This window comes from Ipomoea nil, unplaced genomic scaffold (genome assembly GCF_001879475.1).
Source record: "Ipomoea nil cultivar Tokyo-kokei standard unplaced genomic scaffold, Asagao_1.1 scaffold3030, whole genome shotgun sequence".
In the NCBI taxonomy this organism is placed as follows: Eukaryota; Viridiplantae; Streptophyta; class Magnoliopsida; order Solanales; family Convolvulaceae; genus Ipomoea; species Ipomoea nil.
Genome location: NW_017619458.1, coordinates 3348863 through 3420951, shown reverse-complemented (window position 1 = coordinate 3420951; position 72089 = coordinate 3348863). Strand labels below are relative to the sequence as shown.

General features: G+C 37.8%; 4 protein-coding genes across 5 annotated transcripts in view; 2 read left to right on the top strand and 2 right to left on the bottom strand.

Moving 5' to 3' along the window:
• Window positions 1-38265: 38265 nt before the first annotated feature.
• LOC109163551 (uncharacterized mitochondrial protein AtMg00810-like) lies at window positions 38266-38652 on the top strand. The gene has a single exon (XM_019312299.1). It carries the CDS (start codon window positions 38266-38268, stop codon window positions 38650-38652), a length of 387 nt encoding a protein of 128 aa, XP_019167844.1.
• Window positions 38653-41770: 3118 nt separating this feature from the next.
• Window positions 41771-46343, top strand: LOC109163664 (BTB/POZ domain-containing protein NPY1). The gene is made up of 4 exons (XM_019312421.1): window positions 41771-42557; window positions 44038-44107; window positions 44265-45443; window positions 45541-46343. Exons 1-4 carry the CDS (start codon window positions 42496-42498, stop codon window positions 46090-46092), a joined length of 1863 nt encoding a protein of 620 aa, XP_019167966.1. The 5' UTR covers window positions 41771-42495; the 3' UTR covers window positions 46093-46343.
• A 6636-nt stretch (window positions 46344-52979) lies between these two features.
• On the bottom strand, window positions 52980-54781 carry LOC109163672 (3-hydroxy-3-methylglutaryl-coenzyme A reductase-like). The gene has a single exon (XM_019312431.1). The coding sequence runs from the start codon at window positions 54713-54715 to the stop codon at window positions 53084-53086; it is 1632 nt and encodes a 543-aa protein (XP_019167976.1). The 5' UTR covers window positions 54716-54781; the 3' UTR covers window positions 52980-53083.
• A 14810-nt stretch (window positions 54782-69591) lies between these two features.
• LOC109163474 (thermospermine synthase ACAULIS5-like) overlaps window positions 69592-72089 on the bottom strand; it is a 4233-nt gene continuing 1735 nt past the window's right edge. For both annotated transcript variants that reach the window (XR_002051277.1, XM_019312223.1), the window contains exons 3-9: window positions 71899-72089; window positions 71347-71508; window positions 70702-70790; window positions 70452-70608; window positions 70273-70348; window positions 70015-70073; window positions 69592-69859 (exon numbers count right to left, since the gene is read on the bottom strand). The exon at window positions 71899-72089 is cut by the window's right edge. Coding sequence is in view for 1 of the 2 variants with exons in the window: in XM_019312223.1 (XP_019167768.1) it covers window positions 69746-69859; window positions 70015-70073; window positions 70273-70348; window positions 70452-70608; window positions 70702-70790; window positions 71347-71361 (510 nt within the window). In the remaining variant the exon portion in view is untranslated. The remainder of the gene's footprint in view (window positions 69860-70014; window positions 70074-70272; window positions 70349-70451; window positions 70609-70701; window positions 70791-71346; window positions 71509-71898) is intronic.

The window sequence follows — 72089 nt, the reverse complement described above, 5'->3', positions numbered from 1 at the left end:
GCAAATATATATTCATACTCGTATGCAATCTCGTGCGACAATATAATCATATTCTTATGCAATCTAGTGCAACAATATACTCATACTCATAAGCAATCTCGTGCAACAATATAATCATACTCTTATGCAATCTAGTGCAACAATATACTCATACTCATATGCAATCTCGTGCAACAATATAATCATGCTCTTATGCAATCTAGTGCAATAATATAGTCATTCTCTTATGCAATCTAGTGCAACAATATACTCATACTCATATGCAATCTCGTGCAACAATATAATCATGCTCTTATGCAATCTAGTGCAACAATATAATCATTCTCTTATGCAATCTAGTGCAACAATATACTCATATTCATATGCAATCTAGTGCAACAATATACTCATACACTCATATATAAAATAGAGTACTTTCTGTGGAGGTTTCTTTGTTACTTTCTCGAGTCTCTCTTGACTCTCTTTCTTTCTATCAAGTCTATATTGACTCTCATACTTGAGTCTCTATTGACTCTCTTTCTTGAGTCTCTGTTGACTCTCTTTCTTCCTCTTATACTCGTAAACGACTTAGGGTTTCACAGAAGTGTGACTTACCCCATCGGGAACGGCATAATTCTGACCCAATATCTCCTATCGTCTACGGAACCAATCTCGTGGTTCAAACTCTGGGGAATCAGGTATCGAACTATTAGTGTGCACACCCCCTAACCAGGATTCCAAGCCCGGCGGGAAGTTTCCAACCTCGTAACGTGGGAATACGTTGCATTACATACTCTGGGACCGCAATGTCCATAAATATCTCCCGAGAGGAACATAGTCCAAACGGTATCCTCCAAAACCTCACCGATATAAATATTACATAAATATATCTCTCATGCATCAATCTCATGCATGCAACAATTCTACTACTTCTCAATGCATCAAAGAATGATATACCACATGCGTATGATTTTTGAAAGTATTCTTGGACTCACGTTGGCCCTTTATGCATTTTTGAAATATGACTCATGTGAAATGTCAAATGCTCTATAACATGCTTCTAAATCATGTATACATTAACATGAATTATTCAAGGATATATCATCATGCTTGGTTTGTAAAAATAGCAACAAGTATGCTTCTATTCTCATTGATCAAATAATACAATTTAATTATGCTTTCATAATAAATCCTATTCTCAAAGGATCATGCATCTTTACTCAATAAGATCATTATTTGATCACAAATTCAACAATTTCTCAAACACAGAGAGTTTAACAAAGTATGCACTGTGTAACATTTCTTCACAAAATCCTTCTTAACATACTTGTTTTTAATCCAAATTCAACGAAATCAAAGCCACAATGTGCGTCAAGACGATCCCGAAGAGCCGAGCCACAAGGGCCCGTAACACTTGGTCTGAAACGACACGTAGCTGAGCCACAAGGGCCCGACCACTGCACAAAATCTCATCAGAACAAACTCAGGGACCTGGGGCGGGACTCCTATGCCCCATGAGCCCCGTTAAAGTACCGGGACAAGGCAACGGCCCACTCCATGGGCCGTGCCTTAGTCCCGTGTGGCACGGCTCTAGCCGGTGGCCCTTCTGATGGGCCGCGGCTAGGGCCGCCACTCTGCTCTGGTGCACACTGTGTTGTGCACCAGATGGATTTCTACCTGCAAAATCTTGTCCAAACACTTCCAAAACAATTCCAACAAATCACAAACATATCATAGATCACTTCCAAGCATAAACACATTAAGAACTCATAGTTTCTACTCATTTCTACTCAATACTAGGCTTCATAGAGCCAAAACTAAAGAGGAATCCATGGGGTTATACCTCTTGTAGACCTCTTCTTCTTGCTTGGGTTCTCAGCTCCACTTCACTCAAGGATCTCTACTTCTTTCACCACCTAAACATCTCAAACAACCACACAAGGCCTAAGTCTAAAACCTTAAAGAGATGTTATGCAGAGAAAATGAAAGAAGAAGGAAATGAATGGAGGAGAGCTTACTACTATGGTGTTGGCAGCCAAGGAAGAGATCAGGAGGAAATGAGGCCAACACCATTCTATTTATTAGGGTTCAAAACCCTAGGTTGATACACAATGATTGGTTGAGGGCAAAGAGGTAATTCTACTAGCCAAAAGATGAATCAGGATGATATTTTGTATGCCTTGTGGCCCACCTTGCAACATGAACCATGGGCTAAAAGTGTTATTTCTTTATTACTTTGGGGTGGAAAGTGAATTTTCTCAAAAGCTATATGGATGAACACTTGTTCAAAATTCCCTTTTGAATCCTCCTGGTCTCACTCAGATAAAATTCTCGATTTAAATCTTGGTACGCGAAGTACCCGAAAACTTAGGGATTTTCGAATGGGATTCATTTCTTCGGTGTCGAATTAATTTTAAAATGCGACAAAAATATTTTATTCAAACACCGATTGATTGCAAAAAATTTTAATGGAGTGAAAACGGCTATTTTGAAACTTCTTAATACCGAATTTATAAAATGAAATTTTGGGTTGTTACAATATGCGTATGTTGATCAGCCTAACCCTCATTCGCACAGTCGCAGACTTGAGAGTTGAGACATGAGACTTTGTCTTCTCTGTTCTCTGATGTGACACCCGTAAATCCAAACACAAATCGAGGATTAATTGAAGAATTAATCCAAGTTTCCTTGCTAAACCATTTCTAAAAATCCTGAAATTTAATAGTCGAGGGACTAGATTTTGACTAGTTACTTAAGTCAAAAGGTTGTACCTTGTGCTTATTGAGTTGTGCCCTTGTTCCCTTGTCTTTCCAACTTTAATAAGAGTAGAAATGTCTTTTCACCTAAGATTTATGATTCAAGCTAACCTAGCAAGACTCTCTCATTTCATTCACCCTTCAAGCAAAAACTCAAAAACTCTAGCCTCTCTCTAAAATGATTTAGCTTCTTCTTCAAGCAAGAAATTGAGCATCCAATCTTTGCAAGATTTTCTACCAAGATTCCTACTTTCTCCTTCTTGAGCATAGGAAAGGGTAAGATTCTTAGCTTTTTGGTGTTTTTAACCTTCTTTTAGGTGTCTTTTTCTAAATTTAGGATCTTTGTTGTGTTTTGGTTTGTGTAAGAAGTTGGTGTAGAAGAGGAGCTCTAGGAAAGGCTTTTAAGGGTGAAAAGAGGAAGTTGTTAGGCTACAAAGGTAACCCATGCTTTACAAAACCTATTTTCTTACTTATATGAAGATTATTGGCTTCTACTTGTGATTCTTGTGTGATTTGTGAGATTTGATGCATGATCTTGTGGTGATGCATATTTAGAGCTTGTTCTTAGGGTTCTTGAATGTCATTGCTTGTCTATTTCTTGGGTTCAAGTCATATTATTGTTGTGTGTGAGATTTTGGGTGTTTTGGACTTGAACTTGGCATTGTTGTTGATTTTCCCCGAAGGGAAATGTTGGTGTACAGGGGTGTACCCGCGGGCGGAACGGCGGGCAGAGGCCTACCCGCTGCCCCACCCGCGGGGAACGTGCTATCGTGGGTGTATGTACCCGCGGGCGGGCGGAACGGCGGGCAGAGGCCTACCCGCTGCCCCACCCGCGTGGAACGTGCTCTCGTGGGTGTATGTACCCGCGGGCGGAACCACGGGTGGAGGTCCACCCGTGGCCCCACCCGCGGGGTACACTGTGGTTGTTGGCTGGTGATTTGTTCCCCGTGATTCTTTCGTCTCGGCATTGATGTTTTGACCTCCCGATGTTGATTTATTGGGCTATTTGTGAGTCTCCTTGATGTTTCGTATGTCTAGAACAGTGTGTTAGGAATCCATGTAGGATTTGGTGTCTTGAATCGTGCTAAGGGTCCAACTTTGTGATTCGTTGGGCTAATGTGAGTCTTGAACATTCTTTGGAACTAATTTTGGTTTACCCGTTTGACGAGCATGCTAGTTTGATGTTGATATGCTAGTATGTGTGATTTGTTCCTTCGTAATTGAGATTGCCAACTTGTGTTGACAATCATTTGGTGTTGGGTTGTAACCCTTTGATTGTTTAGTATGGTCTCATGTCTTTATTGTGATCTCTTGATTGATTCATATGATGTGATCGTATGTAAATCGTTGTACCCTTTGTTGATACTTGATTGAGGCTATTGTTGGGCAATTTATATCCAACACCACGGCGCGCGTTGCACTATGCGCCCAGATGCAAAACGACGTCGTTTTAATTATTATTATTTTTTTAAATTTCCCGCCCCAGTGAATGGCAATAGTTTTTTCTTTAAAAAAAAACCCGCTGTTCAAGAATGTACATAATGTTATACTAGAATACACATAATGTTATACATGAACGTACATAATTATATAACAAAATATACATACTCTTTTTAAAAGATAATACACATAATCTAACATAATACATAATAAACATAAACTTTTAACATAATACACATCAACTCTTAACATAATACACACAAATTTTCTGATTCGGATGTACATAATTGTATAAAAAGAATGTACATAATTGTATAAAAAATACACATAACTGTATGAACCAATACACATAACGTTGTGAACAAATACACATAATCTCAGCAACTTCCTACCGCGCCTCCCAACACTACCCCAAAACGACGTCCTTTTGGGAGGCGCGCGGCGCACAGTGCTATGTGCGCCGTGGTGTAGGATATAACGATTGACCTTTTGTGACTATGATTGATATTTGTGGTTTGTTACTTGAGCTTTGCTCATGAGATTGGCAGTTTTGTGAATAGGAGTGTCGGCGGGGGTGGGGGTGGGGAGGCGACGGTCCCCGGAGGCAAAAGGTTGGACTCAGAAGTACAGGGTGGCACTAGGAGGTAATGGTTGGAACCGAAATAAGGCCGGGGGTAGCCATAATGTAACACCCCCGATTTCCATACTAATTTAAAGCTTAATCATGCAGATAATCTAACCATAAAAGCATACACAGCGGAAGACTTAAACATGAAATAGATGGAAAACGTAGAGTGTTATGCCACGTCCACACGACGGTGAACGCACAGGCGTAAACATCTGCAACATAATCTGTCTATTCAAGAACAAGGTCAACAACAAAAGTCTAAAGTCTAACAACGGCACACAGGTCAAAACCATCACAAGGTTCAAGGGAATCTACACTATCTGTCTCTAGACCGCGCTCTTGTTTACTCAGTACCTGAAAGAAACAAATGAATATATGGGACGACGCCCGGTCAGGGAATGATGCTGGTAACCCACCAATACATGTGAAATATCATACATATATAGGATATAAAATATATACAAAATCGTTTACGAAACGGGATATAGTATATATAAGTTTAAAACCAAGAGTAGAAGTCAAACACAAGACTCTATGCACTCACAACAAAGATAAGGGAACACGTCCCAAGACAACAAGAAGCAATAACGACTCATAAGAACGGCTAAAGGCGTAATCTACCATCACTTAGTAGAATAACACCTAACATGCATAACACAAGAGAATAAGGACACAACCATTGGCAACGCATGCCTTTGTGAAAACACATGTCACAAATAGAGAATTACACAACAATGGCAACACATGCCTTTGTGACAACACATGTCACAATTGATATGCCTTCCTTATGCCCTGTTCCAGCCTTATGGCTACCCCCAACCTTATATCTAGTTCCAACCTTTACCTCCAGGACCCCTGTACACCAAGTCCAAACTTATTCCCCCGGGGACCGTCGTCCCCCCTCCGACAACCCTCCAACAAAACCACCGATTTCATAATACACGAGGGTACCGATCACACATGGCAACACATGCCTTGGTAACACTTGTTACCCTAAACAAATACGTGAACCTTACACAAAGGTCACAAACTCCATAATCACGTCATGGCCACCACGAGTACCACTGCAGTACCTTGGTGACTAATGTCCCATATCATTAATCGTGCAATCCAGGTACAACCACACACACCACACCATAATAGGAATCAATCAACAGATCACAACGAAGATATGAAACCATACTCAACAAGGAAAGGATCACAATCTGACTCCAACGATGATTAACACAAGTCATCATCCACAATAGGAAAGGACAAACAATGCACACGCTAGCATTTAAACACCGAACTAGCATGCTTATCAAACGGGTAAACCAAACATAGTTCCGAAAAACACACAAGACTCATCATGGTTCAACGAATCACAAGGTTGAACACTTAGCACGATTCAAGACACCAAAACCTACATGGATTCCTACCATATAGTTCTAGACATACGAAACATCAAGAAGACACTCAAATAGTTCCACAAAAGAACATCGGGAAGTCAAAAGACCAAATACCGAGTCAAAAGAATCACGGGGAACAAATCCCCAACCAACCACATAACTTACCCCGCGGGTGGGGCCACGGGTGGACCACCACCCGTGGTTCCACCCGCGGGAACCATTTTCCCATGAGTGTGTACCCCGCGGGTGGGGCGGCGGGTGGTGCACTACCCGCCGTTCCGCCCGCGGGTACATCATCTGTACCAAAATAATCCCTTCGGGGATTTTCAACCTCCAAGCTCAAATTCAAGTCCAAAACATGTCAAATCTCACCAAATACAACAAAATGACTTGAATCAAAGGAATAGCCAAGCAATGACATACATGAACCCTAATAACAAGCTCTAGATATGCATTTTCACAAGACAATGCATCAACACTCACATTTCATAGCAAAATCACATGTAGAATCCAATAAATCATCATATAGGTAAGTAAAATAGATTTTGTAGAGCATGGGTTACCTCTTGAAGACTCAACTTTCACTTTAAACACTTCACAAAGCTCCTAACAAGGTCCCCTCTCCACACCCACTTCAAAAACACACCAAAAGATCATAAAGATTTCACCTTTAGAAAAAGATACCTTAGAAAACACTAAAAACACAAAAGGAGCTTAGATCTTACCCTCCTAGATGCTCAAGAGTAGGAAAGGTGGAATTTTGGAGACAAACTTGGAAGATCTTGATAGCCCTAGATTTAGCTTGGAGAGAAAGCTAACTAGCTTTTTAGTTAGAAGGAAGAGCTTATGATTTTGGAGAGTGTTTGGGAAGAAATGAAATGTGTCTCTTAGGTTAGCTTGGAATACCATTACAAGGAAAATGTCTTCTTTACCCTTACTAAGATGAAAAATGTAAGGGAACAAGGGAACTATTCAGAAAGCTTTAGGTACAACACTTGACTTTGGGTTGACTAGTCAATTACTAGTCCCCGACTATTAAATTTTTAGGAGGACAACCCCAAGGGACTGAGACATCTCAACAGCCTCAGGTGAATCCTGATGTTCCAAAAAAAAAAAAAAAACATTTAACTTCCTCTTTAAGAAATCATATGATGAACTGTCTTAAAAATCCACACTCTAAGGATACAAGGCAGTCACTTCTGACCTTCAATGTTGTCTCATCCTCTGCACCAGAGGCTTCTGAGGGGGTAATTGGGAAATTAGGCACTTGGGTGTTTAATCAGGAAGCCATTAGGAGAGCTTTATGTGAGATGATTATAATAGATGAGTTGCCCTTTAGGTATGTTGAGGGGATAGGGTTTAGGAGATTTATTTTGGTTGTTTGCCCTAGGTTCCAAATCCCTTCTAAGTGGACAGTTTCAAGGGATATTTTCCAAAGATAGCTAGATGAGAAATTAGCCCTTAAACAATTTTTGAGGGGTAGCTCCCAAAGAGTGAGCTTAATCACTGACACATGGACCTCTGTACATAGGATAAACTACATGTGCATTACTGCACATTTCATTGATGATCAGTGGAAGCTCAACAAAAAAATCATAGACTTTGTCCCTGTTTCATCTCATAGGGGAGAGTATATAGCCAAGGCCTTGGAGACATGTCTGGTTGAGTGGGGTATTAAGAATGTCTTTTCTGTCACAGTTGACAATGCCTCTTCCAATGATACTAGCATGGGGTTTTTTAAGAGTAAGTTGATATCTTGGGGTAGCACTTCTGTAAGGTGTAAGTACATGCACATGAGGTGTATAGCCCATATTCTGAATCTGGTGGTGCAAGATGGGTTGAAGTTTGCTGACAGTTCAGTTAAGAGGGTTAGGGAAGCAGTAAGATGGGTTAGGAACTTGATCCCCTGCAAGGATAAAAAAGTTTAGAGAGCTTGCTAATCTTATTGAGGTGGAAGCCAAATTAACTTTGTAGCTGGATGTTCCTACAAGATGGAATAGCACATATATGATGCTGAACACTGCAATCCAGTACCAGGCAGTCTTTGATGCCTATTTGGGAAAAGATTCCTCATTTTCTGCTGACCTTGGTACCTTCTGCGCCAACTTTTCTGGATTAGTTTGATGTGAAAAGTTTGGTAACTCTGCTGAAAACTTTCTATGATATGACTATGAGAATTTCTGGTTCTCTTTATGTGACATCTAACACTTTCTTTAGTGAGATCTCGGATCTTAGTTGCATGTTAGATGACATGACTAGTGCTAAATCTGGAAATGAAAAGGTAAATTCAATACCTGTTATTCTGTTAAACATTGTTTAAAATCTGTTTGTGTTAATTCTTTGCTTGGTTACAATCTTAGCAGGATATGGGCACCCAAATGAAAACTAAGTTTCAAAAATATTGGGAGACCTTGATAAAATGAATTGTGTCATATTCTTTGCCAATATTTTGGACCCTAGAGATAAAGTTGAGTATATGCCTGCCCAGTTTACTCAACTTATGGTGAAGATAAAGGAAAAGACTGTTTTGTTAAGGTCCAATCTGCACTGGTTGAGTTGTTCAATGATTATGCAGCCACTTACTCTGTGAAGGTAAGCACTGAACTAGCTGCTATTGCCCAACCTTCTCAATCAGTGTCTGTGCAGTCTAGTGCTACTACTATTGGTAAGCCACAATCTAGGTTGAAATGTGAACTCAAAAGGCAAAGGTTGAAGAATGGTAGAGCATTAGACAGACTGAGCTGCAACTATATTTGAGTGAGGCTGTTGTGGAAGACAAGGATGATTTTTGATATCCTTAGATGGTGGAAGGTGAACTCTGAGAGACTGCCCATTCTCTCAAAAATGACAATGGGTATTCTTGCAGTTCCAATATCCACTATGGCTTCTGAAAGTGCTTTTTCTACAAGTGGTAGAGTGTTAGATCCATTTAGGAGTTCCTTAACTCCTAAGATTGTGGAAGCTTTAATTTGTACACAGGATTGGTTGAGATTACCAAATCAACCAATACAAATTGAAGAAGATATTCATAATTGTGAAAGGCTTGAAAAAGGTAATTAACTAATACTTTCATTACTTTGTATTTAAAATATAAAATAATACTATGCTTTATTGCTTAAATTTATGTGTTTTTGTCTTTTTGATTTGCAGAGTTGCCAATTGGAACTAGGAGTCTTGGAACTTGCCTACCTACCATTGCAGTAATGTTCATTCATTCTGCTCTCAGTTTTATATTTAGTTGTTATTCTGTTCTCTTAGAAGATTAGATTATCATAATCTGTTATGACTTATGAGTTTTGACTTATGAGTTTTGACTTATGAACTCAATTATGTAAGTGAATTTTAGAAGTACATGACAATGGCTTCATTGACTTGGCAACAATTAACTTGTTACTACCTTGAATCCTTAGCCCCTTCCACTTGAGTCTGTTAGTGATATTATATTCTTAGTATAATAATGTGTAGTATTATTCTTGTACATATAGGATTGATTTAGTCTTATAGTTTGCACCTATTGTGTAGGGTTAGTTAGATAGTTATTCTATCCCTTTTGTATCTCTGTAACTGTCTGAGTTTGAATCAACGTGAAACATTCACTCATCTGGTATCAGCTAGCCAGGTTGGATTTTTCTCTCTCCTCTCCCCAAAACAATGTCGACGAATTCCAGCGAACGAACTGTCACCGCCGCCACCCTTTCCACTTCGGTCACCCCAAACACCCTATCCACGGCACATCACTTTGTGTCGATGAAACTTACCACGAAAAACTACCTCTTCTGGCGCACTCAATTGGTGCCTTTCTTGCGTGGACAAGGGCTGCTCGGATTTGTCACCGGTGACACGCCGTGTCCTCCGGCGACCAGTGACGCCGGCTCTGGTGGCACGACATCCACGACCATCGCCAATCCAGCGCACGCCTTGTGGGAGCAGCAAGACCAATCCATCCTTTCGTTATTAATATCCTCCATGTCCGATAAGGTGCTCTACCTTGCCGTCGGACGTGGAACATCGCATGAAGTCTGGACGTCCATCACCGCGGCATTAGGCTCGTCTACACGGGCAAGGTGCCTGAATCTTTTGGCGCAGTTCCAATCCTTGCGTCAAGGTGATAGCACGCCTGGTGAGTACCTCGGCAGAGCCCAATTGCTCGTAGAGGACTTGGCTCTCGCTGGCAGACCTGTATCCTTGGATGAACAAAATCTTTATGTTTTCCGAGGGCTCAGGCCGGAGTTCAGGTCCATGGCGTCGTCGCTTGCTGCATCGGGCGCTCCAGTCTCCATCCCGCAGTTGTCGGACTTCCTTCAAGCCCAAGAATTCATCTGGGCGGATGACTTCTCGATGCCATCCGGCGTTCCGGCAGGTGGATCGCACACTGCCATGGCAGCCGGCCGTAGTTCCAATCACCACAGTGGTGGTCCTCGACGTGGCGGTTCCGGTCGAGGTCGCGGTGGGAATGGCAGAGGACGCGGTGGCAATGGCAGAGGACGCGGTGGTGTTCCCCGCTGTCAGATATGTCGATCCCAAGGGCATACAGCCGTTTATTGCTACCAGCGATACACTGGGCAGCCACCAGCACAGGTTCACGCTGCTGTCTCCGCTGATGATGGATCGGCTCCGCAAGACGCGTGGTTCCCGGACACCGGGGCCTCGTCGCACGCTACCCCTGACTCGTCGATGATGACACAGTCCGAACCGTATTCTGGCAATGACGTGTTGCGTGTGGCCAATGGTTCTGGATTGGGTATTTTAAATATAGGCCATGCATCGTTAAAATCTGAGTCTAAATGTTTAAAGTTACACAATATTCTACACGTGCCTGATTTGTCATTACCATTATTATCTGTCAATAGGTTTACCATTGACAATAACGTATTTTTTGAGTTTCACCGTGATCATTTTCTTGTGAAGGACTGTCAAACCAAGGCGGTGCTCCTTAGGGGTCCTACCACGGGGGGCTTATATTGGTTGTCACTGTCTCGGTCACCTGTTGCTTTAATAACGGCTCGTGCTACATCAGATGTCTGGCATCGTAGGCTCGGGCATCCACATGAGCGGGCTCAAATTCGTGTCTTGCAAAAGTGTCCGGTCACTCCAACAAAATCAAGTAGCCTGCGGGTGTGTTCGTCATGTCAACTTGGGAAATCCTCTCGATTCCCATTAGATAGAGTTGTTTCCCGTAGTAATAATGTACTAGACGTGATATACACTGATATATGGGGACCGGCACCCGTTGTTTCTGCCGGGGGTTTTAGATACTTCGTTTTGTTTGTAGATGATCGATCTCGGTTTTGCTGGTTTTCCCTATGCGGTTAAAATCAGACATTTATAAAATATTTGAGTCTTTCCGTGTCATGGTAGAACGCCAATTCTCGCGTTCTATCAAGTCGATCCAGTCTGATCTGGGGGGCGAATATCGCCGTCTACATACAATCTTTGAGTCTCTTGGAATCGTGCATAGGCAGTCTTGTGCCTACACACATGAGCAGAACGGACGAGTAGAGCGCCGGAACAGACATGTTGTTGAAACCGGGCTAGCACTACTCGCAGAAAGCTCAGTCCCTTTAAAATATTGGGACTGCGCATTTGAAACTGCTTCATATCTTATTAATTGTCTACCCTCGTCTGCACTAAAACACGTCAGTCCCTACGAGTCTATCTACAACAAAACACCACCATACACCTTTTTCCGAGTCTTTGGGTGTAGGTGTTATCCCTATCTACGGCCTTATAATCGCCACAAGATAGAATACCGCTCTGCACCCTGCATCTTCCTAGGATACCCCACGTCCTATAGAGGTTATCGATGCATGGACCTAGTATCGAGAAAAACGTTCATCTGTCGCATGTTCGGTTTGATGAAAGTGTTTTCCCATTTGCAACAGGAACACAGAATGCAACCACAACACAAAAGCCGTGTGATGCTCCACCGTGGGCGTCCGGACCTATAGTCCCATATGAACAGCCCACGGCACCGTTGAATGAACCGCCCTTGGCAGTACAGGTTCCGCTTATGGCTATCCAAGATCAACCCGGTCCGGCGACTGTTCCAAATCACGGACCACGGCCACGAAAACGGGTTCGGGCACAACCCCAAGAACGAGGCCATGTTATGCGCCTTCGCCATCAAACACGGGGAACGGATGAGCCCTTTCAGGCTCTCACGGCCGCCGTAGATCCTACATGCTATAGCCAAGCTGTTGGGCATCCACAGTGGAGGGATGCCATGGACCAGGAGTTTAATGCACTCCTGCACAACAATACCTGGTGTCTCACTCCGGCCAAGCCCGGTATGAATGTTGTTGGGTGTAAATGGGTCTACCGCACTAAACGGAAGGCTGATGGCACTATAGAACGTCATAAGGCCCGCTTGGTTGCCAAAGGCTTCAATCAAGTATCCGGCGAAGACTTCTTTGAGACTTTTAGTCCGGTTGTCAAGCCAACTACTATCCGCATTCTGCTGTCCTTAGCCGTGTCCCGAGGATGGACTCTGCGGCAGCTTGATGTTCATAACGCTTTCCTAAATGGGCATCTCACAGAAACCGTTTATATGCGTCAGCCGCCTGGTTATGAAGATCCGGTACACCCTGATTATGTTTGTCATCTGCAGCGGTCCTTGTATGGACTCAAACAAGCCCCACGAGCCTGGTTTAATCGGCTCCATGATTATCTCTTGACGTCGGGTTTTGTGGCTTCCAAAACTGATGTTTCCCTATTTTATTACACATTGAATAACTCACGCATTTATCTCCTGGTGTATGTAGACGACATTATCATGATGGGCAACGATCCAGGCCTACTTGATGATCTGCTTCGTCGTCTCTCCTCCACTTTTAAGATTCGTGACTTGGGCAGTCCCACATTCTTCCTCGGCATTGAGACCATCCCGTATGAGGGTGGCATTTTACTGTCCCAACGTCGATACATGGATGATATTCTTACTCGCGCAGGCATGTTGGACTGCAAGCCTTTATCCACACCGGCAGCGATAACAAAGTCTGCGATACCATCTACAGACCCGTATGAGAACCCCACACAGTATCGACGGCTTACTGGAGCACTACAGTACCTCACCATCACTCGCCCGGATCTCTCTTACGCGGTAAATAGGCTCTGTCAGTTCATGCACACTCCGACTAATGAGCACTGGGCCATGCTTAAGCGAGTTCTCCGCTATGTGAAGGGTACCCTGACACATGGTTTGCGGTTGTCTCCGTCACCTTCCTTTGATGTGCACGCTTTTTCGGATTTCGATTGGGCCGGGTGCCCCGTGGACAGGAAGTCAACCTCCGGATATGCGGTGTTCCTGGGTACCAACCTCGTCTCTTGGGTTTCTCGCAAACAGCGGACTGTGGCCAGATCGTCTACTGAGGCTGAGTACAAAGGTCTGGCTGATGTTGCTGCTGAAGTTACTTGGGTAATGTCTCTTCTTCGGGAACTCGGGCTACACTCGGGTAACCCCGCGACGTTATGGTGCGACAACTTAGGGGCTACTTACATGTGTGCCAACCCCGTGTTTCATGCCCGAACTAAGCACGTGGAAATTGACTACCACTTCGTTCGGGACAAAGTCGCTACAGGGGAGTTCTTAGTCAACTTCGTCTCCACGAAGGACCAGCTTGCTGACATCTTCACCAAGCCCCTATCTACTTCACGCTTCAGCTCTTTAAGGGACAAGCTCAACGTTGTGTCTACACCACCGTCAGCTTGAGGGGGTGTGTTAGTGATATTATATTCTTAGTATAATAATGTGTAGTATTATTCTTGTACATATAGGATTGATTTAGTCTTATAGTCTGCACCTATTGTGTAGGGTTAGTTAGATAGTTATTCTATCCCTTTTGTATCTCTGTAACTGTCTGAGTTTGAATCAACGTGAAACATTCACTCATCGAGTCAACAGCAGGTTACAGGTATAACAATATCAGTTCAGTATGTGCTGTAGCATGTTGCATTGATTCATTTATGAATCCTGTTTGCATATGTTAGCCTAATTTGATCTGGTATTATGATTCTACCTTACTCTTTTACCTATTAATTTTCTATGGGCTATGATGATGTTTCCACCTTTGCCTGAATCAAAGGACTTTGGGGTGGTATCTTGCTCAAGTTTTGGTTTTTGTTCCAAAACTTTAGAAGCAATTTCCTCCCAACCTTAATTTGATATGAAAACACAACAATCTGAGCCTATTTTAATTTCTGAGCAAAAATGTTAATTGTTATTCTTTTCAGTTTTTTTTATGTTATTTAACTCTGTTTTAAGCAGGAGGAGGACGAATGCTAAATTGCTTGTGACCTGATTTGCTGACTTGTTGTTGCAGACCTGAATACTAAACCATTTTTTGTAAACTTGAAAAGTGTAATTAAAGTTTTGTAGTATGTTCAGTCTATAAGTTCATTAAGTTGTATGAGTTTTGATTTTTAAGTTGTAAGTTGTTAAGTAGTTAGTAGTTACTACTTAGCTAGTTAGCTAACTTAGCTTTACTTAAACCAATTTTTGCTGACTTACTTATTTAGTACTTAATTTGTATTTTTTATTATTTTTTATCCAATCCGATTCAATCCGAAATCCGAACACAACCGTCCGTAATCCGAATTTGAAATATTTGATGAGTTGAACCCTAAATAATAAATGGATAGGGGAATAATCTGTCAATCCGAAATCCGAACAGTTTTCTGGTTCCGAAATTGGATGCGCCCGAACCCGTCCGATGCACAGTCCTACTAAGATATTATAGTTCACATATAATATCCGGTCCCAGTGGCGTGCTACCCATTTTATTTTATTTTATTTTATTTTTAAATTCACGATTCCTGACCGGAACCGTTCGGTTCCGAACCGGAACCCCAAATTTTCTATATATATGTGAGAGAGAAGTGAGGGTCGCTTCAAAGGAGAATTGAATTGGGCTCAATTCTTCACAAACGCTTGCATATCCGGGAACGGTGACCCACGACCAAAACGGGCACACTCATGAGAACAGAGCGTGGTTGGGAGGTTCTTGTGTGAGATATGTCATCGTTTACACAAACGGCAGTCGTTCAAAGACATCGCGTTCTACCGTACAGCTAGTAGAGTAAATGTATCTTTACAAGGGAAGGTTTAAAGGGTATAGTAATCCCTACCTATCCTATGCAGGGATCGACCGTTAAACACAGTTGTTTCCGATTTCAAAATACCCTGAAAATCAATTTTTCATTCATGTGGGGGATTGTGGTACAAATATCAGTGGGATCCACTTTCAATTTGCGTCGGGTCAAAGTGGATTCGGATTCTTCGTAGTTAGAAGAAAAGATTGATATATTGTACGCTCAAAACGGATAATGGGTGATTGAGATATTGATTCTCAAAGTAGACCCATTTGAGTTGAAAAAATGAAGGGAAAAAGTGAAGCTTTTGTCCCACATTGGTTTGGGAAGAGGATATGCCCCACTATTTATACAAGAGCTCTTTTTAGTCTTATTGAATTGTATATCATAGAGGTTCTCTCTCGCGTGTAGGAGGGTGCAAATCAAACCCCAAATTGGGATCGGAACGGAATTAATCCCAGAACTGATCCTCGTGCATTATTTTTTAATAGTACAGAACATACACTTTTCTTACAGAACATACACATAATCTAATATAATACATAATACACATAAACTATTAACTCGTAAAAAAAAAAAATCCCCTGTTTCAAATGTACATAATTGTATAATAGAATATAATGTACATAATTGTATAACAGAATACACATACACTCCGTTGCATCAACTCCCCACACAACTTAATAAAACGACGTCGTTTTAGGAGGGCGGGGCGCACAATGCATTGTGCGCCCTGGTGCACGATATAACGATTGGGCAAATTATACTGTGGACCATGGTCTACAAAGCACTGTGGACCATGGTCCAAAACGGTGCCGTTTCTTATAATGCTTAGAAACGACACTCGTTCCGTGTCGTTCCATGTAATTAGTTCAGTTTTTATAACATATTAAGTTTCATTTCATATAAATTGTAGTTTCATTTTAGCATAACTAAAGATTCATTTTGTTTCAACTACTGTTTCATTCGACATTGTACATACAATAGTCTTATTACAATGAGACATTTTATTGAATTTCATTTTATAGTCACTGTTGTTTTATTACAACACCACTAAATTCTAATTCTAATTCAACTACGATTGTATTGGACAATTTACACTCAAATATGTGAAACTGTTATTCAATTTCATTTTATATACATTGTAGTTTCATTACAATACAACTACAGTATCATTTCGATATAACTACAGTTTCATTTGACAATATACATTCATCAATATGTGAGACATGTTATTCAGTTTCTTTTTATTCATATTGTAATTTCATTTCAGCAAAACTAAAGTATCATTTCTATTCAACTACACTTCTATTGTGAAACTGTTATTCAGTTTCATTTTGTATACCCTTTGCAATTTCATTACAACACAACTACAGTATAATTTTGATATAACTACAATTTCATTAGACAATAGACACTCAATATGTGAGAAATGTTATTCAGTTTCTTTTTATTCATATTGTAGTTTTATTTCAACAAAACCAAAGTATCATTTCTATTCAACTACAATTCTATTTGACAATATATATTCAATATGCGAGACATGTTATTCAGTTTCATTTCAAAACAACAAAAGTATCATTTCAATTCAATTACAGTTTCATTTGATAATATAAACACAAAATGCGAGACAATTTCATTTTAGATGCACTATACTACTATAGTTTCATTTTGTTATAAACACACAAAAAATACGGGATCTTTTAAAAAGTAACAATTGTCATTTATTTACTTTAAAAAAAAAAAAAAAAGCGTCATTTTCGGACCATGATCCACAAAACTCGATGGAGCATGGTCCACAGTATAACAACCGACCTAATATGCAATGGGTTCACTTTGGCCCAATTTTTTATTATTATTATTATCATTTTTAATTTTCATTCTTTGAAGCATGTTTCTGAATTATTTTAAAGAGAAAATGTCAAATAACTCATTAAACTTATGCTTTTATGTAATTGGATGGGTTACTGAACTTAAAAAGTGTATACTTGAATCATCAAACAATTAAAAATATGTTTAATTGAAACATTTATCTGCTTTCTTTAAGGGTTCGTTTGGAAATCTGAAAAATTACTTCTGGAAGTCATTTTTTGAATTTTCTTGTGTTTGGTACTTAAATAAAGAAAATAAAGACAAAAAAAAAATAATAATAATAATTCCAGTCAACAGATAAAAAAAAAAATCACTTTGGAAGAATGTCTTCCTAAAGTTTTAGTTTTCCAGCAGCCTAAAAATTACCGAGCTCGAGCTCAAGCATCAGTTCTTGAGCCGAGCCTCTATTAACGAACTCGAGCTCAAGCCTACCCAGGTTTGAGCTCGGCTCGACTCGTTTACACCCCTAATTTTCAGATTATTATATTACCACGTACCACTACACCACACCACCACCACACTACCACCATCACAACACCACCACCACCACCACCACTACTAACAACATCACTATATCACCACCACCACCACCTTCATCACCACCACCACCACCACATCACCAGCACAAATTATTATTATTATTATTATTATTATTATTATTATTATTATTATTATATAACAAACAATGTGTTCAATTACCGAAAAATGAACGAAACATAAAAAACACAATTTCTTATTAACTTTCAGCCAAATAAAAAAAAAATGTAGTTTTCTGACTTTCAACTAAATACTAGAAATTTAAAATATTTTTCGAAAAATGAGTCATGTTACGGGAATATTTTTCATGTTTCAAAACGGACACTTAATGCAATTTGAATTAAAATCATTTCAATCTTTACTCCAAACTAGCTAGTAGAGGAAAAGACTACTTTTAGTACATACCATGTAAATAATATGATCAGATTTTATTGCAAAAAATTGAAAATAAAATTCTCAATACACATATTTTGTTTATTTGATGGTTTGATTACATACACTTTCTAAGTTCAATGACCTAATTATATAAAAGTAAGAAGTTTAGTAATTTATTTGACTTTTTTTTTTAATTATGAAACGATTGTGAAATAGTGAAACACTTCGGGTAAGTTTTTAAGTTAAGAAAAAATTCTCGAAATACGAAAACATTATCCCCAACCATTTCTATACAACATGAGGTACACAGTTAGGTTGAGTCGTTTCAAGTAAATAGACTATCCAACAAAGGTAAGACAGCCTTGTGGAGTTGTGAGTGAGCACAAGTATGCAGTACGTACAGTTAAACCATTAGTCAGTAGGGTCACAATTTCAATAGACCGAAGTGGGCATGTGCATAATGTCACTGTCTCACTACAGAAACAATTTATGAAGGAGTTTGTAGTTATATGAGCTCAAATGATCTGATCCATCCCACTCAAATTATGCAATATTAGTTCTGGTAAGACAATATTCTGTTCATATACACGTGTCTTTAATATTATTTATTTTTTGAATTTTTATGAATTAATATCTCACTTATTATTATTATCATTATTATTATTATTATTAGATAGACGTAGTCTAGTAATAAGTTTTACCAAATTAAATTTTTATAATCACTTTAAATTTAGAGACGATGAGAACAATAGTTCTAGAAATGATCTTATTATTATTGACCAATCTTTGAAGTACATGAAGACATATATATTTATAATGATACAAAGAGTCATAGTTAGGATAGGAATGGTAAATATAGTAATACTTTCGAAATTCTAGTTTGCCTAGAATACAGAGTATTAATACGCCCCTCAAGCTTAGAGAACATTGAGCTTGTCCCTTAGGTCATTTAACATTGTTGTGGTTAGTGGCTTGGTGAAGATGTCTACCAGTTGGTCATTTGTCAAAGTTCTTTAGTAGTCAATGAGGAGATCATCGTGCGATACTCAAGGAGAAGTCCAATTAAAACCTTGGCTTTGCCAAGATACTCACTCATAGAATCCCACTGGCGCAAAGAGTGCAGCCAACTATAGAGACTCAGATATCGTGCCCGAGAAGAATACCCAAAGGCATGTTCAACTGCAACATACAAAACTTCATCGAACAGAAACAAGATGAGCATGGACAAAATAAAAGAATCCCGACGAACCAAATTTTTTGTCGTAGGATCGGTTACAACAGAACGCTCATCCTGAGCCTTAATAAATGAAGCCGAACACGGTAACGTGCCATCAACGTATCCACTAAGACTTTAACCGCAGAAAAAGGGAACACGTTGAGTCTTCCAAAACATATAGTTATAGGAAGTATGTTTAGTGGAGATAAAGTAATGAGTTGTTTGTAGGGTATTTATCGGGGCTATGGTTGGATAGACAATATCGAAAGATGATGTGAGAAGAGGAGGTGGTGTCACCAACCGTCGGGGGGTGGGGGTGGGGGCGGTGGGGTGAGTGATGGAGGTGGTGGATTTTTTTTTTTTTTTACAATTTCATGCCTCATAATGCCCCTTAAGTACGGGAGAATCCATTTAACTGCCTCTCAATGCTGCTAACCAAGTTTAAACACGTACTTACTAACTTGGCTAACAGAATGAGCCAAACAGTTCGAGTAGAAACCATCGCATACATTAAGCAGCTAACTGCACGTCTGCACTACATAAGGAACCTTTCTCATATCTTCAATCTCACTAACTATATGGAGAGACTGACTAGATGAGAGCTTGAAATGATTAGCCAAAGGAGTGCTAACTAATTTCAGCTTACGCATCCCAAACCTTTCAAGGACATTCTCAATATAACTTTGTTGAGTTAGCCACAACTTCCTTGCACCTCTATCCCTGCGAATTCCCATGCCAAGAATTTTCTATGCAACTCCTAAGTATTTCATATCAAAGTTCTGACTCAACAAAGCTTTCAATATAATAATATCATTCATAATCTTAGCAGCAATCAACATATAATCCACATACAATAACATAAAAATAAAGGAACCATCACTAGGGCTCTTAACATAGACAGAACAATAATCATGTAAATCCTCTAACCCATACATGCTAGGTAGTTTGACATTGGTGCGTCTCGATCTATCTCTGGCCAAACAATAATCATGTAAATCCTCTAAACTCAAACCTGTTGCATATGTGAAATCTACAACTTCTTGAGTCTCAACTGTAGGTGGATTATCTACTCTCTCATTCAAAGGCACCCAATCTATATCCACTTCAACTATGCTAGAAGCATCAACCAGTGCATCTCCTTTCTTCAGTTGAAACATAGAATACTCATATATCAAACACTGCATCTTTACTAATCACCACCTTCTTAGTTGCTAGATCCCAAAATGTGCATCCTTTTAGACCTTTCTTAAAACCTGGAAATATGCACTTCTTTAACTTGGGATCTAATTTCAATCTCTCATCACTTGGAACAAGAACATAGTCAGGACAACCAAAAACCTATAAGTGACCAAAACTCACATGATTACCTGACCAAACTTCCTCAGGGACCTTGTCATCAAGAGATATATGTGATGATCTATTCATCAAATAACATGTCATGTTCACTGCTTCCACCCAAAAACACTTAGAGAGCTTAGCATTCAATTTGAGACACCTTGTTGTCTCAACATTGGTCCTATTAAGCCACTCAGCAACACCATTATGTTGTGGTGCCTTTCGCACTGTATAGTGACTCTGAATCCCATACTTTGCCCAAAATTTCTGGAATCTTTCTTAGTATATTCTATCCCATTATTAGACCTCAAGTACTTGATTTTTCTACTAGTCTGGTTCTCAACCTCGGCCTTTCAAAGCTTGAATTTCTCAAAACTTTTGATTTCTATTTCAAGACTTTAGAGCTGCTCGCATTTCCCGTGAATACTTGTTCACTGCTACTTTCTTCATATTCGGTGAATAAGGCTTTGTTGGCGTAGAAGTGTCGAGAACCTTCAGTGTCCACTATCCATTCAGAGTGGTTTTCTATCAGGTTCACTTTTGAGATGACAGCCGCTATAACCTCATCTTGCTCTATCATATTAGCTTGAGGTTTAGATTGGTTTGCTTTTTGCCCCTCATTGGTTTTGTCTTTGTGATTGTAGCACTGGTACGCTCCATGTCCTTGCTTACTGCATACGAAGTAGCCTCATTTGGGTTTCTCAATTTTGCTGTTCCTTTTGAAATTCCCATGATTATTATTGGCTGTTTTTTGTGCCTTTTTGTTCTTGTCATTTCTGACACTGGTTTCAACAATGTTAGCTCTAACAGAATAAGAAAGAGAAGTAGTACTCTTATCTTTTAGGCAATTATTTTCTTCAATTTAGAGGTGTTGAATCACTTCCTCCAGAGTCATATAGTTCTTCTTATGCTTGAGCTTGTCGTGATAGTCGGATTAGAATGGTGGGAGCTTGTGGATCAATGCATTAGCTTCAAAGACTTCATAGATTTGCATGCCTTTTTTAATCACTTCACTTACCATGGCTTCATAGTCGTGAACTTGATCCATAATGGGACAACTGTCATCAATTCGGAAGTCCATGAATCTTGCGGTGGCGTACCTTCATCTTCTAGCGTCATCGACACCATATTTCTTTGACAGGATTTCCAAATGACTTTTGCCGACTCTTGTTTGACATAGATGTCAAATAATTTGTATTCATTTTCCCAAGAAGATATACTTTGCCTACAACGTTGTCATTTTCATATTGTGTCCGGGTTACACTCAGTTCTTGTCTAAGAGTGTAGTGGGCTTCAGGATTGGCCTTTACAGGACCAAGCATATGGAACACAAGCTAAGTTGGTTCGGGTGGGTTTGAGAATAGCGCATATGCTAACTTTAATTGCTGGAAAGAGATGAGCATTCTCTGTGCCCAACGTGTGTAGTTCTTCTCGTCGAGGGTGGCTATCTTAGAGAGATCGAGTATGAAAGAAGGGGCCATAGAGCCGATAAATTGTTCTAAAAACTATTGAGAAAATTAACACTGCAATTGGTATTGAAAGTTGTGGCATGAAAAGGCTCACTGCCTTTTAGAACAATTTCGCCGCTACCCAAGTGCAAGGCGTAAAGAACGGCGTTGTTCTCCAAGATTACACAACTATTCTATAGTAACGTGCACCTGTTAACTATAGTATGATTACACAAAACACTTCTCAAATATGACACTAAGAAAAGGAAAACAAAAGAAAGAAAGGAAGTTACTTGATTGATGATCTGAAACTGGGCGAAGGAGTGTGTATTTATAGTATGCTGGATTAAATGGAGCCATAAACTCTTATGGCCACACATATGTAATGAGAAAGGCTATCCACAAATCTTCACGTGAAATAGTCTTCGGAATATTACAACCACACATAATAATTAGAAGGAGTGAATTGATTTGGTAATATTCCCATGGTGAGCTAGCATTATCAACATAAACAATTGGCAAGGAAACTACCAAGAAAAATCAAGTTCTTAGTTAACCTAGGTATATGTCTAACATCATGCAAAGTTATGACAATATCATCATACAGACGGATGTTAACATCACCAATACTCACAATATTATAACATTTATCATCACCCATAAAAACATAACCAAAAGTATATGACATATAGGTTGTGAACCACTCCCTATTAGGTGTAATATGACATGAGCATCCCGAGTCCAGAATCTAAGCATTTGACAACTTACTCGATGAAACTGCTAAAACATCACCTTCACTATAATTTGAGCCATCACTCCAAGCATTGGGAAGCGCATTGAGGAATATTGCAACAACAATCACTCCAAGGGTGGAACGCCAAGATATGCACAAAAGTTAAAGTCGCGTTGGGGTCTAATATGTGAGAAAAAATGATGTAGATGTTACTGTACATGCCCATAAAGAATATAGACACAAATTTCATGTCAATAAATTTGGCTATGAACACGTATGGACCATTTGAAAAGATCATCCAAGTTGGGTGCCATCATTCCAAGCGCATATCCTTGCTCAATGAGCACATCATCAAATGAACGAACATCATCCATCAGTGTAGATGGTAGCGGTGATGGTAGCCAAGAAATCTATCCTCGGGCAATTGTGGATTGTATCTTATAGATGGTATCTACTCAAAATGGTTAATGTTTGTGAAGAGTTTCTGGTGTCTATCAGACCCAAAAAGAAATTGTTTAAAGAAAGACAAGATGTGGCAAGAAAAGATGTGGAGTGAGTATTTGGGTGGTTGCAAGCTCATTGGGGATTAGTTTTGTTACAAGGAAAACTTAACAGAAATAATGTATACTTGCATTATTTTACACAACATGATTGTTGAGGATGAAGGTAATGGAAACTAATCGGGTAGATGATGAAGCTAGATCAACAGAATCACCGCAAAACTCGATCAACTGAAGATTTTCATCAATATTTACTTAGAAATTCTAAGTTACATGACTCGCAATTGCATTATAACTTTTCACGAATTTGGTTGAAGCGTTGAGCACATATGGAGAAAGAATGACAATTATCTTAAATGTTTAAAAATTACATTGTATTTTTTAATAAATAATTTTTTGTTTTTAATGTTTTTATGCACTTATATTTTTTAACGATGTAGTAGTATTTAATTTTGATGACATATTGTTTTAATTAAAATTTGATAATTATCAATTAAATTAAATTTTGATTGGTTTAGTTTAATTATAAATACTACTCCCTAATAATTATAATTTTGATTGGTTTAGTTTATAAGTTTTTTCAGGTTACTAACAGGTCACCACATATTTAAAATATTTTTTAAAAATTATTATTTAAAAATAATTGTTTAAAAAAAAATGTCTCCAGCCATGGAGACACGAAGAGACCTTCGTCTCTGGCTAGAAACGAAGAAGGTTTCTTCGTCTCCATGGCCGGAGACGAAGAGTCTCTTCGTCTCCGGTGGAGACTTTTTTTTAAAAAAATAATTATTTTTAAATAATAATTTCTTAAAAATATTTTAAATTTGGGGTGACCTGTTAATAACCTGAAAAATATATAAATTGAACAAATTGAATAAAATTGGTTAGTTTTGTTGGAAATAATGAACCAAAGTCGATTTAATATGGCAAAAATAATATTTTTATATACACACGAAAGTATATAAAATATTATTCGATATAAAATATGGAGCAGCTTGAATTAATCCAGTCAAACAGTTAGGTGAACAAACACGTACCATTCTGGTAGACGTGCACCCTGCTTCGCAGTTTGAGGCTCACTTTGAACCTTACCTTGTGAAGATATGTTTACTCTACTGGATATACGGTAGAACGCGATGTCTTTGAACCGACTACCGTTTGTGTAAACGATGACATATCTCACACAGGAACCTCCCAATCATGCTATGTTCTAATGACTGTGCCCGTTTTGGTCGTGGGTCACCGTTCCTGGTTCTGTGAGAATTTCTAAAGAGTTGTGCCCATCAATTCCCCTTTAAAGCAACCCCCGCTTCTCTCTTACATAGGTGATTCTTTCTCGAGTATCCCGCATACTCACACATGTCAACCGACATTCGAATCATTAAAGCATCAATGTGCTAGCCTCGTGCGGGAGTCACTGTTCTAACGAGGAGTGGTAGGGAGTCCGAGACCCCCACAGTGACACACTCCGTTCCATAATTTAGTTGTCCCATTGAACCTATGTGCCAGCTAGGTTGGGTATCTACTATAGAGCTTTTAGTCAAAGGGCTTTAGACCCATTCCTTGTTCCAACTTCTCAACAGTCATTTGCTTACCCTCGGGTTAGCAAGTTAGCGGCCGCTACGGTATCTTTTGACATCACGTAGTCAATAGAGATAACCTCGTTGTGAGAAATTGTTTAATAGTATTATGTCTACGACTTATAAGTCAAGACTTACCATTGCACATCTAACTTTGTACTTAACCAATTTTGGCTTGACTATCGCAATGCACACAAATTGGAGGTACGAGTTTTCCCAAATAGGAATATCATTGAATAAAATGGTGTAACCATTCAGCCTTTCCGCGACACATGTCATCTTAGCTATCACAGATTGTTTCGAGAATTTCCATACAACCAACTGCATTGGCCTACGTAAACACGTAGCCTTTAATGGACTTAGCATCCTTTGATATCTCGTACTATACTTTCCAAGCACAGCTAGATATCCCACGTAGTGCAGTCCAAAGTCACGAGCATGCCTTAAGTATCTCATAACTCTCACTATTGCCTTCTAGTGCGCATCACTAGGGTTACTCGTATGTCTACCGAGTTTGTTAACCGCAAAGGCATTATCCAGCCTAGTACAACCCATTAGATACAATTAAACTACCAATGATCTGAATGTATTCTCCATGAGAAATACAATCTCCGCAATTATTGGCTAGTTGTACATTAGTATCTAACGGTGTCCAAGCCACTTGATTAACATCCTTTGCAAGGATTCAATCAACACAATGAGATTGGCTTACCACAGACCATCCGATCTTCTCACGATTTCAATCCCGAGGATTAAATCTGCCAAACCCATGCCCTTCATGTCAAATATCAAATTTAATGTGTTCCTGGTAGAATTGATCATTTGATCGTTACTGCCCACAATGAGTTTATCGTGTATAAACGAATAGTGATATCACCGTCTATCGTACGCAATACGTAGACCCAATTGTCACTTTTATTTATACTAAACTCGTTAGTCATCATTGTATGATCAAACCTCACATGCCAAATGCTAAGGCAATTGTTTCAAACCATATAACAATGATCTCACCAATTACACACTTTCTTTCTATAGCGTGGAACCACAAAACCCTCAAGTTGTTCCATGTCTATTAAGAAAGCGATAAATCCATTTCGATGAACTTTCAAATCGCGCTAAACAGCTATGGCAAGTATCATACTAATAGATTTCATTCTCATCACAAGAGAATACATATCGAAATAACCATGGCACTCGCATTGCATGTAATCTACAATTACAAGCCCGGCCATTTTACTTCAATATAACCAATCGGTTTTTATCTTCCGATACGTGATTCAATAATATCCAAAGGTTTTACAACCTGGAGGAAGAGCTACCAGTTCCAAGTATGATCCACTAAGATAGAATCTACTTTACTCTCGGTAGCCTCTCTCATGTTGGTCCATCCGTAGAAGTCACTACTTCTACATACGTTTGAGGCTAATTTTCTAACAACACTTGTCAGAAATTTTAGTTTATTTTCTAGTAAACAACTTAGAATAGAGCTAGTAGCATTCAATAAACAACTTAGAATATGCGCATCACATTCTAACATGTACGTCATTAAATCTGGACCAAAGGATTTTTCAATCCTAGCTCTCTTGCTACGTCTAGCTCCACAGCTACGTTGAACGTTCATTTCAACGTGTTGGGTCCTATATTGAACCCACAGAAATACATTCTCAAAGAGTGATGAATTTCTTGATTCAATTTATCGTGTTGTTATGTACATCCAAACTTTAAGACTCGTGGACACCCCCGCGAGTGGGAAAATTTGGCATAACTTATGCCTGCAAGGCCTGCCAATTTCAAGCTCACTTTGGGATTTGATTCGCACCGCCCCCCCTGCGCGGGAGAGAGAACCTCTATGCTATACAATTCAATAAGCCTTAAAAGAGCTCTTGTATAAATAGTAGTGCAAGTTTACTTCCCAAACCAATATGGGACAAAAGTTACACTTTTTCCCTTCATTTTCCAACTCAAATGAGTCTACTTTAAGAATCAATATCTCATTCACCCATTATCCGTTTTGAGCGTACAATATATCAATCTTTTCGTCTCACTACGAAGAACCCGAATCCACTTTGACCCGACCCAAATCGGAAGTGGACCCCACTGATAATTGTACCACAAAATAACCACTTAAAATATCATTTTAATGCTATTTTTTCAACAAGTTTAGGGACTCAATTGTTATTTTTTAAGTTCAATGGCCTAATTGCATTATCGTGTGTAATTCGATGGCTTATTTGACCCTTATTCCATTATAATTTAAAATCTAAAATGATAATAAATAAAAAATAATTAAAATATAGTTGATGTATATTGGTGGGTCTACAAAGAAATCAAAATATTGAGAAAATGAGTTGTTTAAATTGAGTGAGATAGTAAATTTTAGGAATAAAGTTCAAATCGACCACTGAACGTAACCTGAAAATGCAATTAGGCCACTGAACGAAAAAAAAGTGCAATTAGGTCACTGAACACTCCAAATGTATGCAATTTCACCTCATAGCAGGTTACCATCAATTTTAGCAGGTTACCTGCTTACGTGGCAGTTAAGTTGGCATTTTTAATAATTTTTAAATAATTTTAAATAAATTTTGATAATAAATTTTTTTAAAAAAAAAAAAAATTACGGGCAGCCACCCCTTCGTTTTATTTTTTTATTTTTTTATTTAATTTTTTTTCAATTTTCCTTTTAAATTTATTATTAAAATTATTTAAAATTTATTAAAAATGTCAACTCAACTGCCACGTAAGCAGGTAACCTGCTAAAATCGATGGTAACTTGCTATTCGGTGAAATTGCATACATTTGGAGTGTTCAGTGGCCTAATTGTATCTTTTTTCATTCAGTGACCTAATTGCATATTCAGGTTACGTTCAGTGGCCAATTTGAACCTTATTCCTAAATTTTATGGTAAATTGCTGGAGGCGGCTTGACAGGCAAATTATGCCCTGGACCCGTGTCCACATTGAATTGTGGATACGGGCCCAAAACGACGTCGTTTTTAAAAAAAACGCGTCATTTAGTTATAAAAAAAAAAAATTTCGCGCGCGTTTTGCCGTTAACGGCGTTATTTTTTTTTTTTTTATTATGAATGTACAGTTATGCCGTTATGAATGTACAGTTATGCCGTTATGAATATACAGTTATGCAATTATGAAATTATGAACACAGAGCTCTAACATTATGAACTTACAATTATGAACATATATAGTGATAAAATTATAATGGAGCTTTAAAATTGTGAATATAGAGCTTCGAAGATTATGAATGTACAGTTATGGAGTTATGAATGTACAGTTATAGAGTTATGAATGTACAGTTATGGAGTTATGAATCTACAGTTATGAGATTATGAATCTACAGTATGGAATTATGAATGTACAGTTATTGATCGAATTATGAACAAAGAGCTCTAACATTATGAACTTACAATTATGAACATATAGTGATAAAATTATGAACATAGAGCTCTAAAATTGTGAACATAGAGCTTCGAAAATTATGAATGTACAATTATGGAGTTATGAATGTACAGTTATGGAGTTATGAATGTACAGTTATGGAGTTATGAATGTAATGAATGTACAGTTATAGAGTTATGAACGTACAGTTATGGAGTTATGAATGTATAGTTATTAACATATAGTAATAAAATTATGAACATATACTCTTACAATGAAGCGGTCTGAAATTAAAAAAAAAAAAAAAAAAAAAAAAAAAAAAAAAAAAAAAAAAAGAGATAACAGTGCCTAACGGCACTGTTACCCGTGTCCAGCAAGCATGCTGGACACGGGTCCAACGCATAACGATTGGGCTTGACACGCACAAAAAACTTGGGAAAAACGTAACTCAATTATTGAGTTTATTCGAGGTGAATCAATATGCAGATTGCATTGCGAATAAATTGCAAGGATATTAAACAAATAGCTACAATAAATGTTTTACGTTCGTAGGGAAAAAGTTAGCTCACCTATCAACACCCCCAATTCAATTCATGCCCACACTTAAATATAATTCTAGGGACCATGCAGAGTGCAGACAGCTTTAGCATTAACTAACCCACCACACTTATCTGTATGGTAATAAGGGTGACAATCATTTAATTTAGTTCATTTTAGATGTAACGTTGAAAAGAAGACTATTATCCATTTAATTTAGTTCATTTTAGATGTAACGTTGAAAAGAAGACTATTATTTTGGTTAATCTAACGGATAATGCATGAATATCAATAATAAGAGTTAATTCACCAGAGGTTCCTTGTCTTTGGTGGTAATTTTAAATTTAGTCCCAGAGTATCGTTTTTACCATATATTTAACATTCCAGACTATTGTTTTTTGGACTCTTTTAGTCCTTCTAATAACTTTTCGTATTTTTAGTAAGAGTATTTTTGTCCCTTCATATTTTTCTTTTGTTATTTTTCTGATTTTAACCGGTATAATTGGTTTAGGACTTTACTAAAAACCGGTTAAAAAATATAATTACTAAAAATCAAAGGTTATCTAAAGTCCTAAACCAATTAAACCGGTTAAAACCGAAAAAATAACAAAAGACAAATATGATGAAAAAAAAGCCCTTACTAAATATAGGAAAAGTCATGAGAATGACTAAAAGTGTCCAAAAACAATAGTCTGGGATGTTAAATGACAAAAGCGATAGTCTAGGACTAAATTTGGAATTGCCACCAAAGACAAAGGGTCTTTGGTGAATTAACTCTATCAATAATATCAAGTATATTAATGTATACTATACTTAGTTATGTTGAATATTATTGTCACTCATTAATATTATAGTTAATTCCATTTTTCTCCTAGATTTATAGGTTGTAGTCTACTTTTAGTCCTTTTTATCATAACATCCTAATTTAGTTCTAGTATTATTGTGACATGACCATTTTTTATCATCCGTCAACAAAATCGTTGAAATGCCGTTAAATACTATACAAGGACATTTCGATCTTTTTTATACAAAGCAGGTTGACCTGCTATATTTTTTATGTTTATTTTTTAAAAAAAAATCCATAATTAAAGATCAAAATACCTTTAAATTTAACGAAATTTAAAATGGTTGGTTGATAGGGGACCAAAAATGGTCATGTCACAATAATAATAGGACAAAAAATGAATGATATGAAAAAAAAAAAAAAAAAAAAAAAAAAAGACTAAAAATAGACGACTACCTATAAATTTAGGACAAAAAATAGAATTAACTTTTAATATTATTTGGTGCCGCTGAGTATGATATGCATGATTATATTCGGTAATATTAGCACTAGAGTTAATAGAAATATATATATATATATATATATATATATATATATATATATATATATATATATATATATATATATATGTTGAAAACTAAAGAGTTAGGTTTATCTATAGGGTTGTGTCAGTTTATGAATATGTGTCAGTTATGGGTAGTTACGGGTAGTTACTTACAGTTATATATTTGTGTATATATATGTACTGTGTTTCTGTATTAGAAACATAGAGAATATACCAATATAATTTCAGTTTTATATTCATTTCCTAGTCCTTGATTCTTCACATTGCTTCCGCCTAATTGGCAGGTGGTGTTATTCTCCACCCGCCAGACCATTTCATCTTCCAAATTCAACATGGTATTAGAGCCTACTTTCCTAGGGTATTTCAAACATCAAAATTGTATTTTTCCTTGTGATGTATTCTCCGGTGAAAATTCCAGATTGTTGTTTTGCCCTTGGACTTTTTGGTGAAGTTTGAAGGCTTTTTGGGTTGGTTGCCAAACCTCTTTCCGGGGTGTTTTTGGTATAACTGTATTTGTTTCTTTATATTCGGTATACCATACTTAGTCCCTAGGATTTTCATGTTTGGCACCTTGTTTATTTCCGGAAGCTTCTTTTGTTATTCACTTATCCTATAAGAGGTATAAACAACAATCATGTGATTTTCTCGGTATTCATACAACAATCTATGGGCTCTACTACATCCCCTTTCCTGGTCATGATTTGGTTGCTCTGCCGTTCTTGAAGGAGATTGTTGATTGGCAAATCCTAGAATGCTTATGTTGCTGTGAGGGTGTTCGTGTTAATCTTTGCCCTTGGTGACTTCATTCCCAAGGTTGTTTGTGACAAGCTTCGCCCTGGTGCCTTCATTCCCAAGGGGTGTTTATAGCATTGTTCCTCTGAAGCCATCCAACACTGTTATTCTCTAGCTGCTTTTAATCTTCATTTGTAATGTAGAGTGTATGTTTTAATCCAAGCTTGGAACTTCTAGATGTTCCAGCTTGAGGGGGGGTGTTGAAAACTAAAGAGTTAGGTTTATATATAGGGTTGTGTCTGTTTATGAATAGGTGTCAATTATGGGTAGTTACGGGTAGTTACTTACAGTTATGTATTTGTGTATATATATGTACTGTGTTTCTGTATTAGAAACAGAGAGAATATACCAATATAATTTCAGTTTTATATTCATTTCCTAGTCCTTGATTCTTCACATTGCTTCCGCCTAATTGGCGGGTGGTGTTATTCTCCACCCGCCAGGCCATTTCATCTTCCAAATTCAACAATATATATATATATATATATATATATATATATATATATATATATATATATATATATATATATATATATACTCAATGCAACCGGATATATTATACATGATTCTAAGTTTGGTTTCTTGTGACAGTTATCTATTTGATTTTCTTGGTTTGAACTGATTAGCTATGAACATTAATCTAAGTTGGTTTATCTGTTTTTTGCTAGCTAGGCTTACAAAGCAAATTTCAACCATAGCAGACATTATTCTGATAGTGGGCTATAGTTTTTCCATAAATCAAAAATATATTATACATGATTATATATGTCATGTATTATTAGTATCGATATTGATTATCACCATAGAGAATCCTTTATATGTGTATACATACATGAGGTGGGAGAAGGCATCACATGAAGACCACCAAGAGTGCTCTGAATTGAATGGCAAGTTTTAATCAATCTATTTTGGTCTTTAATGCTATTGTTGGATTGATGACTTTGCCCATTATTTAAATTTTTTTTTTAAAAAAAAAAAAAAACCAAAGTTCATATATAGAGGATTAATATCTACTTTATCCATTGTATGATACTATGATATGCCATCCAGGCCAGGATGCAAAATGAGAAAGAGAGAGAGAGACACGTATTATTGGGATGACAACATTCATAGTGAACTCAATATGGACCAGAATTAGTGACCAAATTATATAAAACAAGGACATTTTAGCTTTCTGCTTCTCCTTCTCCTCTTTTATGGTTGCCTTTCCAATAATAATGCCATGAAATCATATACTATTAAGGTGAGGAGTTGGTGTACAATATTAATTGCATCACACATCCATTTTAAATATGGATTGTATGTAATCCTGATATTATTGTCACTTGATATCTCAACTAATTAAATTTAAACATTTTATATATTCATTTTCAAAGAGAAATAAATTTATTGGTTGAAATGGATGCTCTCTATTTACGGAGTATTTAATATTTTATTTCGACTGATGAATATGTTTCTCAAGGACCTGATATTTTAGGGACGTACAGTCTTATTTACGTAAATATCTAATTAAACGACAACATGTTGGGAACTAAAAGACTTGCTAGGAGTTAGGAAGTTAAGGGGCTCTATCTTGAAACATATTATTATTCTTATCTTCTCCCAAAAAAAAAAAAAAGTTAAGAATAATAATATGATGCATATTATTATTGTTTCAAAAAGGTTACGTTGAATCTCCAATTCCAATGGCTCTCACGTCCTGACCAGACAAAATACCTGAAATGATGTAAATAATGGTAACTCAGTTGAACATAGATGTTAGACATTTGCTTACTGCGCACAAGAAGCTCCCCTCATTTTGAGAGGTTGTTCCCACACTGTTACTGATGAGACTCGCTCCTAAATTATTGTTCTCAAATTTCACTTTTTGATCGATCGACTGAGCTGTCCATGTGGACTTGAATCATATTATTATTAGGCCGGGGACTGGACGAGCTTAGTTGAAGGCAAAGACTAGTAACTATTAACATGACAAATAAAAGTTGAATTTAGAGGGAGATATTATTCCTAGAGGAAAATAGGAATAATAACCTCTTATTACACGCAAATTATATGGTCCACAACAGGTATGTGGACCACGGTTCATGACATCGTTATGAATATAATGAGTAAAAATAAAATACATTATGTGTTAGAATAATGTATATTATGTGTTAAAATAATGTACATTACATGTTAGAATAATGTACATTACGTGTTTAGAATAATGAAATATCTAAGGTAACATAATGTACATTATGTTTTAAAATAATATACATTATAAAAATTATAAAAATGTATGTTGCAGATGAATGCGAAAAATAAAAAATTAAGCAAAACTACGTCATTTTTGGACCGTGGTCCACACAACTCCACAGTCCATGCAATAACTATTGCTTATTACAAAAGAGTTCAATAGAATCTTAAAGGAATAAACTTCCTCCCTGGCCCTAATATTTATATATCTCAATATGAGATAGTGACACATTATATTCTAGGCAAAAAAATAAAAAATAAAAAAATTAAAATATCTTTATAAGTTGAATTTTGCTCTAATATCAAATTAAAAACATTATTTTACTCAACTAAAAGAATAAATTGATAATTGAAATATTGAATTATACATAAACTCTTATTAATTGCATCGCACAAGTACTATTAGATCAAGGGTTATTAACTTTAGATAAAACAATTTTTTTTTTTTAAAAAAAATAATAAGTAAAATAATGGAATCATGTTGGATCCAAAACCATCTAGCTTTAATCAACAGTGTTAGCATGTGAAAATACGAAAAGTTATCACAAAAACAGTGAGGCAGCATGTAGAAGCAGCATAGAGGCTATGCATGAGGAAGCCATTAGTCGAAAAAGTCAAAGAATTTTGAGGCAAATGAAAAGGCTATGCCTACATTACAAGAGACATTATCTAGCTGTAATCTTAATTGTTTTTATGATGTCTGTATTAATAACAAGGCTAGCAAAGTTAACAACTAATATAACGCACTTTTTGCTCATTTTTCTTGCATCCTTAGGCAACTCCAGCTTTTTAAACCTATCCTTTACATTTGCACCAATGCTTTTTGGATTCATGGCCACGTAAGCAAATAGATAATTCAAAGGCCATGTTCGATAGGAAAATGCTACGTGTACTTCCAACTTGTATTTTCACACATTAAACCTTGATGTAGATACTTGTATTGGGACTCACAAGAAAAAAATAACTTGAATTCGCCACATCAGGGAGTAAAATTTAGGAAGTAAGATTAGGGAGTACATGTAGTAGAACTATGTTCGATAACATAGTTAGCTTAACAGTTAATTTTGACTTATTTGATTAATATTAGTTGTTTAATTTGGTTAAATATTCAATATAAGTGTTTAATTAATTCATTTTTTTTTTGTAATATATAGCTTATTGTTCCAAAATGCTACAAGTCAAAAAGCTACTCAAAGCAACATTTTTTATCAACTTTTTGAGAAAGTTATTTTGCATGTATTCAGCTATCAGCTAACAGCTAATTTACCAAATATCTTTCTACAATCATCTAATACTATTAACTAATAAACCCACTAACCCAATCAGACGATCAGTTAACAATTATTTACGAAACAACCCCAAAATCATCTGCAAATATAGTTAGGATAACAAATTTCGAGGTGTGTTTGAGAGAGCGATTTATTATTCTAAACTATTTTTAACAAGTTATTTATATATTTTTTAATAAAACATTTTTATTTATTAGTGAAATTTATCAAGTAAACATTTTTGAGTAATAAATGCAAGTTTCACTAACTACTATTTAAAAAAAAAAAAAAAAACAAAAAACAAAAAACAAAAATTTACAAGAACTGTATAAGAATAGGGTGAAAATAGTCTTATAATTAGAATGATTCAATAGTATTAGGACACTATTAGTAGTATTAGACTATAAGTCTATTTACTGTCTTTATATACTTTGTATCCTCTGTCTTTGGTATTCAATATACAGAAAATATATTATCATCTGGTATCAGCTAGGTTTTTCCATGGAAAACGTCGGTATTGATGACAGCTCTGTTCTTGGTTCCTCTGAACGGACTATTACCGAGATTCCTCCGATGCCTACGCATGGTAGCCTTTCGTCGGCTCACCACTTCGTCTCCTTAAAGTTAACCTCACAGAATTATCTTTTTTGGCGGACTCAGATGCTCCCGTTTCTTAAAGGCCAAGGTCTTCTAGGGTTTATTGATGGTTCTACCCCCTTTCCGACGGAATCCCCGGCGCTGACATCGACCGTAGACAGCGCCTCGGCGGTGGTTTCCGATCTCGCCACGCGGCAACTCGCATGGCATCGGCAAGACAAGGTCATCCTCTCCATGCTCATCTCCTCCTTTTCCGAGGAGACTCTACGCTTCGCCGTCGGCAAGGGCACCTCACAGCAACTTTGGCAGGTGATCGAACAAACCCTAGGTTCGTCTACCCGCTCTCGCGCTCTCCAGCTGCTCGACGAACTCCAAGGGCTTCGCCAATGTGACTCCTCTATATCTGATTACCTTGGTCGTGCCCAGATGTTGATTGACGAAATGGCTCTCGTCGGTCGTCAGGTTGAGTTGGACGATCAGAATCTGTACGTGTTTCGCGGTTTACGCCCGGAATTCCGACCATTGGTGGCAACCCTAGCTCGTGGTGCTCCTGTTCCCCTCCTGGAGGTTGCGGATTTTCTTGTTTCACAGGAGTGGATTTGTTCGGATGATGGTGTGGCTCTCGGCGCGCCGGCAGCTTTGGCCGTGAGTCGTGGAGGCCACGGCGGCCGCGGTGGCGGTTCACAGTCCCGAGGTGGTGGCGGCCGTGGCGGTCGGGGCTGAGGCCGTTCTGGTTTTAGACCTCGCTGTCAAATTTGTAACAAGCAGGGTCATATAGTTGTCTCATGTTGGCAACGTTTTTCGCCAACCCGGATCCCCATGCGAATGTAGTCGTTTTTGGTGCTGATGACTCTATGGATGGCTCTCATCAGTGGTTCCCCGACACTGGTGCCACGAATCATGTCACTCCTGATTCCTCCTTATTGACGTCCTCTACTGCGTATGATGGTCCGAAGATACTCCGAGTCGGAAATGGTACAGGTTTGCCTATTGTTACTGTTGGTTCTATTTAGTTAGCTACTGATTCTAGGTCGTTTCGTATGTCTGATGTCTTACATGTTCCTGGCTTTATCTTCTTCGTTATTATCTATTCAGCGTTTTGCTAAAGAAAATAATGTCTTTTTTGAGTTTCACCCTTCGTGTTTCTTTGTGAAGGACATTCAAAACAGGAACACTCTGTTTAAGGGGCATGCATCTGGGGGTCTTTATGCTTGGCCTGCCTCGCGTCCAGCTCCAGTTGCTTTTGTTGCTGCACGAACTTCTTTCATTTGGCATATGCAGCTTGGGCATCCTCACCCTTGGGTCTTACGTCAAATTTTAGGCTCTACTTCTCTTAGTAATTTTAGCTCTAGTGATCTTCCCAATATTTGTTCTTCTTGTTAATTGGGAAAGTCATCTCGTTTTCCTTTATCTCATGTTGAGACTACTAGTTCGCATCCTTTATAATTAATATATTCTGATATTTGGGGCCCTGCGCCGTTAATTTCGGCAAATGGCTTTAAGTATTTTGTATTATTTGTGAATGATTACACTCGATATATGTGGTATTATCCTATGCGGGCTAAGTCTGATCTGTATGCAATTTTTGATAAGTTTCGGTCACTAGTTGAACGTTCCTTCTCCTGTAAAATTCTATCTTTTCAGTCTGATTTAGGGGGAGAATACAAAAAGCTTGGCTCAACTCTCGCGTCCTTAGGTATTCGTCATAGGCAATCCTGTGCGTATACTCATGAACAAAACGGCAGAGTAGAGCGCAAGCATCGGCATGTTGTCGAAACGGGACTAGCATTAATGGCTCAATCTTCTGTTCCGCCTCGTTTATGGGATTATACCTTTGAAACCGCTGTGTATTTAATCAATAAAATTCACACTCGTGTCTTATCTGATAAATCCCCTCATTATCTCTTGCATCGCTCTCCTCCATCTTATTCAAACCTGCGTGTTTTGGGGTGTTTATGCATTCCTAACTTGCGTCCATATAATCGCAACAAACTATAGTTTCAGTCGTCTCCTTGTGTCTTTCTAGGATATCATCCATCTTTTCGTGGTTATCATTGTTTAGACACTAACACTAACAAGGTTTTTATCTGTCGCCATGTGCGATTCGATGAGACTGTCTTTCCTTTTGTTGTTCATGTAGTTTCGTAGGTACCTGCACCACGCCCGGAGCCGTGGGGTGTTGCACCGATTGTTTTTGTTGGTGGACCGAGTGCACGGTCTGTGACCCTCCTGCCGCGCCTGTAGCCGATTCCGAGCCACACCGCCAACAACCTGTTCCTGTCGAGCCCGTGACCGAGTCCGAACGGACAGTCACGGACCAGCCACCTGCTCGGCCGAGATGACGGTCTCGTCCTGCGGTCTCACCTGTTCGCTCTCATATGATGAATACGCGAAGCTCGGGACCACATGATCATGTTGCTTTGTCTGCTGATGTCACCGCTGAGCCTACATGTTTTACTCAAGCGGTCAAATTTCGTGAATGACGGGATGCAATGGATTTGGAATTTAATGCCCTGGTGCATAATAATACATGGCAGCTTGTTCCTTTTAAATTAGGTATGAATGTGGTTGGATGCAAGTGGGTGTTTCGAACCAAGAGGAAAGCCGATGGTTCGGTTTAACGTTACAAGGCTCGGTTTGTTGCCAAGGGGTTTACTCAGGTTTCCGGTGAGGACTTCTTTGAGACTTTTATTCCCGTGGTTAAACTGACTACGGTACGTCTTCTCTTGTCCTTAGCTATTTCCCGTGGGTGGACTATTCGGCAGTTAGACATTCACAATGCTTTCTTGAATGGCAATCTTGCTGAGACGGTCTATATGCGCCAGCCACCTAGCTATGAAGACAAAACGCTCCCTGGGCATGTGTGTCTGCTTTAGCGTTCTTTGTATTGGCTCAAGCAGGCCCCTCGTGCTTGGTTCACGCGTTTACATGATTTTCCTGTTTCTGTTGGTTTCTCACCATCCAAGACTGATGTGTCTTTATTTATTAATTCGTGCGACAATACTCATCTATATTTTATGGTTTATGTGGATGGTATTTTGGTTATGGGTTCTGATTCGGCTCATGTGATTGCTCTTATTGACAAGTTGGCTCTTGAATTTAAAATTCGTGATATGGGTGTGCCCTCATTTTTTCTAGGTATTGAGACTGTTCCGGTGACTGGTGGCATGATTCTGTCTCAACAACGGTACATGAAGGATATTTTAAAACGAGCAGGTATGGTTGATTGCAAACCCGTGGCCACTCCGGTTTCAACCTCGAAGGCCGTGCCAGGTGGTGTGGTTCCTTATGCTGATCTCACTCAGTATCGCAGCTTTGCAAGTGCTCTGCAATATCTTACGGTAACCCGTCCTGACCTTTCCTATGCTGTCAATCGTCTGTGTCAACACATGCATTCTCCTTCTACTGTGAATTGGGCGGCTCTGAAAAGGGTGTTACGGTATTTGAATGGGACACTCCATCTTGGTCTTAAAATCACTGCTTCTCCCTCTCTGGATATTCATGCGTATTCTGATTCAGATTGGGCTGGCAATCCTGATGATCAGAAATCAACTAGTGGTTTTGCTGTATTCTTGGGGACCAATCTTGTCTCATGGGTGTGTTGAAAACAACGTACTGTGGCTCGTTCGTCAACTGAGGCTGAATACAAAGGGCTAGCTGATGTCTCTGCAGAAGTAACCTGGCTCGTCTCTCTGATGAAGGAGCTCGGGATTGCGCTACCCATTGCGCCTAAACTCTGGTGTGATAACCTGAGGGCTACTTATCTATATGTTAATCCAGTCTTTCATGCTCGCACCAAGCACATAAAGATCGACTACCACTTTGTTCATGATAAAGTTGCAAAGAAGGAATTACAAGTTAATTTTATTTCTACCAAAGATCAGATAGCGGATATTTTTACTAAGCCTTTTTCGTCTTTACATTGTAATTTGCTCCACTACAAGCTCAAGGTTTTGGCTGACCAACCTTGTGTTTGAGGGGGAGTATTAGGACACTATTAGTAGTATTAGACTAGAACTCTATTTACTGTCTTTATATACTTTGTACCCTCTGTCTTTGGTATTCAATATACAGAAAATATATTCTCATCAATAGTTGCCAATGACTTTGTGATCTAGTGACACGAAGTGACCCTCTCAAATGGAAAATTACAAGAACTGAATAAGAATATGGTGAAAATAGTGTAATAATCAGAATGATTCAATAGTTGTCAATGACCTTGTGGTCTAGTGGCACGAAGTGACTCTCTCAAATGGAAAGTCTTCAGTAGGTTGAGAAAATAATTATGAATAGATACTACATTGTAACAGACTCAATAGTATTTTAAAAAAAAAATCCAATAATTGGAATCTTACTATTTTAATCTCACAATTCTTGTGATGCATCGATTCTCACTCCATTCACAAATCATTCTTCCAAAAGGTTGAACCCCAACCCGACAGAGCATTTGGGGGGATGTAAATCATGGTAACTCAACTGAACATGAACCATATAGGTTAGACTTTTGCTTACTGCGCACAAGGAGCCCCCCTCACTTTGAGAGGTAGCTCCCACACTACCGCTGGTGAGACTCGATCCCTGGTCATTCTTCCAACTTTTCACCTTCATTCACAAATCATCAGTATGTATTTAACTGCTATTAAATGCCACAGAGTAATAAACTTTTAAATTATTTGAAATATTCAATATTCAAATATTATTAAATAAGAGTAAATGCCTGCTAAGGTCCCCCGAATTTGGTAATTTCGTCACTTTTAGTTTTAAACTTTCAAATCGATCGCTCGTGGTCCTTCGAGTTTTGAATTTGACATGCCGTAGTCCTTTCGTTAACATATGTCGTCTGCATCGTGAAAAGTAAGGGGAAAATAGTCTTTTTATTTCAACCCAACCAAAACAATTCATTTCCTTTAAAAATTAAAATTAGCCCTAATCTCCTCCCATCAAACTCCTTCTCCAATAATTCCCAATTATGCAAACATCGTTCTTTGACAAGCCAAAATCGCAATTTCAATTCGAAGATTTCACAATTGTGGGTTCGTTCCTAGCAAAGAAAGCTCTACAGTTCTATAATTTTTGAGGGAAATGATTTGTTTTGGCTGGGTTGAAATAAAAAGGTTGTTTACCCTTACTTTTCATGGCGCAGACGACAACAGTTAACGAAAGGACTATGATAGATCGAATTCAAAACTTGAAGGACCACGGGTGACCGATTTGAAGTTTAGGATTAAAAGTGGCGAAACCACTAAATTTGAAAAACCTTGGTTGGCATTTACTATGTTAAATAAATACTTATTTCCTCTTAAAGGGGTTTTCTCACTTTATTTTTAATACCTCAAAAGATGTTGTATACTTTCTCAATATAAAGGTTAGAACATAATTCTAATATTTCCACATTACTTTTCTATATCAATCAAAAAGTTATTTATTTTTTGTATATATAGAAGAGGAAAAATGTTTATCTTTATCACATCATTCTTAAAATTTGTGTTACAAATAAGTAGTATGACACAAAAATTTGTATGAAATTATCTTGCATTAGAAAAATCACAAGTATATAATACTAGAGTTGATTTAATAAGTATCACATGTGCGCTCCTTAATAAAACTAGTATTATTGGCTCCTTAATAAGTATTAATGAAAATGTAATATTCACTACTTCTAAAAAAGTAACATTTTCACTAAAATGTATTATCCATCTTATATGAGATAATCTCATGCAAGATCAATCTATATAACAAATATTCCAAAACTAAAATGTAACAGGAAAAATTGTCAAATATGACTCTATATGACTCTAAACTTTATACGAGAAATTAATTAGAACCTTGAACTTTTTAAAATTATAATTAAGCCCATCAATATGTTGTTTTCTAGCATTGTAGCCCAAAACTCAATAAATGACCTTTAATTAGCTGTCCCTAGAATTTCCGATGAGACTCCGACCACTGTTGACGCTTTGACGTCAATCGCTGATTGCCTTCTCCGCTAGAAAGGGACCAAATGGTCACCTTCACTGGAAAAAAGGCAATCAGCATCGTCTTCTCCGCTGGAGAAAACGACGATTTGGTCGCCTTCTAGTGGAAGGAGACAACTGCCGACCATCGTCGTCGGTGATTGGAGTCTCGTCAAAATCTTAGTGACCACGATTGGGGGTGTTGAATTTTGTTTTGCTAAGTGATCTGCGAATTGTGCTGCCCATTTTGTTGCTAGGGAAGCCATTTCTGAGTCAGATTGCGAGGAATAGTTTGACATTCCTCCATCTTTTCTTGTAAATTGAATTTCTCGTGATTTAATGAATTAATTCTTTCTTCTCAAAAAATATAGAATAAAATGTTTGTTACTAATAAGAGAAATTGTAATATTTATAAAAAAAAATGTAACACTTTTATAATTTAAAATAATATTACATTTTTTGAATAAGTATTACATTTTTATATTAACCTGTATCTGTGATACGATCTCACAAGAGAATCACTAAAAAATCATCTATCCTATTAAAACTTTGACCATACACTACGCTTATAAGAAAAGAAAATAATAATAAAACGGCGAACCGCTGCACTGCTTCAATCTCTCGTAAGCAAACAAGTGTTTAGTGAAGTAATAAAGAAATGGGAAGGCAATGGAATGGAATCAAGAGAAGATATAGCAGGGGCAAAACGGTCCAATGAAAAAAAAGCCCTGTCCTGCATTAACGGCATAAAAAAGCTTCTTCAAAATAAAAGAAGCCAGTCTGTCACACAACACAGTCCCCTACTACTCCATTCCCCTCTCTCTCTCTCTCTTTACTGACATTTTCTCTCTCCTATTACATCTTTACCTGCAAAGTTTCAGAGACTAGAGCGACAACCTCATCAGTGCACTCAGAGCGTGTACACATACATATATGTTTCACCTGTATCTACACCCGCAGAGAGAGAAAGAAAAAAGAAAGATCTTTGAGATTTGCGAGCGAAGGAGAGATCATTACATCTTACAAAGAATCATCTCATGATTCTCATCAGCTCTGAAGGTTACTATTTCAAAGGCGGCTAGGCTACTCAACAATTTAATAACCCCATTCAATTATGCGTAGTGGGTTGGTCGTATCATAGCCCAATTCCGTCATCTTCGTCATCAATGTGATTCGGAAAAGCAACCAAGAAGAAAAAAGTTCTTTTTTTTTTTTTTTTTTTGTAATGTGGTGGTGGCTCGTGGGTCGAGGTTGTTGGGAAGAACAAGATTATGCCATTGTCTTTATTCTTGCTTCTTCTTCTTCTTGGGTTAGTGACTTGTTTGTTTCTGCTTGTATTGGAGTCCTGAATATGCCTCTTCGCTGCTCATGCTCTTCTTCCTAGGAGGAGAGAGAGATATATATACAATAGTTAGTTTTGGGTGCTGCTGAAAGTGAAGCGGTAAATCTTGGGCCATAATTTAGTGAGAGTTTGGTCGGTAAATTTGGAAGAAAATGAAGTTTATGAAGCTGGGGTCAAAGCCTGATGCATTCCAATCTGATGGCAACTTCATTAGGTAAAAACAAGTTTATTTTTTCTTTCATTTTCTTTTCCAGCCCAGAAATGAGCTTTAAATTAATTTTCTCTCCTTTTTGTTTACTTTGTTTGGGTATATTGAAAGTTAGTGCTTTGATTGTGTAGCTAAAATAGTTTCTTGATTTTTTCTCCCCTTAAATTACTTGTAATTTTGAAGCAAATTTATGCAGTAGTATGAGCTGTGTATTTCCTTTTTAGCTTTCCTCATGTGCACACCATTTCTAACAATTGTTTGGCTGAATGTGATCTGTCTTTCCTGAAAATGAAAATAATGCAAGTTAGGGTATTTGACTCAGGCTATATTTTTAAAAAGAAAACAAAAGATAACTTTTTTCAAAAGAACTATTATTATTATTATTATATTTTTGGGAAAGGAAAATAGTACTCCATAGCAGTTTTGAGAAGAGGGTTCCAGTTTATTATGGGTTTTTTTTTTAAAACATTCTTCACACTTTCTTTACTTGTTTTCTATGTCAAGTGGCCTTTTTTCTTTATATTGATCTCTTAGGTAAGAGTGAGTGAGGCCCCTAAACTCAGCACTTTGGTGTTGTCTAATAGAGCATATTTTAAGTGTATTTCGTTGGCTACTAGTGAGCACTATAATACCAAAGCTCTTGAAGCTTTTGTATGGTAGAAAGACCAATTAGTTGGTAATCCAAGGAAAGTAAGGGTTCGTTTGGTTCACGGAATGTCAGATTACTGTAGGTAATGTTTTAGATTCCTAAGAATATTAGATTTCTGTGTTTCGTTAAAATTGAGATATGTAATATAAATTTGTTTGGATGGGGGGGGGGGGGGGGGGGTTATCTTCTATGTTATGGTAGTTTCAATTCATCTTTAGTAAAAGGCGAAAGAATAGTTCGCTTTGTGCTCGCGTTGCTGCATAGTTTCAATTCATCTGTTTCTTTGGAAAGAGCCAATATCTTGGAGATAGATCTTAATTTGCATAGTTATGGAGGGTTATAATTGGCAGGTGAAGTTAAGCTATTTTGTATGTGTCTTTGGAATTGTGTATCAAAAGATGGTAAACTAGGCTAAAAGATAATTTGTATGGAGATTAATTTTAAACTAAATTTTGATTTTAGTCCCCTAGCCATAATGGTATTCCACTTTTAGTACTCTACTGTAAATTTGGTCCCCAATTATTGGTAATAAGAGAGAATTATTCCATCATTATGGTATTGTTTATGGATGGACCACTTTTGCCAATCTTTCAACGGGTGGGGGACCGTTACTTCTAATTTTCATTTCAATGTTGTCCCCCAGCTATTAGAAATTGACCAAGAAAATGGTCCTCCATTAGAAAGTTCATTTTCACATTTTTAAACCTAAGTAATATAACATAATTCTGTTCGACCGCCAGATTAATACTCTTAATACCCCACCGATTTCTTTTTCTGCATTACTTATTCTTAATACTCTGTTTGTAACTTACAGAGTTAAACAACTTCTTCATTCAGGTACGTGTCATCTGAATTAGCAACAGACGTTACCATTGTTGTCGGAGAAGTGAAATTTTATCTTCACAAGGTAATTTTCTGTCAATCATTTCTCGGTTTTCCTCCATATTTTTTTGGGGGTGATAAGTATAACTATTGATTCTTTTTTGGGTCACCTCATTCTGAAGTGGTATGTTGTATCGTTTATATCGTTCGTACAGTATAGTTGTCACGCTTTACTTTTGCAGTTCCCTCTCTTGTCCAAGTCCAATCGATTGCAAAAGCTTCTGTCGAGAGAGAGCGAGCAGAGTTCTGACGAAATTCAGCTGGTTGATTTTCCCGGTGGACCGAAGACATTTGAGATATGTGCCAAATTCTGCTATGGAATTACGGTGACTCTTAATCCCTACAACGTTGTTGCGGCTCGTTGTGCTGCGGAGTATCTTGAGATGACTGAAGATGTTGACCGAAGTAACCTGATTTTCAAAATCGAGGTATTCCTAACCTCGAGTGTCTTCCGGAGCTGGAAAGATTCAATTATAGTTCTTCAAACCACAAAGTCTCTCCTACCGTGGTCCGAGGATTTGAGGGTTGTAGGGCGATGCATAGATTCTATTGCATCGAAGACCTCGGTGGAGCCCTCAAATATTTCCTGGTCATACACTTACAACCGGAAGCTTGCAGTATCAGACAACGTACCCGAAATCCGGACAAAATTCCCGGACAAAATGGATTCCGTGCCAAAGGATTGGTGGGTTGAAGATATATGTGAACTGGAAATAGATCTTTATAAACGTGTCATGATTGCCGTGAAATCAAAGGGAAGGATGAATGGGAGCGTAATCGGTGAAGCGCTTAGAACTTATGCAGTCCGATGGTTGCCAGATTCTGTTGGGGCCTCGGTATCCGAAGCTCATAGCAAGAGGAACAAGACTTTAGTAGAAACGTTAATTTGCTTATTGCCTTCGGATAAGGGCGTTAGTTGTTCTTGTAACTTTCTTCTCAAATTACTACGAGTTGCTATTCTTGTCGAAGCCGAGGATTCGTTAAGGGAAGATCTCCTGAAAAGTATAAGCTTGAAATTGGACGAGGCATCTGTCAATGAACTGCTGATCCCGGCTAGGTCTCCCCAAACCACTATTTACGATGTCGAACTGGTGAAGAGTCTCGTGAATAGATACGTGACACGTGAAAGGGGTAGCCTGGATTCTAATGCCTCCGAAAAGAGTAGGAAGGGCTCGGGTGATTTTGTACTAGGGCGGGGATCGTGGATGAATTTGAGCAAACTCATTGACGGGTATCTAGTAGAGGTAGCTCATGATCCAGGCCTTAGTCTCGCCACTTTCATCGAACTCTTGCAATCCATTCCAGAATCTGCAAGACCAATTCACGATGGCCTTTATGGTGCCATTGATATTTATCTCAAGGTTTTTGTAGCATTGTTTAGCTGCTTCTCTTTTACATATGACAAGATACTTTCTATTTTAGTTCGAACATAATAATCGGTTTCCTTTTTTTCTGCAGGAGCATCCGAGCTTGACAAAAACCGAGAGAAAGAAGCTATGCGGTTTCATGGATGTGCGGAAGCTGACAATGGATGCGTCGATGCATGCAGCACAAAACGAGCGGTTGCCACTAAGAACAGTAGTTCGGGTCTTATATTTTGAGCAAATCAGGACTGCTGCTGGAGTTCAAGGCCTTAACAACAGCAGCTCCGACGATGCATTAGATTCCGGGAGGGTTACTCAAGAAGACTGGGAGAAACCGTTACCAGTAACCCACCAATCGGCGAGGAAACAAATGAACCAGATGAGCATAGCAGATAAAGATCCGAAGAAGAACGTAAAGTTGGAGAAGAAAGCTAGCAAGAATAGAGGTAGCGGGGCGCAGCTGCTACCATCACGATCCAGGAGAATTTTCGACAAGCTATGGGCTGTGGGTAAAGGGACTACTGGAAACGGGGAGAACAGAAGCTCAGAGACCTCGGGTAGTTCACAGAGTCCAACTTCTATGGTTCAAGGAGAAACCAAGTCTTCGGGTTCATCTTCGAGACGCAGGAGGCATTCCATTTCATAGACAGTCATAATCCTCAAAAACTTTTTTAGTGTAAAAAGCACTAGGGATGTAATCCAAGTAAATGTGGTTCTAGTATTTTGGTTTAGACATCTTCTAGATGGGCTATAATCTTTAATTCTTTACAGTGATCAGAAGGGCTTTGCTGCAGAAGAATGTGATCTGGCAATGGTTGCCTATCCTAGCTCTATTATTGTATCTTTATCCCAATGCCTAGTAATGGTAAAATCTACAGATCTTTTGAATTTTCTGAAGTCTGATTATCATTAGCAAATTCTGTTCTTTAGCCTCAAGTCTGACAAAGAAACTCAGACATCCTCTTCAATCTCTTCTAGAGATTTGATTCTCAAAAATGAAATTGCTCTCTCATTCTTCTCTTCATCGTTTACACAAACACAAGAGCACCCTGTTCCCGAAAGCTCAAGGATGAACAAACTTGTGCACTTGATAATTGATGATTGCCATTCTTACTATTTGACCGTTCCCGAGTGGTTCAAACGAAAAACAAATTTGTTTATAGGCATTTTAGACATAATTCTTGGAAAAATTTTATACACAAGATGAATGGAAATCGGTGGAAGCTAAGCAGCAAGGGATTGGGGGAATGAAAGTAAATAATTCAAGTAAATAACCAATAATTAAAAGGAAGGTTTGAAATCAGGTTACAAGATTACCAACACCAATTCAGTGGACTAACACTCCATTTTCATGATCCAATGTTAGGCAAAATTGAAAGACAGGGATTGTCCCACTTTCGTGATACCAATACCTCAACAAAAGTTCAAGCAATCTAGACTCCTAAAGTTCCCCACTTTTGTGATGGAATCTAAGGATAATGAAATGAATCTAAGGTCGAATTGAAAGACGGGCTGGGCGCGTTAGGTGCGACCGGCTGCGTCCCGGTCGTGTGGCGTGGTGGACGACGGCATGGAGGCAAGCAGGGAGGGAGGGAGATGTGAGACACGTGGTTGACTGAGGTTGTTAGTCATAGATGGCGTACACGTAGACGGTATTAGGTGAAGTCGTCGAAGACGGTATAAAAAAGGGCGGCGGGGGGGGGGGGGGGGGGGGGGATGGTTTGGTTCGGACACACCTAGAGAATGCATAGACCCTTCTGGTTGAGTGGTTTGAGTCTTCTCTCTATTGCTAGCATACTAGGGATTGATCTTTAGAGGTAATATTATTATTTTGATTTCATTATTAGAGACGTAGCTTGTATCGTTTATTATTTGGGCCGCCGTTTTAGGTTGGTGTGTTGGGCTTTGTACGTATTCTTTTGGGCCTCGTGCCCCATGCAATAACATTATTACTTTCCTACCCCTGTTCCGTACTTAAAATAGTCGGTTTATGGTGGACCCAATTCTAACTTCCAACAAAACCATCAAATAATAATAATGTTTTAAGGGGTTATATTATGTGCCAATTATTTGTCCTATGTGCTATATGCTATGTGCAAAAATGTTTTACGGGTGAAGTGAATCTTACAAGCGTTATGTCGAATTTGTGTGTATCTTTGTGTTCTTTTCTTTAACTCTTTTTGCAGGTGATGTTGCACGAGCATTGGACATGAGAGCGAACACATAGTATTTCATTATATATTAGTTACTTTGTTAGTTGGATTATTAGTTCGTTTAGTGTTGATTATTAGTTGGTTTAGTATTAGTACTTACCTTGTGATATTCGTTTCAATAAATATTTTTGAGCCTTAAATTTTGAATTATTTTGAGTTTTAGTTTAGCCTTGCGTTGGGATATAGGTAGTTATTCAAGTGTGGCGGTAGCACTCCTTTTCCCTTTGGTTTTGCTTTCACTTCCGCAACTGTATTGGATTTTCAAATGAAAAAAAATTGCCCTTTAATTCATAGTTTTTGGTTTTGGGAAATGGGGTGTTACAACTGAATATACCAAAAAAGATGCACTTTATAGATTTTAGGTCTAACTTTGTGATATGAGACTGAGCATCTCTCACAAAACAAGTACATTCGTTTTCGGTGGAATAGGAAACACATACTTTTGTAGGAAGAGACACTGATAGGGTGTTGTACCATGTAATACCGGCATTGCTAAGAGATAAACAAATGAACTGGCGAAAGCGACAAGGGCAACGATCTCAGAGCTTGACACCAACATGGAGAGGCTTGGAGTGACGGATCTCATCGTGCCAGCTAACTAGCAGGAAATAGACGACAACAAAGAAGACGACGTTAGTGAGGTACAAAAGAAATGGTAGAGAGTTGGATAGCTGCTGGAGAAAGCAAATTTTTTTTTTTTTTTTTAAATTTGGACCTAGTGCACGAAGTTGCGGGGAGTATAATCCCCGGCTCCGTTCCCGCTACTCCGTCCCCATCTCCACGTACAAGGAATATAGAAGGGACAGGGAATATCCTTTCCCGGTCAACCCCACAGTCAAAGTGTCAAACTAGTACAATTTTAAAAATAAAAAAGAAAAAAGTGAAATCCAAAAGTCCTAATAGGCTAATTTAAAAAACAGTAGTTCTTCAACTATTTTTAATAACATACGAACTACCAAAGTTCAAATTCCAATCCAAAATAGCAAATGCAAACTACAGATAGTCCAAATGTCCAATGTTAAAAGGTCCAAAAGTCCAAATCTCCAATCAACATGATTACATAAAAATACAATAACGATACATTAAAAGGCTTCAATTATTAATTCAATTTTCAATCTTCACAATCATCTTCTTCAATCTGAAAGAAAACAAAATAATTACCCGCATGAGCAGCTCAACTGGTCACAGAGGTGAAACTTTGGAAGAATGACCAGGGATTGAGTCTCACCAGCGACAGTGTGGGAGCAACCTCTCAAAGTGAGGGGGCCTTTGTGCGCACTGAGCACAGGTCTAGCCTCTGTGGTTCATGTTCAGTTGAGTTACCATTATTTACATCCTCCCAAATGCTCACCAGCGGCAGTGTGGGAGCAACCTCTCAAAGTGAGGGGGGTCTTTGTGCGCACTGAGCACAGGTCTAGCCTCTGTGGTTCATGTTCAGTTGAGTTACCATTATTTACATCCTCCCAAATGCTCTGTCTATATATATATATATACCTCCATGTCTTTTAGTTCATTTGGACTATTCCCACAATCATCATGAATAGTACCATATGCATCTTTCTAAGTGGTCACTACAATAAACAATATGTCTTTTAGTTCATTTGGACTATTCCCACAATCATCATGAATAGTACCATATGCATCTTTCTAAGTGGTCACTACAATAAACAATAAATATATAATATACAATATCATAAAAAACAATATATAACTATCTGTGTTTGGAAGCGTAGAAATTCAGGTTTCTAGTGTTTGGCAAGGAGAGAAATGAAAGATCAATGGAAAACAATGCCTTTATCAATGGAAAATAGCTAAGATTTTCAAGAAAATGACTTCCCTTTTTTTGGGGAAGTCATTCTCACCTTCTTCTACACTCACCTTCTTCTTGCTACACCGGGTGCTTCTTCATCTTCTTTCCATCTTCTTACCACCAAGGTATGTTTCTTTTTTTTTTCTTTTTTTTTTTTTCAGTTATAATTTTTTTTTTCAGTGGCATATCTGGAAAGATCTCGCCATCTAAAATGGTTTCCGAGTGTGGAGACAAAATCCCACAGCCGAAAACTTCTGAAAACTAGTCGGACATAGTGGAGGCCGACTTTTTCCCGACGTGAAACCAGTCTGGTCAACTGGTTTCTTCATTGGAAACCAGTCTCGCTGACTGGTTTCCGAGCGGAAGCCAACTGGTTTCGCTTCAGAAAATAGTCGGCCAGACTGGTTTCGCTTCAGAAACTAGTCGGCCAGACTGGTTTCCATACTGGTTTCCGAAGCGGGAATCATTAGAGACACTAAAGGGGTCGTTTACTTCATTTCTCTGTTTTTCTATTTCCAGTTTTCCATTCTTTCATTTCTCCAATTTTCCTTCTCCATTCTTCCAGTTTTCCATTTTTCCATTCCTCCAATTTTTTATTTTTCTAATTTTTTATTTTATTAAAAATAATCATCCCATATAGTATTTGTACATTTCTACAACAAAGATAATAATAATAATAATAATAATAATAATAATAATAATAATAATAGTAATAATGATAATAATAATAATTTAATAATAATAATAATAATAATAATAGTAATAATTTAATAATAATAACAACAAATTTGTGTATATAAGGAGGAAAATGGAAGGTTTTCAAAAAAAAAGGAGGAAAATGGAAAAAGAAAGAGAAAAAGAAAAAGATAATAATAATAATAATAATAATAATAATAATAATAATAATAATAAAATAAAAAAGGGGCACGCACAGGAAGCAGCAAAAGCGGAAGTGAAAAGGTAGCTTTGAGTTTAATACATCAAACATATATGTTGTGTGCAGGATTCGATACCGAGACCTCAACTTAAGTACTGTCCACGCGTCTCTATCTCTCCATTTGGAGAATGCATTTTTTTCTTTCTCCAAAATTGTATAGGAAGTAGAAGTATGAACAGATACTACAATGTAATAGAGCTAGTAGCATTCAAAAAAAAAAAAAGTATAGGAAGTAGAAGAATGGAGATGAGATAAAAATTGGAAACATAAATCTCTTGTTTTGATTTTGTTGTGATAAAAGTATTAGTGAAATTTCACAAATTCTCTATTTCTGTTTCCGATCTACGTAATTTTACCAAGCACAACCTTAGACTAAACTTAACCCTGCCAATATGGGGTTTGCAAGCTGATGTGGCTAATGCCACATCAGTATTTTCCTTTTATTTATTTATTTATTTATTTAAAGGGGGTTGCAAATTAGCTTTTGTATTTTTTATTTATTTAATTTTTTTTTTGTTTTTTTTACATTTTTATATTTTAATATAATTAATTATATTATTTTAATCAATCGTTATGCTATGGATCCGTGTCCAGCATGCATGCTGGACACGGGTAACAGTGCCGTTAGGCACTGTTATCTCCATTTTTTTTTTTTTAAATTTCAGACCGCTTCGTTGTAGGAGTATATATTCATAATTTTATTACTATATGTTAATAACTGTACATTCATAACTCCATAACTGTACGTTCATAACTCTATAACTGTACATTCATAACTCCATAACTGTACATTCATAACTCCATAACTGTACATTCATAATTTTCGAAGCTCTATGTTCACAATTTTAGAGCTCTATGTTCATAATTTTATCACTATATGTTCATAATTGTAAGTTCATAATGTCAAAGCTCTTTGTTCATAATTCGATCAATAACTGTACATTTATAATTCCATAACTGTAGATTCATAATCTCATAATTGTAGATTCATAACTCCATAACTGTACATTCATAACTCCATAACTGTACATTCATAATCTTCGAAGCTCTATATTCACAATTTTAAAGCTCCATGGTCATAATTTTATCACTATATGTTCACAATTCATTGTGGACACGGGTCCAGGGCAGAATTTGCCTATTTTAATATATTGAGCCCACTTTTAAAAGTTGATTAGATTTGTAGGGATGTAATGTGAATAGTAGATGATTTGCAAATAAGGTGATGTAGAAGTAAGACTCATTTTTTAGAGTGGGAGAGATTTGCAGGGATAAACTTTAGAAAAGAATTAGATTTCAACCAAAGCTATAGAACAACGGAATTACAAAGAGTAACTACAAAATAAATTTACACAATGAATAAGATTTCTTCCAGAGGACTCAAAAATGTATAAAACAAACACTTTACGGGGTGTTTGGTTGGAAGGAAGGAATTAGGGTGGAAAGAAAAAAGAAAGGAACGAATGATGAAAGGTAAAATGGTCTTCACATACATTTTCTTCTCCCATCAAGACAACGAATTCCAATTCATAGTGGGGGAGGTATGAATTGGAATTCAGCATTTGGAGGGAATTGCAATTCGGTGGAATTACAATTCCCTCCAACCAAACGGCGTAATTGGACCTTTCACAGAATTGCAATTCAATTGCACCCAAATTACATCCAACCAAACACCCCCTCAGTTCATTTTCCCAGTGATGAGAAGTTCACTTTTTTTTTTTTTTTTTTTTTTTTTTTTTTTTTTTTTTTTTTTTTTTTTCAAATTCTTCTATGTAATCGTGAAAAAAAAATATTGAAAATTCATAAAATCCTCAAAATTAAAATTAATTCATATACATTCACAAAAGTTATAATATGAGCAAAATCAAAAAATAAAACCTTATTAGGATGGCGAGCCACCAAAAAAAAAAAAAAAAAAAAACGAACTGCCAATAACGGTGAGAGAATGCCAGCTTGTAATGGGGACGACTTACGGTGGAGTAGATCGGTGAGCGAATGGAGTGAGCGTGCGGCGAACGACGACGGAAGGCCGATGGAGACGTAGACGCAGACAACGAAGCTTGGAGGAAACGTGTGCGACGAAAAATAAGGATTTTCGAAATTAATTTGTTTTAAACATTTGCAATGAGTATAAATAATTAAGTTTAGATGAAATTTAGTGGCAGTTAACAAAACTGCTGCTAAAATAGAGAATTTGTTTTTTTTTTTTTTTTGAAATACTCATGGTTCGTTTTCAGGAAGTATATGTTCTATACCAATCGTTATATCCCGCACCACGGAACGCGTAGCACTGTGCCTCCCACGCCTCTCAAAACGACGTCGTTTTGATAAGTTATGTAGGGAGTTGACGTGATTATGTGTATTTGTTTATACAATTATGTATATTTTTATACAGTTATGTACATTTTTTATACAATCATGTACATCTTTTTTATACAATTATGTATATCTAAATGTTTATTATATTAAGAGTTGATGTTTATTATGTTAAAAGTTTATGTATATTATCTATTATGTTAGATTATATGTTGCTAAAAATCAAGTTTGTTGTAGTGTATCTTGATTGAAAAGTATAAAGATGAGATATGTAACTTTAATTTTTAATAGAAATTACAGCAAAAAATTACAAATAAAGTGTTAAAGAATTTAAACTCAAGAAAGAAATTTAGGAAGCTAATTAAGCTTTGTTAGATCTATTGAATTTCATATGACTCTTGACCAACTGTCCGGCAGCGATGGCAGACATGAGGGAGAGTTCACCGGCCAACACAGCTCCGGCAATGATTGCCGCTAATCGCCTGGAGTTGGCTCCCGGTGCAACCTTGCTAGCACCCTTCACTCCCAAGAGATTCAAGCATGCTGCCTGAGAAGCAAGCTGGGTCCCACCTCCCACCGTGCCTACCTCAATGGACGGCATGGTTACAGAGATGTGAAGGTCTTTCCCATCGTTAACGGCCTCCATCATGGTTATACAGTGCGAGCTTTCAATGTTTTGTGCGGGGTCTTGTCCTGTGGCGATATAGACGGCGGAGACAATGTTGGCGGCGTGGGCGTTGAAGCCCCCAAGAGCACCGGCCATGGCGGAGCCAGTGAGATTCTTGAGCATGTTTAGCTCTACTAAGGAGGTAACGTCTGTTTTTAGTACTTTCTTGACTATTTCTTCCTTTATTATGGCCTCGCAGACGACCGACTTTCCGCGGCCTTCGATCCAATTCACCGCCGCAGGTTTCTTGTCGGAGCAAAAGTTGCCGGAGATTCCGATGACGTCCATGTCAGGGAAGTCGGTGAGGAGAAAATCCAATACGTTTTGGACGCCCTTGGAGACCATGTTCATCCCCATGGCGTCTCCGGTGCTGCATGTGAATCTCATGTAGAGATTCTTTCCGGCAATAGCGCATTTGATGCTCTGAAGCCTAGCGAATCGGCTGGATTTGTTGAAAGCTCCGGCGATGGTCTCGAAACTTAGAGGATCCTCCAAGTAGAGCTTCAACTGAGCGGCTCTTTGGGCGGTGGAGAATCTCACCACCGGAGCTCGAGTCATCCCGTCCTTCAACAACACACTGGTGGCGCCACCGGAGGCATAGATGGCTTTGCAACCCCGGTTGGTGCTGGCTACCAAGCAACCCTCCGTGGTGGCCATGGGGACGGCGTACTCTTCACCGTCTAGCAAGAGCGGCCCCGCAATACCTACCGGAATCTGCACGTACCCAACTGGCATCTCGCAACACTGACCCAGAATCGATTCATAATCAAAATTCTCCAAGGGAAGTCCGTGTAGAGACTTGCCGGTTATTCTCTCCAGCGCCTCCCGGCGAATGGCTGCCGCCTTCTTGCAATCCCCTAGCTTAGATTCCAGGGAGTAGGACGGAACCCGACCTTCAACAACACCTTTTACTATCTCCTCTTCCTCTTCCGATAACATTATTATTGGATCAGATTTGACATCTGGGACTTTTTTCTTGACTATAATCTGTTTTCCTCCTTCTTCTTCTTTTTCTTCATTTTCCTGTTCTTGAAGAGGATGGGCGAAAAAGCCCAAGAGGTAAATCAAGGAAACCGCGAAAGCCAGAAGGGCGGTGATCTCAGAGCTTGAGACAACATGGAGAGGCTTGGAGTGACGGATCTTATCGCGCCAGCTAACAAGCAGGAAATACACTGCCGTGAAGAAAACAGCGTTTGTAAGGTAGAGAAGCAGTGGTGTGGCGTTGGGAGTTGGATTTTCAGAGAAAGAATCAAATTTGGTTGCTTTCTTATGTTTCGCCGGAGAAGTGGAAGTGGGCGCCGGAATTTCCATCTTTTTCAACTCCATAATGTTAGGTGTTGATTGCAACTTTATTTGTTAGATGTTGCTGAATATGTTAATTGGTTGCTCTTACCAGGACCTATTTATAGTAATAGCTAAATGAATTAAAAATTCCATTTCTGTAGTTTCTGGGAAATGATAAGAGAGCAGCTGAGAGAGAGTGAGACAGTAGAAGTTGGAATGTATAGGTGACGGCTGGTTATATGTTCTACAATGGTGGGCTAGCGTGCTTGACTGCAGCCATTATGTTTATCTATTAGGACGCCATAGTGTTAAATACAGGCATTTTATAGATTCGAAAGTCACTAGTCAAAGTGGTAGGCTAGTAGTGTTGCTAACTTGCAACGACTAGTCGTTGTTGTTCCTTTCTAGCTATTAGTTTGGCTCAATTTTTTATTTTGTATTCTGAAAATTTTCTCTGCTTTTTTAATGATATAAGAAAATATGAAAAATAATTCAATAATTTGAAAAAAACCCACGAGGCGTCTTGAGAAAAATAAAAAAAAACATTTGATAGAAGAGATTAAGGTTTGAATCTCGATAGCGCATTTAGCCATGTCTGTTATTTGTTAAGTTATTGAGTCACTGATTATATTCGGTCGGTGACAACATTGGATCATTTATATATACATTCAAGTGAAAACAATTTTATTTTTCCTTGGAAGATGAAATAATCCCAATTTTGAAAAACAAAATGCATTCACGTTTTTATAATTATTACATATGAAATTTGGATGTGCGCTGGAACATGTTTAATTGTGCATCAACAAATAACAGAGAATGTATTCAAGATGTATTAGTAGTGCACTCAAACTTGTTGCACACTATAACATATTAGTGCACCTAACAATACACCAAATCCTCTAAAAAAAACAGTACACCAAATAAGCTTGAGTGAACTAATGGTACATTTTGAATGCACTATTAGTTATCCACTAAATGTATAATAATCAAGTTTTATCTCGGTACACAATTAAAAAAAAAAAAAAAACATTGCTCTCATTTGATCGATCCTACACACATACAGATAGTGGCTAACAATACTATTTGTATAAGAATTTATTATGGCTCTGTTTGGTAAATAGTTGTTAGCTGTTAGCTGATTGAGTTAATTAGGAGGTATATGTCCTATTTGGTAAAATAGTTAGTCTATAGATCAATTTTGGCTTATTTGACCACTATTAGTTGTTAAACTTAGTTTAAAAATCAATATAAGTGTTTGGTTAATTAGCTTTTTGTACTCCAAAATGCTAAAATTCAAAAAACTACTGAAATCAACTTTTTTTAATTAGCTTTTTGAGAAAAGAAATTATACCAAACAGCTATCAGCTAATTTACCAAACACATTTCTACAATCAGCTAATGTTATCAACTAGTTATACCTCTAATTGACCCAATCAGCTAACAATCATTTACCAAACAGGGCCATAATTAGTTGATAACATTAGCTGATTGTATAAAGGTGTTTGGTAAATTAGATGTTAGTTGATAGCTATTTGGTATAATTTCTTTTCTCAAAAAGTTAATTAAAAAAGTTGTTTTGAGTAGTTTTTTGAATTTTAGTATTTTAGAGTTACAAAAAGCTAATTAACCAAACACTTATATTGATTTTTTAACAAAGTCAAACAATTAATAGTAGTCAAATAAATTAAAATTGACCAATAGGCTAACATTTTACCAAACTGGTACGATAGTTCTTTAAAACACATTTTCTTTGGCTAATAGTAAAACTTACATGACACTTTTATTTAGATCAGATATTCAAAATTGATATTAATATTAATATTAATTTAAAATTTAAAAAGAAATAAACAATCATGCATTTTATTAGTCAAGACCTTGTGGTCTAATGACACTTGAATTGCACTCTCATATGGAAGGGAGTGAGTTTGAGTCTTAGTGGAAGTGACATTGATTTTTTGTGCTTCAGTTGATGATTTTATAAGTTTAAACTTTTTGATGTTATCTAATTAAATAAATTAGATAATATCAATATTATCCAAAATATATACTATATTTCAATATTATTTTTTTCAAAATTTGAGTGTCAACGTACATCTATTAGTTAACAATAATTTGACTAATTTTATTATGACTTAATCAAATAAAAATATGTCAAATGACAAAAGATTTAATATGTGTGTGGGTGTGTGTATAACTTTTTTTTTTTTTTTTTTTTTTTTTTTTTTTTTTTTTTTTTTTTACGTATGGCGTTTCCATAAAATTAGCGCCATTATATTAACTAATTAAAAAAAAAGGAATAAGGGTCAAATAGGTCACTGAACTACACACGAAACTACAATTAGGCCATTGAATTCTAAAAAGCTACAATTAGATCCCTGAACAATACAAAATCAAGCAATTGAACCCAAAGTACTTGTTTACCTATTTAGTTGATGACATGGCGGTTACTAAATACAAAAAATAATAATGTTTTTAATTTTATTCTAATAAAATAAAATAACCACCCCCAAACCCCGTCTTCACCGGAGACGAAGAACGTGTCTTCGTCTCCAACCTGGAGACGAAAACGTGTCTTCGGATCTCGAAAGGGTGAGCTGGTTTAAGATTCTTCTTTCCGTCAAGAATGGAGGTCAGGCTTATACTCATCCCTCCGACGCCACTGTTTTCCGATCCCGACACAGTCCTCCCTCAAAAACTCATTGAAGATCCTTGGAAACCCCGAGAACTACGAAATGGGCTTCGTTGGGCTTTGGGTCGGAGAATACGGTACAAATGTCTACTACCGCCATACCCCTAAAACCCAATCAGACGACCTTAATTAACACCCAAAAATTCCCAGGTTTTGTAACAAACACACACACACACACACAAAAACCTTTATTTATCAGAAATGGAGCCTCCATGAACGAGCAAGAAAAACAAAAAAAAAAAAAAAAAAAAAAAGGAAGAAGAATATGACGATAAAAAAGCTTGCTTTTATCAGTCAAAAATCCCTGCCAATAGTCCAATACAGTACTAAATTTTGGTAGCTTCCATTCCCAAACACCTGTACGTAGCTCTTCATCAAATCATCTAGAAAATTACATAGAGAAAAAAATAGATTGATAGAGAGAGAGAGAAACCCATAAAGAAAGAAAGAGAAAATGTAAAAATGTAAAATGTAAAATGGAAATGAAGTGAGAGAGCCAAAGAGGTCTCCTCATCGTCTCCGGCCCTGAGACGAAGACACATTCTTCCTCTCTGGCGCAGACGAGGGAGGGGGGTTTGGGGGGTGAGTTTTTCTTTTTAATTTAATTTAATTTATTTTATTTCAAATTATTAAAATTAATTTTAAGAATTTTTTTAATCTAGTAACCGCCACGTCAGCGGATACCTAGTCAACAGGTTACTTTAGACTCAATTGCATGTTTTTGTACTGTTCAGGGACCTGATTGTAGCTTTTTTGAGTTCGATGGCTCAATTGTAATTTCGTGTGTAGTTTAGTGGCCTATTTGACCCTTATTCCAAAAAAAAAAACATGATTGTTCAATGAAAGTCACTCCTACTTGACTACTTGTTATGGGCGCATGCACTCAAGATGTGCATTATTAACTATTTTTTTAAACATTATTGTTCAACGAACTCACTCGTACTTGTTATGGGCGCATGGCACTCGAGATGTGCGTTCAAAACATGCAGCCTCAAATGTTTGACGGTGTGTATATATAATATTAACAAGTGTTATTAATTGATAAATAGATATGATATTATAAATGTAACGCTAAAATATCACAATAAAAATGATCACTATAAGAAATTTCACATTTAGTGACAACTAAAGTTGTCACCGAAACTATCAATTTTGGTCACTATTGAAATTAGTGACCATTTTTTGAAGTCGTCACCTGTCGTCACTATATTCTCCGTCACTATTGTAGTTGTGACGACTTTTGAAAAGTTGTCACAATTACTCACTACTTTTGTGACAACATTTACTTACACTAAAAGTAGTATTTGAGTGATAACGATAGTTGTCACAATAAATGTATAATTTGTGACCAAATATGTTATTACAAAAGATTGTTCTAATGACAACTAAAATTGTGGCAATTAATTATTTTATTGTGACAACCCTTTAGTCACAATAATTGTACTTATTTGTGAGAATTGCTGTTGACTAAAAAATGGTTATCAGTGACCTAAAAATTGGTAACAGATAGTCACTTTATTGTAACAATAATCATGGTAACAAATATTGTATTTATTTGTGACAAAAAAAAAAAAAAGTTAACTCAGAAACAGTCATTAATATTAAATAAAGCTGTAACAATTCAATTCTTATATCCATCATCTTCATCTCTAATATCTTTAAAAATCTTTAAAAATTGTTGTAGTATATTTGTCACTAAAATACTGAAAATTAGTGACAAAATTTTGTAACTTCTTTAAATTTTGCGACTTCGATCTTCTTCTAAATTCTTGTCACGTTTCTTTGAAGTTTCTATTTTTGCTTGAAGATGAATCTTCTCTTGGGTCTTTGAAGTTATCCCTTGAAGTCTTTGAAGATGAATCTTCTCCATCTTCTTGAAGTTTATTCTGCAATTATAAGATAGATATTAATCCTATTAATAATTGAGTAAATTAATTTAAGAATGTCACAACATTTATATGATTATAATTTCATACCATGATTTCCTCTCTATTTGAAATGGACCTAATTCCATTAATTTTTTTTTCTTTTTTTTTTTTTTTTGGTGAAAATTAGATTTTTTTTTTCTTGATACCTTCCAAACTTCAAGGCATCTGGTCATACATTAGAATCTTTGTCTTTCTGTAGAATGGAGAATAAAGACAACAAAAAGTAATAATCAATTGAAAATTTTGTGGATAAAGCAACATGAAATTAATTTTTAGTAAAAAAAATTTTACTTTACCATCTCATATGCAATTTGTACAAAAGACTTTGTGTCACAAATTGATTTAATCTATTTATTTCCTCTATTATTTTTATTTTTTTTCGCTTTGGTCTTATATATAAATTAAACAAAAAAGTTATTATTAATAAGAAATAAGCTAGAAGAGAATTAAGGGACATAAAAAGACACAAATTAGGATAACAAGATGTGTCAAATTGACTTTCACCAAAGGTGATTTCAGATTCATACGTAAATAAAGAATAAAGAATCATCATATAACCTTTTCCAAAAGAATATTAACATACAAAACAACATAAATAATTAAATATAGAGTTCTAACTTGGGGTTTGAAATCTAAACCCAAAATTTCAGAAATTAAATCATAGAGTTCTAACTTCGAGTTAAAAATTTAAAACCCTAGCTACTTATAATTTGAAAATTGACAGCAAAATAAATGAGGATTACAGGTTTTCAAAAAAAAAAAATGAGGATTACAAAATTGAATAGAAATTAAAAGAACCGATCAATACCAGAGATTTCAACCGTTGCGTCATCCGCTCCTATCATTCTTTCGCTGCCGCCACCCCTCTTTTCTTCATCTCTGCCGCTGATATGCTTCCCTTAATTCTTTTTTCTGCTGTATCCCCTCTGCCTTTATATTTTTCCTCTTTTAATCTTTCTGTTAGCGCCATTCCCTTTCTTTCCTTATCCCCCCCTACCACACGTTTCCTTTTATTTCATTATTATTAATTCTTATTACCCTTTCCTTTTACTTATCTTTTTATTTCTTTAATTTTTTTACGTTTTTCTTGATTTATTTTTTCTTTAATTCTTTTTAATTATTCCCCTATTGTATCACAAAATAAATTTAATCAGGTTTAATATTAAATTAGTTCATCAAGATTCTTATAAAAACATACTAGTATTTTATATACGCTAGGTAAAAAAACATATATCAAATATTAATACTCCAGTTAAAATCTTAACTATATTAAAGTATTTTTTAAACCATAGTGTATGATTTTTTTTTTTAAATTCATAGTTGTAGATTTATATTATATTAAAAGTATAGTTGATAGTTGATAATTTGAGTAATAATTATGGTATGATAAGTATTATTAAAGTCAGAATTTTAAATATAATAAATTACTAAATTTAATTATGATAATATTTAATTAAAATCTAAATGAAATCAAACTTATTTCTTATATTAGTATTCACAAAAAAAAAAAAAATTATTTCTTATATTACTTCAATATATAATCTCTACATACATTATTACCATTAAAAAATATAATAAAAGATATTGTGCATGCATGTTTATGGTAACAAATAATAGACAAAACTTGAATTCATTACAACAAATAATTACTCGTCACAATTATCATAGCATTAGTGACAAAACTTGAAATCAACATAATTATTGTTACAATTTAGTACTATGTGTTACTGAATTATAGAGCGCTACAAATATTTATAACAATTTCATCACAAAAATGACAATATGAGTGACAATAATATTTTTTGTCACAATCGTATCTCATTTCTAATGGTAATGACTAATTGTATTTTTATTGACAAAAAAAAGTTGTCACAAATATTATAAAAAAAAGTGACCAACAACTATTTGTCACAAAAAGTACAAAAATTTGTGTCAACATTATATTTCGTCACAATTACATTCGTTCCCGTCATAATTATAATGCCGCCAAAATATACATACATTTAGTGACAACAAATAGTGACAACACATGTTACGACACTATTATTCTAGTAATAGTGACAACTTATTCGTAACAAATACTTACTCTGTAACATCCCCAAAACAACAAGACCTAAAAACAAGTCTTAACACATGCAGATTAACAACAAAACACTAGCACAGCGGAAGATAGAAAGATAACTGGATAAAAGGAATCCAAAACGGGGTGTTATGCCACGTATACCACACTTGGCATACGCTACGGCGACAATCTGCAAGTGTATCACTATTCCAAAAACAACAAACTAGAACAATCTAAAGACATTGGCACACATGCCTCAAAAACACTGTCTAAAGATACAGGTGCTAAGCTACCGGCTCTAGATATCGCGCTCGACTACGCATCACCTGAAAGATACAAAGATAAACATCGGGGCGACGCCCGGTCAGCGAAAGATGCTGGTAACCCACTAATACCGTTAAGTATCATAAATAGGTAGATATATAATATGAAAACCATTTTCGAAACGGAATACATATATATAAGTCAAAAGTCAAGATCAAAGGACAACACAAGACTCACCACTCTCAAGGATAACACCGGGAACACGTCCCAACCACAAAGGTTAACCACACACAAGGATAAAGACTCACCCAACGGCAACACATGCCAAAACACCACAAGACTCCGTGACTACACACGTCACGAGAGAAGATCACACAACAACGGCTTCACAAGCCCTCGTGACATCACACATCACGAGTTGATATGCCTTCCTTATGTCCTGTTCCAACCTTATGGCTACCCCCAACCTTGTACCTTCAAAGCCAACCATTACCTCCAGAAAACCCCTGTACAGCCAAGTCCAACCTTATTCCGCCGGGACCGTCGTCCCCCACCTATAACCACCAACGAAAACCCACCAATTCACGGCAACACATGCCCGGATAACACAATGTTATCCCCCAAACACGTGGACTCAGCCACAACTCCATAATCACGTCACGGCCACCACGAGGACCGCTGCAATACCTTGGTGACTAGCATCCCATACCACTAATCGTGCAATCCAGGTAGAGCCACACACGCACCACCACTCACACGAAACAAGCAACGGATTGCAAAAGAGGTATGAAACATACTCAATCAAGAGACGGGTGACCACCCAACGACAACAAAGACGCTAGCATTAAGATAATAACTAGCAAGCTCAACAACGGGGAAAATCAAGATAGTTCCGAGGAACACACAAGACACCACACGATTCAACGAAACACAATGTTGAACACTTAGCACGATTCACAACACCAAAGATCCTACATGGATACCTACCATAAAGCTCTAGACCTACGAAACATCAAGAAGAAGCTCAAATAGTTCCACAAAAAAAAATCGGGAGGCCAAAAGATCAAAGACCGAGACAAACAAATCACGGAGAACAAATCCCATCACAACACCAACCATGTACCCGCGGGTGGACCCACGGGTAGCGCCCCACCCGTGGTTCCGCCCGCGGGAACATATTCCCACAGGCTATGTACCCGCGGGTAGGCCGGCGGGTGGTGCCCCGCCCGCGGGAACACTCCTGTTCCACAACAAATCCCTTCGGGAATTTTATTCTCCAAACACAAATTCAAGTCCAAAACATGCCAAATCTCACCAAACACAACAAAATGACTTGAACCAAGGAAAATGCCAAGCAATGGCACAAAGGAATCCTAAACACAAGCTCTAGATATGCAATATCACAAGATAAATGCATAAACTCTCACATTTCATACCAAAACACAAATAGAAGCCAAGAAATCATATATAGGTAAGCAAAATAGGTTTTGTAGAGTATGGGTTACCTCTTGAAGACCAAAAGACTTTTCTTACACCACAACAAGCTCTCCACTAAGCTCACTAGCCAAACCCACTTCAAGATCAAACCAAAAGATCATAAAGATCCAACCTTTAAGAAAAAGACAACCAAGATGGAACAAAAAGACTAGACAAGCTTAGATCTTACCCTTCTAGATGCCAAAATAGAGGAAAGATTGAATCTTGGGAGCAAAACTTGGAATCTTGACAAAGGCTTCTTTTGGCTTGAAGAACAAGCTACTCTTCTATTCTAGAGAGAAGGTAGGGATATTTTCTAGGAAATGTAAGGGATGAAAAATGAAGAAGTCTTCTAGATTTAGGTTACAAAACTAGCTCTTGGTGAAAAGACAAAGATACCCTTACTAACTCTTAGAAAGTGTAAGGAACAAGGGAACTCCTCTCAAAGCACAAGGTACAACACCACTTAAAGATTGACTAGTCAAATACTAGTCCTTGAGTATCAAAAATCAGGATTTTAGGAATCAATTCCTCAAAAGAAATAGAATTAATTACTCAATTAATTCATGGTTTGGAGTGTGGATTTTTGGTGTGTCACATCCTCTCCCCCTTCAAAGAAGTTTCGTCCCCGAAACTTGGGTACAACGAATTAAGAACGAAAGGTAACAAGGAAACAAAATTGTGACAAGATGTCCAAGAATATCCCTTTTGGTCAAAAACTCCAAAAGTTCTCACAAGGTTCCAAGGCAAAGAGAAAGACATTACGAATTCAAGGATAGGCAAGAGATCAACAAACGGATAGATTGGGCATCAAGAACTCTAACCTCAACACGACAACCAACTTCTAGCCTACAACCAAGAACTAAACTACTAACCCAAACACCAACTAACACACTAGCTAAACAACAAGGCAACAAACAAAACAAGCAAGCACACAAAGCACACAACAACCAAACACCAAACTACAAAGGCTAAGAAACAACAAAGAAGAAGCGAACGGGGTTACCACAACACCACTAGAACTCTTCACTCTCCGACTCTTCGGCCTCTTCAGACTCTTCTTCTTCGGCTTCAACTCTGTGACTAGAACTAGCTTCAAACCGATCCAGCCTCTGATGCACTGCGGCAAACTGCGACCTCACAAACGCAAAACCCTCGGCGATCAAACTGTTCTGCTGACGAAGCAATGAGGCGACATCCTGCCCTCTCTTGGTGCGAACTTCTTCCCTTCTACGGCGTTCCTCACCGTCTGATTTACTTACTTCAGCTTCAGCGGTCTCCGGTGCTCCTTCCTCTTCTTCCTGATCTGCTTCCTCCTCAACTTCTTCGTCACCACCCAAACTCTGGACTGCAAGGCTCAACTTCCTGGCATGAATCTCAAGCCCAGCAGCTAACTCTGCTCTCTCAACAGGTGCTTTCCTAGAAACCTCTTCAAGCGTGATGTACTCACCACTATCCAACAGAAACAGATTACAACTCCGGAGATTGGCGGTATCCAACACCATCTTTCCCACAGCCTTCGAGGGACAACCATCCACACTAACACCTTTCTTAACCAAGATCCAACTTAGCACCATGCCATACGACAAACTCTTCCGGTTGTGATCCCGGCAGAACACCATGTGTTGCATCATCAAAGCAGGCAGATTGAACTTAACCATATTCTTCAAACAGAAAGCAAAGGTACATTCCAACTTACCCAACAAACTGCTCTTATTGTTGTTAGGCAACAAACAATCTGACACCAACATAATCAAGATCCTTTGTTCCGCAGACAACCACTTCCTTTCCGGCCTCGAAGCTTGAGTGAAACCACTCGTACGGCCAAACAGATAACTCAAATAGTCACGGTACCCCATGGTATCCGTACTAATCCAAGAATGGCCACTGTACTGAGCCACTCCGGTAGCAGACAAACTCAACAACTGAGCTAACCTCTTCTCAGACAACACAACCTTCACACCTCTCACCTTAGAGGTGATCTCAAGCCTTTCACCTTCCTTCGTCACAACCATGTGACGGTAAAACTCCTTCACCAAACTCTGGTAAGTCTCGGCCCTTATGGCGAGAAAACCATCTAGCAAACCTTGAAACTTAAGCAAATCCAACAAGGAACTTGAAAAAGATTCCGGGTCAAAAGCTTTACCTTCAAGCACAAGATAGTGGGCATCCACCCATTCCGCTTTTCTTGCCAAACTTGACCTTCTAGGCATGGTGAAAGATGATCCAAAGCTCAACAAACAAATCCCACAACTTCTTCTTCTTCTACCACACTCTCGCGGCTCTCCCTCTCTCGCTGCTCTCTCTCTCTCTCGACTGCTCGGCGGCACGACACACAGCAGGACGACGGCGGCGAACGGCGACGGGCAGGTTAGTGGTGGCGGGTTGCGAAGGAGCGACGGGGTGGGGTGGCTTCGGGTAGCTCACGGGTAGGGAGAAGGAAAAAGAAGAAGAGAATTTTGGGGAAAAAAATTAGGGATTTGGGTGAGATTGGGGAAAAAAAATGATTAAATTTGGAAATTTTGGACAAAGTGGGATTTAAGGTTTATAAAGGATTAAAATGGGTTAGGTTCCAAGAAAGATAATTGGCTCAAGTGGTTTAGAGGTTGGGTAGAAAAGAAATTGGCTAGGGTTCAAAACTCAAAGGCTACAAAGAAACATTAGGCTCAACTTTTAGGCTACACAAGGAAAGATTTTGGTAGGGATTGGCTATTTTCCAAATCAAAGAATACTTGAAAAATTTAGGGAAAAGCACAAGGAATTGTTCTTCCTTGTGTAAAAACAACCAAGTCCAAAGGTGAAAAAATTGGGCTAAGCACAAGATAACTCATAGATAACAAGATGCCAACTAAAGAAAACACTTAGCAAGAAAAGAGACTATACTAAGCATCCAAACAAAGACAACTATGAAACACAAGATAACACCCAATGCAACAAAGAACACAAAGACAACTGCGAAACACAAGATAACACCCAAGGCAACAAAGAACACAAAGACAACTGTGAAACACAAGATAGCACCCAAGGCAACAAAAGAACACAAAGCTCTCGGGGACACAAGGATAGGCTCAAAACAAGGGTTACCTGCTAACTCCTCCTCCACCAGACCCTCCGACTCCGCCTGCGAACGCGCCATCACAAAAACTCTCCCCGGCGGCCTAGCTCCAACAGCTCCACGACTCGAACTCCCTCCTGGTGCTCCTCCGACTCCCGGGGGTTGCGGCAACGCTCTCTGACCGACAAGCTGAGGACACTCCGCAACTCTATGACCAACAACCCCACAGCGAAAACACTTAAACGCCTGGCCATAGCAAACTTGACCCGGATGCACTTTCCCCACACTTGCGACAACCAACCGACTTAGCTTGAACCGGAGGCTCCATCCTAACTGGTCCTTGAGAAGAAGATGACACAACTCTAGCCGGAAAACTCGGTCGGGGCTTCTTGAAAGCAAAAGAACCACCACTCTCAACTCTCTTCCTAGCCAACTCAAGCGAACTCTTCTGAAGCTGCTGAACACGAAACAGATCCGCGGCACACAGATACGCATCCTTAAGGGAACTGGGTCTACTCACCGTCAACGCTTTTCGTGCCTCATAATTCAGACCGACAATGAAACGCTCAACTTTGGCAAGCTCTGTAGGCACCAACATCCTCGCGAAGCGCGTCAGCTCTAAAAACTTCTTGTGGTACTCCACCACAGATAGGGGTCCTTGCTGCAGATGAAGGAACTCATCAAACATGGCGGCTCGCACATGCGCTGGGTAGAACCTTTCGCGCATTCTGTCCTTGAGCGCGGTCCAATCAAACCAAGGCTCTTCAAGAAAGGCCGGACTCTCGTGAACCCACCACAGATCAGCTTCTTGGCAGAAGTAGAACGTTACCAGTTCTACTCTCCTCTCTTCGGGACAACCCACCACGGTAAAAATCTTATCAAACACCCGTAGCCACTCTTCAAGGACTACAGGGTCTTCTTCACCAGCAAAGGAAGGCGACCGATGCCCGGACACTAAACGACCCACATCGCGGTGCCCAACCGGAGGCGGAGGCGGTGCAGCTTGATTGTTGTTCAACAGAGCTTCACTGAGAGACTGTATCGTCTGCGTCAACTGATGGAGATTCTGGGCGAGCTGCTCATTGGTCGGGGTCTCGGGGGTGCGGGCGCGAGGACGAGGAGGCATTGCACTTTTGCTACAACAACAAGGTTACCACAAAAAGCAAGCAAGCAAGACAGAAAACAACACACATCTCACCGCGCAACCTAGAGTCCTAAGCCTAACACTTAGCTTCTTAAGGTCGCTTAGAGGTCTCAAAACACACTTAAACACTTAGAAAGTCTAGACTTAACTCTTCCTAAGCTCTAAACCAAGGTTCAAACCTAAGCTCTGATACCAAATGTAACACCCCCAAAACAACAAGACCTAAAAAAAGTCTTAACACATGCAGATTAACAACAAAACACTAGCACAGCGGAAGATAGAAAGATAACTGGATAAAAGGAATCCAAAACGGGGTGTTATGCCACGTATACCACACTTGACATACGCTACGGCGACAATCTGCAAGTGTATCACTATTCCAAAAACAACAAACTAGAACAATCTAAAGACATTGGCACACAGGCCTCAAAAACACTGTCTAAAGATACAGGTGCTAAGCTACCGGCTCTAGACATCGCGCTCGACTACGCATCACCTGAAAGATACAAAGATAAACATCGGGGCGACGACCGGTCAGCGAAAGATGCTGGTAACCCACCAATACCGTTAAGTATCATAAATAGGTAGATATATAATATGAAAACTATTTTCAAAACGGAATACATATATATAAGTCAAAAGCCAAGATCAAAGGACAACACAAGACTCACCACTCGCAAGGATAACACCGAGAACACGTCCCAACCATAAAGGTTAACCACACACAAAGATAAAGAATCATCCAACGGCAACACATGCCAAAACACCACAAGACTCCGTGACTACACACGTCACGAGAGAAGATCACACAACAACGGCTTCACAAGCCCTCGTGACATCACACATCACGAGTTGATATGCCTTCCTTATGCCCTGTTCCAACCTTATGGCTAGCCACAACCTTGTACCTTCAAAGCCAACCATTACCTCCAGAAAACCCCTGTACAGCCAAGTCCAACCTTATTCCGCCGGGACCGTCGTCCCCCACCTATAACCACCAACGAAAACCCACCAATTCACGGCAACACATGCCCGGATAACACAATGTTATCCCCCAAACACGTGGACTCGGCCACAACTCCATAATCACGTCACGGCCACCACGAGGACCGCTGCAATACCTTGGTGAGTAGCGTCCCATACCACTAATCGTGCAATCCAGGTAGAGCCACACACGCACCACCACTCACACGAAACAAGCAACGGATTGCAAAAGATGTATGAAACATACTCAATCAAGAGACGGGTGACCACCCAACGACAACAACGACGCTAGCATTAAGATAATAACTAGCAAGCTCAACAACAGGAAAACTCAAGATAGTTCCGAGGAACATACAAGACACCACACGGTTCAACGAAACACAATGTTGAACACTTAGCACGATTCACAACACCAAAGATCCTACATGGATACCTACCATAAAGCTCTAGACCTACGAAACATCAAGAAGACGCTCAAATAGTTCCACAAAAGAACATCGAGAGGCCAAAAGATCAAAGACCGAGACAAACAAATCACGAGGAACAAATCCCATCACAACACCAACCATGTACCCGCGGGTGGACCCACGAGTAGCGCCCCACCCGTGGTTCCGCCCGCGGGAACATATTCCCACAGGCTATGTACCCGCGGGTAGGCCGGCGGGTGGTGCCCCGCCGCGGGAACACTCCTGTTCCACAACAAATCCCTTCGGGAATTTTATTCTCCAAACACAAATTCAAGTCCAAAACATGCCAAATCTCACCAAACACAACAAAATGACTTGAACCAAGGAAAATGCCAAGCAATGGCACAAAGGAATCCTAAACACAAGCTCTAGATATGCAATATCACAAAATAAATGCATAAACTCTCACATTTCATAGCAAAACACAAATAGAAACCAAGAAATCATATATAGGTAAGCAAAATAGGTTTTGTAGAGCATGGGTTACCTCTTGAAGACCAAAAGACACTAGTACAGAAACAGTCATTCGCTTCCAAAGTTAAGGCTAATTCGCGTCCAAAATAGCTGGGACGCAGATGGCGGGGACGCTGATTGTATAAACAATCAGCGTCCAAAGTAGCTTTGGACGCGCAAAATGATTATTCGCGTCCAAAGTTGAAGAACTTTGGACGCGAAAAATGATAATTCGCGTCCAAAGTTCGTGAACTTTGGACGCGTATAGTGTTTATTTATTTAAAAAAAAATACTATACGCGTCCAAAGTTTCTGACCTTTGGACGCGTATAGTAAAAAGAAATAAATTTTTTTTTTTTTTTATAAAACTATCAATATTTTCCTATACATCCCAACATAACTACCAAATAATATATTTCAACATTTATCAATTTAAGATGTATACTACACACCAATTCTATCAACTAAAATACACCAATCTAAATTTTCAATTCTAATAACATTTTATTACAAATAAACTACAAATTTTAAATGTTAACAATTAAAATAAATTACTCAAGATGTAATAAATTACTTAAGATGTAATATTTGTTCTCCCCTTTCACTCTCTGCTTCATTCTCCGATCTAACTCATCCACACTCACTTCAAATGGGGTGTCTGACGCCTGTACGTCATTTATTATTTTATTCAATCACAACCTTTTAATTAATTTTAAGCAATATAATTCTCATATTTTCTGAAAAATTAATTAAGGAGAATATAATAATGTTGAATCCTATATATGATTAATGATAGTATGTAGTGGGTTGGGGTACGTACCATGACCCATCCCCATGTGTCAGCATAGGAAGGTATGTGAGCAGAATAAGGCACAACATCTGCATCTCAAAAAATAAATTTACTGTACTATAGTGTCTATACATTCATCTAATAATTTTGTACAAGAAACAAGGGAACTTAGAAAATTTAATTTAATTTACTTAGCTTAATTGGTGGTTCTTTATCCAATCATATATATATATATATATATATATATATATATATATATATATATATATATCATGGAAACGGACTTACATTTGAAAACTTGTTTGAGAGTGTTGTAGATGCAAGAGAAAACCTCAGTGTGGCTAAAGATCCCAGCTGGTCCGGCCTGCCAGTATAGTATATACTATCTCAGTCAAGATGGATAACGAATAATAATAATTTAATTAGTGTACTGAGTGCTAATAATTAATTATTAATTAATTAATGACCTGAGTGACAAAGATGCCACGCTGATTGAGCTTTGGTCTGACAGTGGTTTGATAAAAGGATTGGGTGTAAAGCTGGTAGCAAGGCCCTCCTTCAATGGGGTCTGCTAAGTCTCCTATGATCACATCATAACCCTCTTCTCTGCTTTCAAGCTCAGCCCTGCATGCATGCATGCATGTATATATACTTACTTTCATATATATATATAATTACACCCAAAATGTAATGTAATATAATATAATGGAATTGAACCTGGCATCATTAATGACAAGATGAAGTCTTGGATCAGAAAAAGCTTCCCTGTTAACCACCAAATATGACTTGCAGAAGTCCACCACCTCCTGCATATATATATATATATATATATATATATATATATATATATGTGCACCCATAATCATAACATATTGTATATTGATGTGAAAAGGACAAAGAAAAAGACAAGATTTGGAAGCAAGAACAAAAAGTCAGAAATAGTGATTAACTCCCCCAAATCAGTTGGAAAATATTTTTGCTAACGGTGGCACTGATTAAGTTATTGCTCTGCTTCTTAAGCAATTCCTCCTGTGCATGTACATCACCATCCTTACCAGAGCCAAGTGGGGGAAAAAACTATTAAGATGAGTAAGAGATTTTAAATGCTTTTAAAAATAATCCATTTAGATAATACTAGGATCCCAAATACATTACTGTTTCTTTCACATCTTTCAGCATGAAATGTATTTTGAAGTGATATTTAAGCAACAATATTCAAATTTTGTGACATAAGAATTCTCAATTCACCATTTTTCTTGAAGGTGCAACTTTAGTAGTTGCCTCCATCTAATTTTTCCTTAAATCAATTATCCACAAAAATGCAATTGCATAAGCTGCTAACTTTTGAAAACTACAATTTACCTTATAGTTAATCATGACTTATAAGAATATATTTCCACTGTCCTCCTGATTCTCCATCTTCCAGCAAAATTGCAAACAAAGTTTCATACAGACACACACACACATATGCAGTTGGTTTCCACTGCCTAAAGTTGAATCAATATGTTTTCTTAATTGCGCTCCCTGCAATACAAAGTGATAATGATTAAATATGCATCATTCATGAATTATTAGATGATGTGGCCTTTCAAGTGTTGGGAACTGAATTTGGTTATAATTCTGGCATAGATTTCAAAATCACATCAAATGGGGAATCATTTTAGAAAACTGAAGAATTTTGAGATATTATTAGTATCCAAATGTTATATTGTAAGCACATGATGTAATCCATAAGAGAAAAAGAAACAACCAGTCAATGTTGCAAGGGAAAGTTCATATAAGATGCAATAACATCAAATTTTAACAAGTAATAGGAAACATAAAGTTAATATTAAACTATTAAAGGAAAGAAATGAAGAATAACATACTCCGTAACATGTAATTAACTAGATCATGTTTAAAAGGAAAGCTCACATTAGAGGTCGATCTGCACCCAACCACCACTGTTTTCCTTCAAGAGGTCGATCTGCAGAATCAAAAATGTCCTCCACATGGTTTTCAGTAAATGCTACTCGACCTTCATATGATAACTTGTCAACACCACCACCATACACATTTGCTAGATGTATCTTTAACCATTGCAACCCTGACTTGCCAAGGGGGCG

What these genes read in the sequence shown, in the direction of transcription:
- LOC109163664 (XM_019312421.1), top strand. Translation starts at nt 42,496, where the DNA reads ATGAAGTTTATGAAGCTGGGGTCAAAGCCTGATGCATTCCAATCTGAT. An exon ending in TGAAATTTTATCTTCACAAG is followed by an intron (nt 44,108 to 44,264) that starts GTAATTTTCTGT and finishes TTACTTTTGCAG; the next exon opens with TTCCCTCTCTTGTCCAAGTC. An exon ending in CCATTGATATTTATCTCAAG is followed by an intron (nt 45,444 to 45,540) that starts GTTTTTGTAGCA and finishes TTTTTTCTGCAG; the next exon opens with GAGCATCCGAGCTTGACAAA.
- LOC109163551 (XM_019312299.1), top strand. Translation starts at nt 38,266, where the DNA reads ATGGTTGATTGCAAACCCGTGGCCACTCCGGTTTCAACCTCGAAGGCC.
- LOC109163672 (XM_019312431.1), bottom strand. Translation starts at nt 54,715, where the DNA reads ATGGAGTTGAAAAAGATGGAAATTCCGGCGCCCACTTCCACTTCTCCG.